The following is a 66,747-nucleotide window of genomic DNA, read 5'->3' on the forward strand; positions in this document are numbered from 1 at the left end:
CAAAGAGAGAAAAGGTGTCTCTTGCCTACAATGGGGTTAAGTGTGTGCTATACGAGACATGCTCCCATGCCACGGAGAACACTCCTTATTGTGTTGTATCAGAAATCTTCTTAATACGTATGTTTGTATGTATGTATGCATGTATAGGAAGCATACTTTAACATCACTTTCAAATCTGCATTTTGTTCTGCCATAACTGAGAACAGAATCACAAATCAAAGTCTACCTCAAAACCCCCACGATTGCTTGTAGCACTGGACATATCAGGGCCCTGAACACTGGGTTTCTAATGAGGCCTGTTCAGGGTCAGAATAACCTAAAGGCTTCTAACGTCCATGACAATAGGCCCAATCCTATCACTGTCTCCATGTCTTCCCTCTGGCCATGGAGGAGATGTGAGCGTCTAAAGTAAACATGAAACGAATGAGAAATACTGCAACATCAAATGCCACAAGAGACCCCCTCCTGACGACAGCCCTAATGGGTTTGAGCAGTGTAATCACCGCGCCCAGATATGTATTCTTGTCATGCTCAGAGGAGGGGCAGCAGACTGTGACTGGCAGAGGTGGCCCGCGGGTGGCACCCTGGTGGTGCTGTGGGCGATTTCTCTGTGTGCGCAGACTAGCGAGTGGAGAAGGGCCCCCTACTGTGAGACTCCACACATATGCCTGTGAGAGTGGGGTCCCGCTCAATGGGACAAAATGTCAGGGTGATCTATCTGAAGAAACGTGAGCTTCAGGAGGTGACAGCCAGCCTTCCACTGGCATTTCCTTATCAACACTGAGGAAGGGAGAGAGAAAGAGAGTGTTAATGTCACAAAATGGAGAGAGCAATATGAGGAGGAGCGTCTGACCTCCTCTCCTTTTTCCTTTTCAAGAATTTGGGCCTTTTTATCTCTCAAAATGGTGCACTACCCTGATACTGACATTTTCACGTAATCCACAGTGTAACTGAATCCATTCCAAGTAGCCACTCAAAGGGTCTTGAGCACTGATGTTCATCATATTTTTTAAGCCTGTTTCAGACCAGGATCTAGTTTGTATGAGGTGCGTCACCATTCATTTTCTGCTACTTAGTGGCAGAAACTTCCCTTCCCCTTGTTAAGGATGTCTTGGGTCATTTTACGGTGACATTATTCCAGTACACTTGTAATGACTACACAGTGGCTAGGCTGACCGCCTTGAGCTTGGTCTTGCATTTGAAAAACATCTATCCAGCTAAAGTTACCTGCCCCTTTGCATCATGGGTGTTTGCATCTTTGAGCTGCTATTATGACTCACAATGGCATGAACACGGACTTCCTTGCCTAAGGCACTGTAAATATAACATGTTACAATAGCGTACCATGCTGAAAAATGTCCAAACCAAAACTCCATAGGTGAAGGTACAGAACATGTTTTTATAAAATATGTTACCCAGCATTATAACTATAGTAATTAGCTAGTCAACACTTCGGACCCTCACACAGTATGCTATGAATCTGCCACTCAGGCAGAGCTTTCTCTGTCTCTTTCTGAGATCTCACTTTTCCCTTTGGGATTGAGACACAAGAACTGTGAAGACTCAGCTTTTTCTATAATGAAAGAACTAAATAAAAGCTACTGTTCATATATTTATTTTCTACAAATGTCATTACAGTTCTGAAGGAACAAACACTCTCTGCGACCCATTCTGAGTAATTCCGCAACCCACTTTTGTGTCACGACCCACCAGTTGAGAAACACTGCCCTAGCAGACATTGCCATATTTTATTTAAAAATTGGTGATTTTTTTTTATGTGGTACCTACCGTGCATCATTCATTTTAAATTGAAAAGAACAGATTGCTACTTTGTGCCGAGTTTCCAGAGTTTCCTGTGAACAGGCAACATTTGCTCCCACTCACCATATAACCTTGGGATTTTTAAGACAGAGTCAATAATATCTGCAAATTTATTTTGCAGCGTTCAATAAGTCCAACATTAACTGACTTTGCAATGCCTAGAGGTTCTTAATATTTCAGAGTATATTTTGATGCCAATTGATTTTTCATATACTGTATATGTAGTGTACAAAGATAAATACATAGACAGTTTATGATATAACCTAATGCTGTGGACATATTTGCTCTACTCCAGATGTGCAGCATCTCCGACATTCATTTCATGTGTACTGCCTTGTTTGTCAGCCTTTAAATTCCAGCCTGAAATGAAGTAGGAAATTAGAAAGGTTCGGTAGACAGGACATCTTGTCTTTACCTAACAAGATTGCCTCTCTTCTCCTGAAGGGATTCATCTTTTGCATCTGATGTAGGATTGTCAGAGAGCTCCTCAGCCTCCCTGCTTCCCCTGACGCCATACCAAGCCAAATTACATCTCCAAAAATAAATTTCCTCCACTCTGGGAGTTTTACTTAGCAATATTGCATTTGGTAGTGACTACTTAGTTTTCCTGAGAGTACATCTTTTAAAATTCCATTAATGAAAGGCTGATTTTTTGGTCTGGCAGATGCTATCGGCACTGCCAAAGGCAAGGCTGCAGTATTGTTTTGGATCATCCTTTTAATCTTCCCCGCTCTCTCTTTCTCTCTGACCACCCCTCAACCCCCCACCTAGGCACTCCTCTGTCAGATTTTCCCTGTGAAAAGGTGAGGGCCGCCAAAAAATCAGCCTGGACATTCATGGACAGGAACACTGACTCACCGTTCCCACAGTAACCGGGAGAATAATGACAGCACTGTCTATTCCCCCCTCACCCTCACCCCAAAATCCATTAGCAGACTAAACATCACAAAGCCCACAGAAGAGTCAATGTTTGTACTGCCACAATCCAAAGAAGGCCAGAGACAGTGGGTTTCTGTGTGAGACGTCCATCACAGACACCATGACGGCCACCACAGGGGTCTCCGGAAGGCTGTTGGAGAGTTTGGCTCATCCGTGGCCCTCAACACCTCCAGCATTTCCCATCTTCCAGCCACAGTTTGCCTTCCCCACCCCCTGACTGCTGTGTGCTGGCAGATGAGTGTTTGGTTGAAGGAGATTAGAAGCCAGGGCCTTCTCTAGGCATGCAGTGAAATACAACTCATAGCTCCGCTCTGTATTTCTATTGCGTAATGTTGTTCCTTTTTTCCCCTCTTTGTTTACTGCCGGTTTATCGCCACAGGAATTGACTGTATTTCAGCTCACACAAAGCTCTATGATGTCTTTAAGACAATGAGGCTGAGCCACCTAAAGCATTTCCCCAGTGAAAATGTGCCTTGGTCCACAGGCTATCCAAGAAGAACTCACACACAAACAGAGAGTAGTAGACTTTTAATACTACAGAGTGCTACCCAGTGAAGAGCAAAACGTTTTCGGTCACATTCAGACCATCCTCAGTGCAAATATTCCCTAAAAAGACATACCCTTATGTAGTCTAGGCCTAATTGGAGGACATCCCATGGAAACATTGACCCCTTAACCGAACTAGGCGAACTAGGGTGCACAAGGCAACATTTTCCTCGACAGCATTGTTGGAGAGACATGTTCAAAATTATAAAAATAACTTGTATAAAAAAACATAATAACAATATTGATAATAAAAAGGGTGAAGGGAGGAGGGCATACAGTCGACATGAAAGCATAGACCGTGGACAGAAGTCAAATGTTAAGCCAAGTCAAAATGTATGCAAATCACTCATAATTACAACCTACTACAGTGCCCATCATAGGCGTAAGTATAGGTTACATTATAGGAAACATAACATGTGGAAGTCATCTTTCAAGCCAGATGGACTCAGAGTCTTCAAATAGATAATCCATCGGGCTTCACATTTCAGGAGACTCTGGCTAGTGCAGTTATTTCTACAGGTGGCGCTACCAGAGATTTTGAGTCTTGTTTATGGATTAATTAATACGAACCCTTAATTGTCTATGAGTGCATCCCGTGTATTGCAGTCCAAGGAAAGTTTTGCGAAAAGACAACTTTAACAGAACTACATTCATAAACGTCCTTATGTTGTAGCTCTTGCCTGTAACAAGGCTGGTGAAACTGTCCATCTTATGGACATTGCAACACGATGTACAATTGCGACAAGGAAAAAAATGACATTTTGAATTACCAAAAGTGTCAGAGTGCACCAGTTTGTCTTTGAAGTTACGGGACCAGGAATGTGTAAATAAAAGTGAATGAGGATATGCCAATGCAGTTTGACTATTCTTTTAATGTGGCCACTAAAAGGGCTATAAGTTGTACAACAAACCAGAGGGGGGTCCTTTCGTCAAGGTCATCGTGCCATCAGAGGAGTGTGTCTCATTCATGTTAGTTTTGACAAGCATGCAAGGCATTATCAAGACATTCTGTTCTCTCAGCTCTGGAGGGAAGCTGGGTGCATGTAAGAAATCAATTAGTCCACAGGCTGCCACAGAGGAGAAATGCTATGCAAGGGATTCCACGGGGAATGCTAACAGATATTCATTTTGATGGCTTGTGTCGCTGAAAAGATTTCCTTCAGTTTCATTGGACCCATGCCAGTGGCCTTGCTAATATAAAAACAATCAACAGGACCACCTTTCCAGGACGCACAGACAAAGGTGCTGACTGACACAGGATATTATGGGGGGACAACTGCAATTCATCATGCTGTGATGGCCGAGTCACTAGCAGTGCATGAAACCATGGAGAGTGTGAGTGTTTGTGCATGTAGACATTATATACTATACACGTGTATGTATGTGTGTGTGTTTGTGTGTTTGTGCATGTAGACATTATATACTATACACGTGTATGTATGTGTGTGTGTGGATGTGAGTGATACATTTAACATGCTGTTTCCATGTTTCTATCTGCTTATTACAGTCTGAGAACTCATCTTCACACTTCTTCGGAACACACCGAGCTGCTGTGCTCATTTCTGGCAGACGTACCACGCATGATTCCTAGATCACCTTAGATCACATAGGGCCTACCCCCCACTACCCCAAATCAGCACCAGTGAAACACACAGAAGCACTGGTCCCCGGCTGGTTAGGGCTGACAGCTTGAGTGCACACATAATGATTTGATGACAAGACTGCACCACATCTCCCTCTTGGTCTCCATCCAGGCAGCCGTCCCTGTGCTGACCAGACATGAAAGCTGCTATCGGTAAGCGCCGTGGCTCTGCGCCTCAGCAAGGCGGCATGCAGCAGGGGCACAGGTGATGGAGTGAGCGATCACATCCACATCCAGACCTTTTTGATGTCTGACTTACAGCATCTTTGAACATGGGATGGCACTGTGAAATGGGGAACTAGCGCTGCAAAATTAATGATCAGAGTTACGAGAGCAACATCATCAGCTGCAGTGGTGCTGGCTGTGGTGGTGTTTGCAGCTGTGTCTGTTCCACCAAGTCCTTCTCTGAGGCATGTGATGCTTATCTCAGTGATGCTGAGTGGGCTTGCCTGTGCATGCTGACATGGTGGCACTCTGTACATTCACATATTTTTCTTTTGTTCCATCACGTTTTCCAATATCTGTTTGCAACAGTGAGGCACTTAAAACATCCAACCAATACAGCACATTTCTGGGTACCACTTTACAATAAGGTTCCCTTTATAAAGGTTTATAAATGGTTTATAAATAGGTTATTAATTAGGTTGTAAACCCTTTGTAAGTCATTAATAAGCCATTATAAATGAGTTATAACACAGTTCTTAACACATCGATGCCGGCTCACTATTTGGTAAGATCCCCATTTTGGCAATTACATGGGAATTACATGGGATGCACACTATGTCCTTATTGTCTTGTCTGTGTTTCCAGAGTTGATATGGAAATAAAGAAAAATATATTTAATTGTGCTTTCTTTGTTAGGTAGCCTAGTGACGTGAAGACATAGGTCAGAAGGTCACAGACCGGTGCGCCCACGGCAAATAGGGAGCTTGAGTTTTGATATCTTGCCTATATGTGGGGGGGGGGGGCTCTCGTGTTTCCGTTACGGTACTGGTTACTACCCCACTCCTTTTGAATGTGTTCTCCCTATGTGTATGTGATTTGTGTATGTTGTGTCTGGATGCTACTGGATGGCCTAACATTTCCCTCAGGATTAATAAAGTATCCATCCATCCATCCAAGATCAAGTTACTGCTTACTACTCATTAATCTTATGAGTTACTAACATGTATAACTGGCAAAAGGGAGCCTTATTGTAAAGTGTGAAACAAATCATCATCTATTAATCAGTTACTATCATTTATAACTGGCAAATGGAGCCTTATTGTAAAGTGTGAAACACATCATCATCTATTAATCAGCTACTATCATGTATAACTGGCAAAAGGGAGCTTTATTGTAAAGTGTGAAACAAATCATCATCTATTAATCAGTAACTATCATTTATAACTGGCAAAGGGAGCCTTTTTGTAAAGTGTAAAACAAATCATCATCTATTAATCAGTTACTATCATTTATAACTGGCAAAGGGAACCTTATTGTAAAGTGTGAAACAAATCATCATCTATTAATCAGCTACTATAATTTATAACTGGCAAAGGGAGCCTTATTGTAAAGTGTGAAACACATCATCATCTATGAATCAGCTACTAACATGTATGACTGGCAAAGGGAGCCTTATTGTAAAGTGTGAAACAAATCATCGTCTATTAATCAGCTACTATCATTTATAACTGGCAAAGGGAACCTTATTGTAAAGTGTGAAACAAATCATCATCTATTAATCGGCTACTATAATTTATAACTGGCAAAGGGAGCCTTATTGTAAAGTGTGAAACACATCATCATCTATTAATCAGCTACTAACATGTATAACTGGCAAAAGGGAGCCTTATTGTAAAGTGTGAAACACATCACCATTGATAAATGAGTAACTAACATTCACATTTACCTAATATAAGTTTTTCACATGGAAAGGAAAGTAAGATGCAACAGATACAAGCAAAAAATATGTATTCACACATGTTAAAAATCAACAGTCAAAATGATTAAACTGTTGAGTACAAGTGATGCTTATATTTAGACATAAAAGCTTTACGCAGACATCAATAAAACACTTTGAAAGAAATAATGAGATTCAGACTGGAAAGGCTTTTTGTATATCCATGAACAACCGTCCAAGTGGCCCATCAGGGTGACCAGAGCCAAAAAGTCAATCATTTTATCCGGATCACGGCACTGTTGTAACAAGTCCTGCGTTGTGTTCTGTGTGAGTCTGTTTGCTGGGCAAGAAATGGCCACGCACTGAAGTTCTGATGCTTTGTTCCAGCGAAGTGGAGCTCTGTACACTGTACACAATAACATACAACGAGACAATCTGTAACATGCAGTCGTCAAACACACTGGATATTAGCCTGTTAGCAGAGGGAAAACGTATGCTAGGAACCTCATGGCATAAGACAAAACAAGATAAATGCATTAAATATCACATCGTATGCATCACATGTTGCAGTTCACAATATTTTAGTATATACACCGTTATGTCATCATTATACAATGACTTTGAGGGTTTATCACTTATAAATATACGTATAGTTTCTTTGACATACCTCTCTTCAGATCAGCAACTTCAAACTGAAGCCTAAAAGGAGAGATGCCAACAAAACCGAGTTTCTTAAAGGGGCAATACAAGTTGTACTCAGTGTGTTCAAATAACAAGATTTAGTATACAAATCAGGATCAAATATGTAACGGAGTCCAAAATCGTTGCATTTATTTCATGAAATGTCACCAAATCCTGATTTGTTTATATTTAATCTTGTTATTTGAACACACTGAATACGTGAACTTATGTTTCCCCTTTAAGTAACTTGGCTTAGTTTGAATCTCAGTTTAGCATGCTACTACCCAGAAGATAAACAGCGATTTAAAAGTTGTTTGTTTCACTTTTTTTGCTTAGATTTTTTAAAAAGTTACCGAGACACTATGCAATGTAGAAACCCATTTATTTAAACTGAAAAATACGTCTGAGGGGATTTGCGAGGTGTGTCAGCCAGCTATCTAAAGTTAGCATGCTACTGCCCAGTACTACTGCTGGGTAGTAGCATGCTAACTTTAGACGCAAACTAAGCCAAGTTATTACACGGCTCTTCTTAATGCTGTAGTAGAATGTTCCATTCACTTGAATGGGGCTTCCCAACGTTCTGTGGTCAACTATTTTTCCATATTTGACCGTTGCTATGCATAATTGACCGCTGTCAAGGGAAGTGGCGTTTTTGCCTCGGATTCACGTCTTTCGTAGCACTCCGCAAGTAGTCCGGTAATTTATCAACCTCAGTGTATTCCGTTGCTTAGCAACGTCAGCTGATCTGATCTTGAGTTTCAGCTGACAGTTGAGCAGCTGTGTTCTAAAGAATGTTCAACGTCTTTGAAGTTCAACGTCTTTGGCGAACCATTTCTCTGCTTTTTAACACCACGAATGGTAACAAATAAATTGTAATTAAAATAATATTATAAAGACACACTGTGTTAAGTTATTTTTTCGTTTTGGCAAGTAGCCGTGTAATAAGCGGGATAATGTATAGAACGCCGGTCATTATCGGGAAAATAAGCCCCTTCAGGGCGAAGCAACACCCCTCCGCTTCGCGTCATAATGATGACATAACGGTGTATATACTAAAAGATTGTGAACTGCAACATGTGATGCATACGATGTGATATTTAATGCATTTATCTTGTTTTGTCTTATGCCATGAGGTTCCTAGCATACGTTTTCCCTCTGCTAACAGGCTAATATCCAGTGTGTTTGACGACTGCATGTTTCAGACTGTCTCGTTGTATGTTATTGTGTACAGTGTACGGAGCTCCACTTCGCTGGAACAAAGCATCAGAACTTCAGTGCGTGGCCATTTCTTGCCCAGCAAACAGACTCACACAGAACACAACGCAGGACTTGTTACAACGGTGTCGTGATCCGGATAAAACGATTGACTTTTTGGCTCTGGTCACCCTGATGGGCCACTTGGACAGTTGTTCATGGATATACGAAAAGCCTTTCCAGTCTGAATCTCATTATTTCTTTCAAAGTGTTTTATTGATGTCTGCGTAAAGCTTTTATGTCTAAATATAAGCATTACTTGTACGCAACAGTTTAATCATTTTGACTGTTGATTTTTAACATGTGTGAATACATAATTTTTGCTTGTATCTGTTGCATCTTACTTTCCATTCCATGTGAAAAACTTATATTAGGTAAATGTGAATGTTAGTTACTCATTTATCAATGGTGATGTGTTTCACACTTTACAATAAGGCTCCCTTTTGCCAGTTATACATGTTAGTAGCTGATTAATAGATGATGATGTGTTTCACACTTTACAATAAGGCTCCCTTTGCCAGTTATAAATGATAGTAACTGATTAATAGATGATGATTTGTTTTACACTTTACAATAAGGCTCCCTTTTGCCAGTTATACCTGTCAGTAACTCAAGATTAATGAGTAGTAAGCAGTAACTTGATCTTGGATGGATGGATGGATACTTTATTAATCCAGAGGGAAATTGTAGGCCATCCAGTAGCATCCAGACACAACATACACAAATCACATACACATAGGGAGAACACGTTCAAAAGGAGTGGGGTAGTAACCAGTACCGTAACAGAAACATGAGAGCCCCCCCCCACATATAGGCAAGATATCAAAACTAAAGCTCCCTATTTGCCGTGGGCGCGCCGGTCTGTGACCTTCTGACCTATGTCGTCACGTCACTAGGCTACCTAACAAAGAAAGCACAATTAAATGTATTTTTCTTTATTTCTATATCAACTCTGGAAACACAGACAAGACAATAAGGACATAGTGTGCATCCCATGTAATTCAAATTGAAAAAAAATAAAAAAACTTTTTTGTTTTAATTTTTTTTGTGCGAGGCCCCCCCACGGTGCGGGGGTAATCTCTACGTGCTGGTAGTAACAGATACAAGAATGGTAGGGAGTGTGCAATGGGCTAGTATAGCCAGTTAAGGGATAGACAGTGGGTTGCCAAAATGGGGATCTTACCAAATAGTGAGCCGGCATCGATGTGTTAAGAACTGTGTTATAACTCATTTACAATGGCTTATTAATGACTTACAAAGGGTTTACAACCTAATTAATAACCTATTTATAAACCATTTATAAACCTTTATAAAGGGAACCTTATTGTAAAGTGGTACCCATTTCTGTAACCATTTGTACAAGCCATGGTGGCAGTGGAGCTGGAGTCCACAGGGCACCAGGCTGGAACAACTTGTCAAAAATGTTGAGTCATGATCACACAAGTATCTGTATCTGCATCTGTTCAACCAACCAAATGACAGAAAATGGGCCTACCACCACCCCTCTTTAACTGGGCGACATTCAACAATAAATCGAATGATTCTGTTTTGCATTGGAAATAGACACTATCTACAGTAAAGATATAGATAATAATATCCTTCAGTTGAAGGGAACAACCTCTAATTTCAATGATGCTGCATTCACGTTTCTTGATGTATTAACGTCACTGCAGTTAGCCAGGGAAATGTGAATTACTATGTTACAACAGAGTCCATTGCTATCTTTACAAATCACTTGCTGCTGTTGTCATGATTTGGGACCTTCTGGCCTCTAGAGGACACCAACAAGAACACTCTTTGCCTTTTGTTTGTACATGTGCTTTGTTTACTTCCTGCCATTGTTTTGTTGCACCTGCTTGTTAATGAGTCATTAACCATGAACCATTTCTGTGTTTTGGGATTTTCCATTTTTGGGAGCAATTAAATACTTTTTTTGGCACATCTGGCACTTGGGTCCTACTACTTGCTCAGTGAGTTCCTCACTGGCCCAGAAAGCCAGCGGCCTGGGTTCGAATTCACAAACTCCGGGCCTGACAGAAAGACACAGCCATGATGGACCCAGCAGATGTGCCTACTCCTAGCTTCTCCGTTTCCGAGTTCGAGAAAGTCCTGAATCGCTTGGAGCATCGTAGCCAGGAGATTCTGGCCCGTAGTATCCAGCTGCTGCAGAATAGTCTGAACTCTGGCCCTGACAGCTGTCACTTGAACTGGTTGCTGTCTGTTTAAATAACCATGAAATACTTGAAGTGTGTTAGTGGACACTAAGTCAAAATTCCATGAAACCTATGGCTGATTCATACAGCACGTTATCTAAAATCTTTAACGAATGAATATTGACTGAAATACAAGGTAGGTTTTAAGTAAATGAACACATGCAGCTGCCAACTACAAGTTCTAAGCTTCATTTTCATGTATAGGTCGTGGCGGTCTGAAACAACATCCAGCTGCTGCACCAGGCCTTTGACTCGCTAGCGCCCGTTCGTGATGCCTTCTCTGCAAGTTTCACACATCAGACTGAGTGATACCCGCGAACAGTCATCTCTTCGCCTGCTGCCTGCTGTGTGCTGACTCGGTGTGTGCGACTATAGAATATAGCAATCACTTTTCAATAATGTGTAGTACATGAAACGACTAGTTAGTGAAATCAAAGTCTTATGTTGCAAACAGAGTGATTTTTTATCTTGTGGCCATCCACAGTGAATCAGTTTGATGAAACATAATATCTGAAACACAGGCACAGACATGTCGATCACGGGTGACCAAATAACCTTGTTCTTTTTTGCCTTTCTGGGCGAGGAGACTGGGAATGGAGGAGAGACTGAAACTATAACGGCGCGGTCTTTAGCTGTCTGTATCAATCTGGCCTACGACAAAAGAAGTTCTGACCCGACTGCACCACAGTCCATAACAGCCCTCTGCACATTTAATAGCCTGCAATTATCACCGGTGAGAAGAAAGTGACTTGAAAGGCTTTAGAAAAGAATATAAAACGATGTATGCCTGTGAAGTTATTCTATGCTGCCAAGATATGTTTGTAAGACACGGAAAAAAACACTGGACCTTTGTACAATGGCCTTTTTATTCATAATTCCAATTAATTGGTTTAATTGTATGAAACTAATTCAGTCTGATGTGTTTTTCATTTCATAACATAATAGTCACATAAGCAGTTTATTGTAAAGCAAAGGTTCACCTCAGAACATGAAAAGATAGAAAATAATATTTGCACTGTGATATTCACTTCTCTTGGACTCTTCTCTGTTGATTCAATTAGAGACTGATTATTACATTATTTGAAAGATGACCCATTTGATTTCAAATGGATGAAATACTATTTCGCTGTGAAGACATAAAACAATAGTGTATTTGTTTTTCTTCAAGACTTGCACATGAATGGATCAAATTACATCAGGCTTGTAGCGGTGATCCCCAAATGATTTGTACTAGAAAAAGCAACAACAAAACAAATTCAAACACTGAAGGAAAGGGGGTTGGGCGGGGTTGTAAACGAAATGGAACCTTAAAATTAGGAAAGGAGGACATTGGGGGATTATTTCCTTAATTATTAATTGAATTCTGCTTAATTAATTCCATTTCAGTTAATAAAGCTGTTCAGATGCAAAATAGACATATTCCTGTACCTAATGTAATTGGAGTGGCTGGTTGCAGTCTAAAATCACATTATCCTATAGCCTACAAAGCAGCTGGGCTAAGCTGACCTGGACCCAAGGGATCATCTGGTGTGAAAGAGAAACGGTGTACATCCATGAGTTCAATAGCTATTGACTGAAGCATGTTGACATGTGCGTTTCTACAAGGTAATAAAGCAACAGACATAAGCAAGAGGTTGCGTACATGTACATGCCTTTGGGGATAAGTGGTCGTGTGGGGGGGGGGGAGGGGAAGTTAGGGTGTGTGTGTGTTGAGAACGAGAGAGAGAGAGAGAGAGAGAAAAGCTTGGGAGGAAGGTGGTCTATTTAGGGATTGATTTACTCAACAGGGTCACTTCAAGCCATTTTGCTTGCCGCCAATACATACTTATACCATTGCTGCCAATTAGATTCCTGTGAGATTCGATGTGATTGCACTGCTGGGACTCAGTGCCGTACAGCCTGCCAAGGCCAGCAAGAAGAAAGTTATTTAGGAACAAATTAATTTTTTAAAGCTCCTTAGACTCTGAGGATAGTGGTGTGCTCTAAAACCATATCAGCACATCTTAATATCCTTTCTGCAGAACATGTGCCAGAAGTGATTGTGGAGTTTGGGAAGGGCATCAGTTATTGCCTGGAACCATAGTCAGGAATAGAGGTTCTGATTGATTGTATCGATAGCACTTTTTAAGGCTGTTTTGTTAGGGAAGAGGGAAGATGTGAAGAAAGTTGCACAGTACTGATATACCTGAATATGAGAAATATGCTTTGTGTTAGAATCTAGTGGCAACACAAAAGCCCTGCTGAGCCTTAACATTCTGCAGCTCTGCCAGTTTTAGCAGATGAAACCATAAACATGATGTGGCTGTAAAATTGGCAGATCATAGTATTAACATTCAGTATGCACTTTTAAGGATCAAACACTCCTTTTTTTTTTCCTCTAAAAATTCTGTTTTGACTACATGAGGTTCTACACAGAGCCAAATATCAGTCCATCGTTGCCAGATTTGTAATTTTGTAGTGTTGGTGGTGTTTTGTACCCTTACAAGTGTATCAAATCCGAATACACCTAAGTCATAACAAAATATGTGTCCTTATAGCAACTGATTCTCACACAGGAAAAACAAACACAAATGGAGAGCGAGAGAGAGAGAGAGAGAGAGAGAGAGAGAGAAAATTGCTTTGGGAGAGTTTTGTCTAGTGAATCATCTAAATCCATTATCATGAGTGCCTTGGGGCTGGTGTCATGCTGGGCATTTCATCTCCTATGCATCCACCCCATTAACATCTCATAAGAAACATGAATGTTTGCATATAAATTTCCACTAATTAGCTGCATAAATTAAAACGTGTTATTTCAGCACCACATTATGAAACACGTATCACATTTTTTTAAATGTTCTTATAAAAATGTCAGAATTAATTACCCCCAAAAAGGGTAAATATTTGCATTATTGATGTTTAACAGAACATGGTGTACTCAAGGAGAGACAAATAAATACTTAAATTCCAATAGCAGATTTTTTAGATTGGTTGTAAAGATCCCATCCAGAGACAGCATGTCAAAAGCATAATTTGGTTCAGAGCTTTAAGATGATGTATTCGGTTGCAAGTTATTGACAGGTGTGTTCGCTGTGCTGTGCACAGATACCTCAATTAAGACACTGCTTCACCTGGAAGTGTAAACTGCAGGCTGTTAGGGAAATCCAATGCTTCGTGCTAACTCAGCTGTCAATATGCCAGTCTCCTATCTAATGATGCACCCATCTCAGAAATGCTTCCCACCTGCTTAGCCAGCTCAGTTTTGAAAATGTATGTACCTGCACTAACTGTGGAACCTGAACCGGTCTGACCAGGAGTGCCTCTCTTGGCCGTTTGTATGAGTCCTCTCAGCAGAACATTTCTCTTTCATCATAGAAGAAGAAATACAAGCAAGTAGAAAGACAGAGCATTCCTCTGAGAAACCCTTTGTTTGAGAGTTTGAGAGATGAACGTACCAGGGAATTGCGTCTATGTGTCTGACTTTTGAGCAAGAGGATTGTCTTTGGAGCTCAGTGTGTGTGTGTGTGTGTGGGAGGGGTTAGGGTAAGGGTTGGGGGGGGGGGGGGGGGGGGTTGAGCTGTTCTCTATGTTGACATACAGGAGGATATTAATATGTGCAGTGGCTCTTTCCTTTATCCAGAGAGACTATTCACACACACACACACACAGTTACACACTTACACACACTCAATCCACACTGAGTGGATGGTGAAAATCTGCTCCCATGTTTGTCAGGTCCAGCGGTATCATTGTGATTGATGAGCTGGGCCAGGCTTCTCCCACGTCTCTTGTGGCGCTCCCACTTTGAACCGCACGGCCCTCAGGATCTCGGCTGGCCTCCCTCCACAGCAGGGCAAGCCCAGGAAATGCTCTCTTCACCAGGCCGACCGCCGGCCCGACACAGATTGCTCTGCCTGCTCCCCTTGGAGAAGGAGTGATTGCATGTGCTCAGACCTTTCAGCAGCCCACCCTCCGCGTGTCAGTGGGTTCAGCCCCAAAGACAGAATGGCAAACCGTAGAGCTGATGGGTCTTATCTATCAGTCCACTCCATGGACACTGGACTACAGGTATGTCAAGTCAGGATGCTGCCCAGTCTCTCTCTGCTGGAGCACACAACCCCCTGACCAGGATAAATGTTCATGTGAGAGGTGATGGCGGGAGAGGAGGATCATTGGTGGGGTGATTCTAGCCACTAATTACCGAGCTGTAAAGTAAAGTGTTTTTTTCGTGCATCGTTGCTGTGACATCCTTTTGGTCCTGATCTCATTTGGTCTTAATCTCATGACAAATTCATTTTATAACTATTGCACATGACACATATGGAGACCTTAGGGAGCTTTCCCAGGGACCCTCCCACTTCCCAAGCAAATATCTCAGCCAGCCAAGGCTTTTAGCTTCTCATCAGCTTAGTAAAATAGGAAGGCCCAGTAGCTGAGGGAAATAGTTAGACAGTGATTAAGGATTGGATGTTTCTCTGTTGTATTCCCTTAAACGTCGTCATGAAAACACAAACGACCTTTTCAAATTTCTTGTGTTCAGAGCTTTGCCTGCCTTAAGCTGTATGATGCACAGCACCATTGCTCCTGGGCAGGAGGTGTATTTTATCCAAAGTCATTGGAGGATAGTCACAGCCCTCAACAGAACAGGGGGGAAAAACCTATTTCTTCAGTTCTTTTCACTAGTTGTACACACAGCATCTCCAAATTGAGATTGATTTAATGCTGAAAGAAGCCAGTGTTGTGTTTCATCCATGCTATATTCCACCTCGTCTTCCTCTCTGTACACCAAGTGCTCACCAGCGCACATCCGGTAGATTTAACAGGTTTGCAACCACCGCTGTTACGCATTGACAACCGTACGGAAAGAATCTGAACTTTTTTACACCTCAGGTATTTGCTTTGATAAAAAGGGAGCTAGAAGACCACCCGCTGGGTACACAACCACATATCAGTACAAGTGAATCTGTATAACTGGGAGGTGTAGGCTAGATAAGGTAACAGCTTGACAGAGGTGCATTTAAATGAGGCCTACCCCGTGGCAAGCTGAAGAAGCTGAGGTTCAGCACGGATCAAAAGCAGTGCAGGTCTGTCCTGGGGAGAAAGCGCAGCTCCTCTGCAACCCCATCGTTTGGTGTGAGAGGATTCCTTATCAACCATCTGTGGTCTGTTTTTCCTCATTCTGTTTGCACTTTTTTTACCATACTGTTTTCCGTATATTAGCAATAGTCAGGTTCTAAAAGTTCCTTTAGGTTTTGCTCAGTCCCCTGCATTTCTCTTTTTCTCCCAATGTTTTCATTCTCCGTCTCTGTCTCTCTACACTTCTTATTTTCTCACCTCTATCACTCCATCCAGCCTTTCTTTCCCACCTTCCTCCACTTTCTCTCTCTCTCTTATTATCACCTCCCTCCATCTGTCTCTTTTCTTCTCTCTCTCCCTCTCTCTCCGCCTCTCGTTCCATTCCTCTCTCTCTCTCTCTCCCACCATTAGTCTCTCTCTCTCTCTTTTTCCTTTTCACTCCTCGTCATCGGGTGTCTCCCAGGCTGCTAATGAGGCCTGTGTGTAGGAGAGGCATCTGCCTGGGACGTGGGGGCCTGACTGGCAGACGTGGCTGTGCTGCTGCTGGGCCCTAAAAACCCCTCCGTCATGCCTGATGCCCGCTGCCACAGGGGGGAACATCTGTCAGTGGACACAACGGCAGAAGCCTCCAGCATCCACAACCGGAGTAAGTGAAAAGTTGCTGATTTCCACTAATTACATTTCTCCTAATTACAGCAAAAGATAAAATACCGGGAAGAAGCCATGATGATTTAGCATTTTTAACTTAAATCTTGCCATAATGTTTTTCATTCTGAGGTTATTTTAGCTGATCATCTCAAGTTAAGTTAGGCTTTTCGGGTTCGGACTTCTTGGGCTATATTTACAGCATGGATATTTAAGGTGCTTTAGCAGTCCTTTAACACAGATTACAAGGTTTAGCAGAGCACATTAAGCTCTCCGAGTACACATTCATACTCCACCTCTGTTACCCTGCTTTATAATGGTCATCCTATCAGTGATCTATTCTAAGTTTATCATTTAATTGAAATCTTTTATTTGCCTCAGCTATTATCTTCATGTCTCTTTTAATCAATAAAAGAGGAATTATCTGATTAAAATGGAAAGTTGCCATTAATAAACTAAATTTGTATTACAGTACTTTCCAGCCGATGCAGAGCTAACACTATCACACAAGTGTCAAATGAAAACTTCCTTCACTCACACAACTTTACTCAGAAATTTGATTTGTTACAAACTCTTACCCATTGTTTTCTTCCGGGTTTAACAAGTTTAAGGTTTAATAGGTTTCAACACCTAGAGGCAGATCAGAGGCAAGAGGTCCCCATGGGTGGGATGTGTTCTCTGCGGGTGATGTAATCTGTGCCTCCATACCCAGAAATAGTATCATGTATCATCACTTCTTCTATCTTTGTCCAACCAGTTTTCTAAGAGATAGGTTTGAACATTCAATGTTTTGCATGGCTATCTTCAACATGTTTTGCCTATCTCAGGAACAATGGAGTATAGTCAGTTATTAGTCTGCGATTGGCCCCTTATTGCTGTGGCCCCCCCTGTGCGACTGCACTGGCAGCACTGCCTATAGTGTTGCCCTTAATTTGGAGCCAAGACGGCATCTGACAGCATGTTATATGATAAAAAATCTGTTACCTCATTCATATTGAGCAGGCAATAATTTTTTTTTCTCCCTGTGTTCATTTTGAGAATGTTTTTTCCTATCCCCAGTCGTGTAATATATGAACCTGAAGATGCCATTAATTAACACCCTAGTCTCTGAATATCAAATGAAATGCAGATTTGATTACTTTAGAGAAAATCTGAAGCAAACCAAAGCCTCACAACTAATGATTTCAACAGTCTGTATCTTTCAACACAGAGACCATGACATCCCTACAGAACAATGAGTGGAATAAATATATGATGATACTGCTTCTTCCACCATTAGCAGTTCTTATCTTGTAGATGATGATGGTTGCTGTATGGAGCAGAAACCAGACAAGAGGAAAACAATCCAGTTCAGTTTTTACCACAGAATAACAGAAGTTTCACATTGAAAGAGCAACAAGCGCCTGACTTGGCAGAGATAATGGAGCTAGCCAGGTGGCTAATTACAGCCCACAGGAATGAAGGGAAGGGAAGAAGGATTCACCCTGCTAGTTCACAAGAGCTAATAGACACCGATTAAGATGACGATAGTGAAGAAGATTGTGCTGGTGGTGGTGATGACGGTGGTAGTGGTGATGGTGATGGTGATGGTGGTGATGATGGTGGTGGTGACTGTGGTAAGAAGAAGAAAAAGATGCTGGTTGCCATGACACGTCTTCGCTATATGCACTGTAGCACAGGAGAGCAGCAGTTGATGCTCAGCCTTGTTCTCAAGGGCAGTATGTACTCTCCTCCCTCTGAGAGCACAGTCCCATGGGCACCGCATGCCCAGCCAGTGACAGTCACATAAGGTAAAGACTCGATAGGGATCTCAGCTCCTGGAACAATGGTGGCAGCAGCACCAAAGTCAAGTCAAGTTCTTTACTGCACTAGAACTGCTGAAAAATATGCCTGCTTATAAGGCCGGCCAGACTGTCTATCTCTGACTAATACATATCTGTAATATCCTACATCTTCTTGGTTCTTGTCAATAATTACAAATACCTAACTACAGTAACATCACAAGCCAAGGTCCTTCGGCATTCCTATGCCTGTTTAATCCAGGCACTGGATTTAAGGCTTAGCACACAATCATCGCTGCGCTGCTGCACTGTAGGCTCCTGTTTTAATCAATGTCCTTTCTTTCATCTCAGCTGGGACACACCCATCACTTTCACGAACAGCAGCTGAACACCATCGTGAATGATCAGTCCTGTCCCTTACCATGTTACCTCTCCTTAGTTTATCTTTTGTTTAGGACCGTGCTGATTACCAATTTCAATTATTTACTTCTCTAGTTTTCAGGAATCAACCCCATTTCTCCATCTATGACATTTTTAAGATGTCATAATCAGGACTGGTGTAAAAAGCTGTCCTTCTGTAGGTTGTCTTTTCTCTTAAAGTCAAACCCCTGCCACCACTTCTAATTACTCTGTTTCTCCAACAGGAGTTGCCAGACGCAAGAATGAACAATCTATCAAGCAGACATTTATTGCAGATGACATTCACTTCTCTCCAATCAGCGTGACTCCTAAATTAAATCCCATCCCTCATTAAGGCTGGGGGTTTGGAGAGCCAGAATGAGGATCTCCCATGTGGGACAAGGAGGCTTGATTATACAGCAAAGAGTGCTACCACAGAAGCTAATAACAGAGAATGCAGTGTATCCTCACTGTGAATAAGGCCAGATTAGCGAGGAGGTGATTTCTCTGTGCTAATAGCATTCAGCTCTGACCATATAATCATTAAAACTAATCAGCCACTGATTAGGCTGCATTCCCTTTTTCTAAAGTCCTCTCCCCAACACCACCAACACCGAGACCATCCCTATCCCCCAAACCAGGCAGACATACCACCAAAAAAATGAAAGATGTAAAATATTTAGAATTACAAATGTCTCAGTGTTGGGTGATTCATCACAGCAATTCGTCACTGTCTTCCATAGGATGTGGCTTCACACAGTAACTGAGACTTTGTGGCTGAGGCAAAGAGAATGAGGAAGTGTAATTATATCCCACCTGCATTGTCTGTCATCTCTTAAAAGCAGCTATTCTCCAACATGACTGTAACCGAGTCTCCTTTTGACAGAGTTGAGCCTCTGATTTTGTGGCCATTATCGCGCTCACCAGTATTTTATTTGCATATAAAATGCAACTGATCGTTTTGCCTCTCTTTTTCTTCCTGACACATTGTCCGCCAGTCCTTCTTCTGGGGCCTGATATTTTCGGTGTATATTTTATCATAAATTTTAGTCCAAACTACACATGCATGTCACCTCTAATGAGACTGCATTACCATTTCAGACAGAGCTGAGGCTCAGCGCTATCTGGGGCTCTTGGAGACGTGCGGGTACAAAGGGAATGGTAGAAGGCAGAAGCCCTGTCATCACGAATGAAGTGCAGCTCTGGTATTTATTGGGGGAAGAGTCCCGTCACTTCATTTAACATGCAACTCCGTTAGTACAGACTGCTTGCAGCTGTTTTAACTTTCTCGTCAAAGGGTGACAAAGCGAATCGTCCCCCCCAAAAAATAAGACCTGTCCACAGGGTTCTGACAGGGTTTTTTGGCTATGCTGCTCTGAACATTATAGGAATTTGTTCAGGGAAGTCATCAAGGCACTTTTGGTTCTAATGCCTTTGATATTCTCAACATAATTGATGTCACCCATATGGATAATTAAGGAAGCTGGCTGCGTTTCAGTTATTTTAGCCGAGCAGACAGCAAGCAGATGGTGAAACAAATCAATGATGGGCAGGTTTGAATCAAACCTCCGTGAGAAATGGGCACAAGCATAGTTCGTATTGTTTAGCTCTTAGATTAAACCACATCAGATTTCTTCAGAATAACATCAAGATGCATGAGTCTGTGGACCATCAGCTCTCACTGAGACAAGATAGGGTACAAGCCAGGGGCCTTCATTCGTCCTAATAGGAATAGGAACATCCTGAAGGTGTCTGATAAATTGAAGAAATACAGAACATAAATTCTTCACCACGACGTGCTGAAGACTGACACAATGCTGAGTGCTTTTATTCAGACTTTGTCGATGAGATGCCTAGGCGAAGGCCAATTCTGACATCACAGCAGGCACTGAGACACCTACAGTGCTGTATTCCCTGCTTTGGGATGTGACAAATAGCTTTAAACAGGCCTCGGGAGGAAGTGCTATACTGATGCATCAGGCAAAACGCACACAGCTTGTCTCTTGTTAAAAGAATGGAAAGGGGGGTATTTGTTCTTGTGCAGTGGAGAGGGTTTTGTTTTTTTATGCCACTGAACAACAGAAAATTCCCATTCATCATACAGGCAAGTATTCCCTTTGTGTCTATCCTCCACTTTATGCTGTGAACTGAAGACGGAAAGAACAAAGAGTAGGAGAAAGAGAGAAAGAGAACGATGAAAAAATAAACAATACTATTTTCACCAAACTAAACATAGCTTAACATGACATTTTCTGGATAAAACAGCAAAAATATGGCTTGTGTGGGACTAAAAGCATTGTGAGTGTTGGCATCTCCTGTGTTGATGGCAGTGTTTGTGTGAGTGAGTGAGTGTGTGTGGGTGTGTGTGTGTGTGTGTGTGTGTGTGTGAGTGAGTGAGAGTGAGTGAGTGAGTGAGTGAGTGAGTGAGTGAGTGAGTGAGTGAGTGAGTGAGTGGTGTATTCTGGATGCTGTCCACACGCCTTCACCTCCCCCTTACCACGGGGCAGATTACTCCATCACGCATGCACGCACACACACACACACACACACACACACACACACACACACACACACACACACAGCCTCCGCCAACCAAGAGATTGTTTTTGACATGTCTGAAGCTCGTGATTTTCCTTCAAAAGGAGAGAGGGGAGCCATCACTCCCTCGTAATAGGGCTTGTCAGGCTGAGTATCTTCATGTCTCAAACAGCCTCTCCTCATCTCCCATGCCTCTCTCCAATCTCACCTCCTCCTGCATTAGGTCAGGGGAAGTGTTGAAGATCCTCGTCCCCATCCTCTCTCTCTCTCTCTTATCCTTTCTCAGCCCAAGAAGTAGGCCAAGGCGATCGCCGTAAGCTTCTTACCCGGCATGGCCTGTCTTCCCCTCTGCTCTGATTGGGTGAGAGGGGGAAATGTATAAAACTCTGTCAAAAGGGAGAGGTCCATCTGTCAGGCCCATGCTGTGCCACAGTGCTTGGGCGGGGGGTTAAGGTGCCCCTCTCTCTCCCTCTCCCTCTCTCTCTCTCATTCACTTTCTCTCTCTCTCACCCGTGTCTGCCAAATCCATCACACACGTGCAAGAATGCGGGAATAAAATAAACTCCTTAGCATCATGCCTTATCTCTCTGTACCCACAGATGGGCTGGACTTAAGAGAGGGAAGTATGATGAAATGCCACTGACCCACATCACCCTGGCATGACCTGAGGAGTGACTCTCTAGGTCTTCACTGACCTTTGGTGCTGTAGATCTACTTGCAGCAGATGTTGACACGTTTGGCCAGACATAGTGCAATGCTAAATGCCACTGCTCCCCATATATTTAGGTTGACCACGCAATTTACATTAGGTTCCCGTGAGGAAATATACAGAACAACGTAATTGTATGCTTGGATGTCAGTGATGCTGCTGTACTCTGTATAATAACAAATGTATTCCCCATAAGTCCTTAGTCCATATTTTTCATTTATCTAGATATTTATAATGAAAATGGATAGCTTCATTAGCTGCATTGACTTGACACAAGGAACATAAGACAGAAACCTCTGGCTGTTGTAACAGCTCAATTAAATAAATATGAGCCCAGGAGCAGGTGGTGCCATGGAGGAATGAATTAACACTAGCCCTGCATACTAAACTGACTTGCATGTTGCTCAGCAAATTAAGACAGCCTGCTTAACTGACACCTTAGGCATCTACCTCAGGAGTGCTTTGAAAGCAGTTTCAGAAACTGCTCCCTTGACTCTGCCTGAGTCAATCACTCATGCGTCTCACATGAAATTACACATTGCACCGGGGCATGTAAACGTGGGATATGGACGTTTTGGCTATGAAAAGGTCTTGTGGAGAATTGGATACACTGTGTATATCTTGCTGTTTTGACCACTCTGATAATTATCATTGATTTTCTTCTTTTTTTTTTTTTTTTACAAGCCAAGGCTTTGTGAACGTAGACTAAGAGTAAATCATAAAAGCCCATTTGGGCCCTGACAGACCTGCACAATGTTTACAGTATTGTTGGTCCTAGACTCATAGGAAAGCTATGACACTGTGTTCTGATCACTGGACCTATTTAAAGCTTATTTCTAATGGCTGAGACATGGCGAACGAAAAAAAGCAATATTTCCTCACTGTACCACTATAGTCCAACTACATGAAGCCATTACACAAACAAGGCCCAATCACACACTTCACACAGGCGGAACTGCATGAACCCTTGATATGACAAATTTTTGTCTCAAAGGCCACGGGTGTTGCAGATGAGCAACAAATTCGAAAATGCATGAAGCGCTCTGTGTCTATCACAGTGCACTAATGAAGCATTTCAGTAGAGATTCTTTTTCTCTCACCCCCTCTCCGAACAGCCCGTATAGGCTCGCACTCAAAAGGCCCTATATGGAGAGAGATGGCGGAAACGGCAGCGCATATGCACTGTTCCACAGAAAAATAGATGAGTCAGAAAGAGAGGTAAAGGTGTGATCAAAGAACATAAGTGGGCAGAGCCAGGCCGAAGTTAATTGGTGAAAATTAAAGACTACCAATAGCATTGCCAAATAGTCCCTTTAAACTGAATGAATCAGAGCTTACTATGTAAGATGGTAATATTGCCACGGGTTCTGCGCCAGTATCACTTTTACAGGGAAGGAACGTAATGCTTTTTCTGTTGTTATCAACAATTAAATTCGTTGACACATCATTTTAGCATGACATGTTTAAAAATGCTCAAGCGACATCCCTTCGAACTGACTGTTGTATTGTTAATCAGGGTATGTGATTTTGAGCCTGTAAAAAAGCTCACTTCAATTCTTTGACAAGCTAACATTATTTTTGTCAAGAATGTATTTAGGCCTGGAATGTAAAATGTCCAAACATATGTTTCCAAACGTATAACATGCTATATTCAATATCATAATCTAAATCCATCTAAAGGACACATTTGCAACTTCGGAGCTAGGTACTGAAACAAAAAAAATGTATAGCTTGTATTCATACACTGGCTGGGGTGCGACTGGTGGGAGCAGAAAACATCAGCACTATCTTCTATGGAAATAAATGTTTTCAGATGGAAACCCGGGTTTTTTTAAATAGGCTTCTTTCAGTGTTTCCCTAATAGAATACGCAGGTGATGCCAAATAATAGTCTTACACGTTTACTGCAAAAGCATATTCGTTTTTTTCTGAGGTAACTATGGTATTCAATGTTGGTTAGATTAAAATAATAACCTGTGGCTTTTTTTACTAAACTATTAGTATTATTCTGGGAACAAGCTGTAAGCTATTTGGTGCCGTCGATGTATCCAGAACCGCAGCAGAACCGAACGGGGCAACGGGAGCGATGGACATCTGGTTAAATGTTTTGATTTGCATAACACGAGGTTAGTGGTGACCATTTGTCTAGTTATACTGACGCTACGGGATATGCCGGTGACAGCGAAATAACATGATGCGTAACTCGCAAAAGCAGCAGTGACCAGTAGCCTACACGAGTAGGGAGGGCATAACATGGGGGGGTTGAGAGCTATGTTTATGTTGATGAATTTGAATACCTGGACCAACCTGAATGCAATCTCTTTCTGCATTCCGTTGCGGCCAAACATTCTGATATGGCGTAACATTTATTTTTCATTCTGACTTAGTCTGATGATTAGACTTCAATATGTGAATAGGGAGAAAAAAAATGTCATTGTGTATTTACATCATGGATAACATTTGTACACTGCTGACTGAGCATTTAAATCAAGTTGCACAAAGACTACCTTTTTCCAGACGATCGAGTTTGTCAAGGGGCTTAACCGTTTACAGCTAACATTTTATACTTTTTAAAGAGTGTGCCAGGATATGTGTTTGCATTAACCCATAACACAAGTATGTTCCTGCTTCCTTGCTAATACATAGATATGTAGGCATAATGCAAACACTCTTCCAATGAAAGGAACGTGATGTTTTATGTCAGAAAGATAAATCAGACTTTTAAGGCTTTGAGGTTTAAAAGAGGCACCCACAGAGGCACACACACAGACACACACACCATCACCAACTGCCAATAACTATTTACCATTAACAGAAACCCAACCTCTAAATCACTGAAGTGACAAAGATCATGTAAGTGTTAACTGCAAAAACACCCAAGGCCTCTGTGCCTCTGTTAGCTGAACTCAACGTAATTTGCTGCCCCTGGCATCTAACAAGGGAGAGGGTGACAGTCGTGCTTGCGGTCAGGAATTTATTTATTTATTTGTTAACACTTTCTTCTGTTTATGCTGATGTCCCTGCACTGCTGGGGCCGGATTGTGTCAGTCATCCCAGAACATTAAACCGCCAGGCCATGACATGGACTGCCTGCCAGATCTTTGGTTCGAAGAGAGAGCTCCTGACTTTGGCTTTACAAAATTGAGCTGTGTTAACGGAATACCAACCTCAGTGTGCACCCCAACCAACCCACACACAGAGAACAGCACCCCATTATAAATGCTAGCTCAAGGACTGTGGGAATGGGACTGTAATAATATAGATCTACCAACACAAGCCGGACTAATCTGCCAATTTAGGCCCCAGCAAGCCAGAGGGAAGCAATCCAGAAGATTGATTTCAAATGCATGTAGTCTCTTCTCTTGTTCACAGACTTGAGAATGAACTGCTAAGTGTTTTTTTTTAACTATTATTTTTTATTGCACACTTAAACGAGTTGCAAGAGGGGAAATGGGCATTTGCAGAGGAACTGCTCGAAACACATCACACCAGCAATATGGCTGACTCTGATCAGAGCAGAATCAATGCGCTTTTTAGGGGGGGTACATGGGAGGGCTTGGGAGAGGAGAGGAGCGGAGCACTGAAGCTGTGAAGCTAAGCGGACAAGAAAGGGAAGAAGAGGGTCTGTGCTGGGCTCCAGGCCGTTCCATTGATCCTGTCACTCAGGGAAGAAGCAGCTGCTGGCTGTGTGTGTGTGTGCGTGTGTGTGTGTTAGAGAGAGTCCCACTACTGAGTCAGCATGTCAATACGTTTGATCTGAGACACTCACCATCTCGGTCTCGAGACGAGTTTAATGAAGAAGAGGACACACACACACACCCATACACCCACACACTCTTTCTCCCCCCTTTCCCACAGGCTCTTCTCAGAAGGAGATCAGATCAGAATTCATAACTGGCTGCTCTATGACTACGACCATCCCACTGTAGTGCAACACATTCACTCTTTGTATTGATTCAGGTCACACGTTGCCCATTTAGGTCACATGCTGGTTGAAGGCTTTGGGTCACTGGCATGGAGGAAGTTTGGACAGGCTTTAGAGGCTGGGTCAAGTGGACACCCAACAGGGAAAGCAGAGAGTGATAAACACACACAAATGCAAACACACACACACATATACACACTTTCTGTCTCTTTCGTTCTTTTTGTCTCTGTCTTTCTCTCTCTCTAACACACTCTCATACACATTCTCTCTCTCTCTCTCTGATACACACACACTCATACACTTTTTTCTTTCATTCTGACACACACACACACTCCTGCTCTCTCTCACTCATCTGAAACACTCCACATCTGTGTCAATCACAGGCACACTTTTTTCTCTCAGTAGCCCTGTGCTCACGAGGGCAGCCTGGTTTTCATTAGGGCCCTGAGGGAGCGGATGGTGGGCAGCCGCTCACTGTCACTCAGGTCAATAATAATGTCTTCCTGCAGGCCAGTGGGCCAGCCGCATAGCCTCACAGCGGAATGGGGCCACAGCTGTTTAGGCACCCTGCTGAGCCGGTCGCTCTGACCTCCCAGTCCCTGTGGCCCTCTGGCAACGCAAGCAGGACAGAAGCCTTTCTGTGTGTGTATATTTCTCTCTCTCTCTCTCTCTCTCTCAGAATGTGGGACCCATTTGTAGGCCTGGCCTGATGGTGGGTACTGTACAGCATGTGATGTTATCTGTGCTGGTGGTGAGGTGCATGCTGGGTTATCAGATCTGAACATTTCTCTGTATGCTTTTCTTCTCAGCTCAGACAACTTTACAGCTATACTTTTTTCAGCAACGTCAGCCCATTTTAACTGTGTACAAATACAGTATGTTCAGTGTTTTTGTTTAATATTGTATCGTAATGACCTTCAAGCCTTGGAGTCAACCAAATCTGTTATGCCAATATTAAGCCAACAGAAAGCTGCTTACAGCAGATATACGTACTTTATCAGAAAATCATGGCATCAAAACAGGATGTGCATGGTCTGTCCCACTGGCTCATTCATTCCTAACTCGGAGTAGATGGCCATGTCTCACCTCTGTGCTACACAGGACTCCAAAGCGGTCGTGTGCCAAGCCTCCTTTTTCCCCTTGGCCTGATGGAGAAGGATGTGTTTTGGTCATGATCCAGAAGCCAAGCTCCAGAAAGAAGCAGGTGCATGCATGCACATGCGCGCACTCAAATTCATAAAGGGACACACACACACACACACACACACACACACACACACACACACACACACACACACACACACACACACACACTTCAAAGACAAATAAATCTCTCATACAACAGTGTGGCTTGTATATATATATATATATAGATGTACTTTTTTTATATTTTCATTTCAACAAGTTGTAAACACCACTTTTGAAGGAAAGGCACAGTAAAGCCAGACTCAGCTGTACTCTCAAAAGAAAGTAATAGTACAAAAAGCCATGAAGTTCACATACAAGCCCTTCAGACTTGCCCTGGGAAATGAACAGAGATAAGCTGGGTGGGAAAAATGGAGTGCAATATGCACAGAGTTTAAGCATCACATCCAACAAAGGAGAAATAAACTTAATTCAAAGACTTTAGCTTAGCTCAACAGTAATGAACGAAATATATTGTTTAGCTCCCCCTGTATAGCCTAACATAAACAAATCCTGTAAAACATTTATTTGAGGGTTTCTAAATGAGCTTCAATGGACAAAACTAACAGGAACATAAACGCTGCAGTGCAAATTCACATTCTAAACTCAGAGACAATTAGGGTTGCCTGAGGTTAAACACAAAACGCCACTGGTCCTGTGTGTTTCCGCATCAGTCACTGACAAATAAAAAAATGTGGATCGGATGGATTGGCCTTATTCTTTGGTACAGTCACTGGATGTCCATTCTTGCATACTGTGTGATTCTCAGGGCTCTGTGCTGTTCTGCTGTGCACACGTCATTAGGCACCCTTGACATTCAGAGCGCCAGGGCATGTAGAGGCTTATGAATCATAAACTGCCATCACATACACAGCATGGTACAGAGAACTGACAGAATGCAAAGCCTGGATGCAGAGGTCACCCATCGTCGCAAACTTCCTACATCACACCACACCAAATAGCAAATGGGCTTTGGGTTCAGGAGCAGTCCTAACTCTGTGTGTGAGTGTGTGTGTGTGTGTGAAGTGTGTGTGTGTTGGGGGGGGGGGAGGGGGGATTTTCTGACGTACTAAAACTGCCCCCGCTGATCTGTCATATAGACCTGCATCATCATGAGGCCCCAGCATCCCAGCAGCATATCGATACCCGCATCCATTACACACATGCGTCCAGCCCGTTATCCTGGTGACAGCCACGCCTCCACTCCCACCCACTGGCATAGGGGGCGACATTCCTTTCATTCCCCTCACTCTGATGAGGAGTCGTGCAGGAGGGGGGCCCACACCTCACCACTGCACCCGCACCGTGTGTGCTGGGACAGCAGAGGGGCTACCACAACCTTCCCTTGCTCTCTCGTTCTCTTCCCTTGCTCTCTCGTTCTCTTCCATGTGTCCAGTCTGAGAGGCAGATGAGAGACATGAGGACAAACCGGGGGGGTGGGGTGGGGGGGGGGAGGGAGGGAGGAGGGTTGGTCCATCACACACACCCCCCCTGACCCCTCGCCTCCATGTACTACCTCACACTATTGCTGCTGCCGCTGTTGAGCTGTGTGAGCTGTGTGAGGTGCTCGCGTAGGTCCTTGGCGGCCTGGAAGCGGCCGTACAGTCTGCTGGGCTTGGAGCACTCGTCTAGCAGGGCCTCAAGGCGGCCGTTGCTGACCACGTCAGCCGGGGGGTCGTGTAGCAGGCCTCCTGTGGTGCCGCGCCAGGTGGCGTGGGGTGAGAGAAGGTTCTGGCAAACGGCATAGTAGTTGTGGTCCACGGTGACCCGGGAGCACAGAATGTCCTTGGAGAAGGAGAGGCAGGCCTCTTTGTCACAATCTTCCGCACGGCTTTCATACCAGACATCGTAGCTCTCTGGTTTACCTGCAGACAGACAGAGAGAGAGAGAGAGAGAGAGAGAAAGACCACCTGATGTGTTATTACATAGGTGAGATCCCCATTCTTTTCGACTGCATTGATGTAGGCCATATCCTGTGTCATTGTATAATGTTTTGTAATGTAGACACTGTATTATTCATATAGATTTGTCTCAGTAATTGATTGTTCTGTTCTACAATAATGTGTCCCTGCAGAGATAAGTGCGCAAGATTTACATCGATTGAAAACACACACACACACACACACTTGTGGGAGGACGTGTCAAACCTGCTCTGCAGAAATGAGTTTACATCTACATGAGTACTCTACCCCCCTGACCACCTAAAATCAACCATAAAAACACTTCCCCTTGAGGCCTTCTTTCTATCACGACCGTGCGTGCCTGCACACACGCCTGCACACACGCACGCACACACACACACACACACACACGCGCGCGCGCACGCACGCACGCACGCACGCACGCACGCAAGCACGCACGCACACACACACACACAGAGTATGAAAGGCAATGACCTATTTTAAAGTGAGCCGTCTGCCGAGGGCAGCAGAGCAGAGAACATAACCTCCAGCTTCCTCCTTTGTCTGTGTACTAATGGAGCTGACTGCTCACTGCATTCAGAAGAATGTGGAATCAAGACTTGAAGGCTGTGCTTCAGCAGTGCTTAAGGTCCAGGTCCATTCATCACAACCCAATCAAGTGTTCCCTTTCATTCAATCAATACCAGAGAGAGGGGAAAACTGAGAAGGGGGGGGGGCACATGAGGAAGAATAGAGAAAAGGGAGGGAAAACAACTTAAGAGGAAATAGCGAGAAACGAGGACAAAACACAGAGAGGGGAGAGAGAAATAGGCAGAGACAGAGAGGCTGAGAGAGTGTGCTTAAGAAACAGGGAGAGCACTTTAAATGGCTGGGGTCATGACAAACTGGCAGGAAGAGAGACTACTGTTCATCAGCAAAAACTATTTTCGGTCACTCTGCCATAAATAGTGAGAGATCCGCTTTCCCGGTCATTTGACACAAGTCAATGACATGCCAATAACTAATTAGAGAAAATGAAGTCACCACTCTGCCAATCAATCCCTCCAGAGCCAATTATGAGGAGGCCAGAGACAGCATCACAGCGCAGCACTTCAGCACGGGCACACGGGCACACTTTAGCCCCACAGGACCGGAACAGCCTGTACGGGTGGCCATACAGCAGAGCTGGCCCAGGCGCAGTGTGTATCTGGGGTTTTACAGACTGGAGTGCTTTACAGAGGGTGGCTGACAGTGCAGATGTCTCACTAAATGATCGGGGGTAAAATGGAGCATACGTCTGCACTACCGGAAGAGAGAGAGAGAGAGAGAGAGAGAGAGAGAGAGAGAGAGAAACATGGTAGTATGTGGTTCATGTGTCTGTGACCGGATATTCTAAAATAACTACAACTACCTCAACTTTAAACAGAGGGCATGCTTTTGGAGTAAGCCCACTTGCCAGACCACAGGCAAAAGGACACACCCACAACCAGACACCCACATGGGGCCCTAATTTCTTAGTGAAACTAGCACCACGAACAGGCTTCGCACAGCAGTAACCACACAGTGGGAACAGATGAGGATATCTATATTTCATTGGTTGCGTTCCAGTCCGACCTCAGACTGACTTCAGCTGACTTTATGGTCAACGTGAACTGCCTGTCTCAGTCGGGGAGAAGTTGGAACTGAGGTGACTAACGGGAGATCTTGCCGAATTGTGTTCCTCATTGTTGTTTGCAGTGGATACAGTTCTGCGGGAGGTCCATACTCAACAAGAAATCATTTTTGGGGCCGCGGTATTAAAATGTATTTATTTACTTTACTAATAGGAATAAACAATATATCAGTATATGCTTACCTAGGTAACAACTTGAAGACACCAAAAAAGACACTGACTTCCTGAGGGCTGTATTTAATGTACCCAATGACCCAAATGCATTTTTAACAGACTAAATGTTCGCTCAAATCACAGACCTGGCGCTTAACAACGTAATATTCTATTGGCATTGAGTCGCTGGCATAATGTACGGATTGATAAGCCAGGTGCGTAAGGGAGAGCCATTGTCTTATAGCGGCCACCCATCCAAAGGTGCAATGCCCTGGAAGGCTGACGGAACACCTGAATTTGCCAAAATGAAAGAGTCGTGTGTGGAGCCAGGATCGTGGGCAAACTCATGAGTAACCTTACAATAAGGGTCACAGATCACTTGAACATTTGTATACATGTGTTAAGGCAGGACAAAGTATTTGCCTACCACTTGAATGTGCTATACGGCGATGTTATTCACCTTGTCAATAGGGGTTTAGATTCAGAGCAATGCTTAATAGGAACATTTTGTTATACCTGCGCTTCAGTTAATCAAGACTTCAATCACTTTAATCAATAAAATTAGGGCCCATAGAGTCACAAGCCACACAATCATGTTCATACCATGAGAATTAACACTATTCCATTGAGTCTTAAGACACACAGCTATCATTTCCTGTCTTGCCATGAAGTAAGCAAGAATTTAGGTATAGTATTGCAACCACTGAGCCTCTATTAGTTAGAGCTGTGAAACACTTAACGCCCAATGTCACACTTGTGACTAATTGAGACTCATTCTTTTTGCCTCTCATTATTGTGTTAATCTTCCGTGAGTCATTGTTTTCTTCATCTGTTTTGCCACCAACAAAGGACCTGGATGTTGCCTCTGCTGTGAAATTAGTTTTACCTCTGAAGGTGCCAACGAGGTGCAATTAAACTGGAGAGCATGAAGCCATGATATTCAGCAGTAAGCTTAGCAGGGACTTCAACAGGGACTGGGAGTACCAGCAGAGAGCTCACTGAGAATAGTAGGATTGCATTGTAGCTAACACAGAATTGTGATCATAAATCACGTGTCTGTTGTATTTCTATTGCAAGTTTAAGATCAGAAATTTACATGTCTCACCTGAGTGTTGCTATTTATAAAATCTCAACAAAATCGTTGATTATATGTCCACAACCAACCCTGTGCCCCCCACTCACTTTGCTTGATAAGTCTCTTGTCAGCCACAATGACGTTCTCTGCGTCCACCACGATGACCTTGCCGTCTCGAGGGCCCACGGCAAAGTTGTCGAAGCTGACGTCCAGTAGGTAGAGGGCAAAGTCAAAGTCGTTGTTGGTGAGCTGCTCTGCGATGTCCATCAGCTGTCTGGCCAGGTCCACGCGCTTCTCCCATGGGGCGTTGTAGAAGCTCCACAGCTCCTCCCCCACGTAGTTCACCGCCACCATCCTCCCACACGCGCCCAGGTACTTGGCAAAGGGCCACCCCTCGTCAGAGGGGAAACTCTAAGAGAGAGGGGAGATCAAAGAATGACATGATCAGAGAAGACGGATGGGGCTCCAGTTATCCCAAGGGCTCATCCATCCTAAGAAATCTACCCTTTTAGAAGGGTGCATCTGGAGAAAGACACAGACAGAAACATAAAACGAAAAAAAATTATTAAAAAAAACAACACGATTGAAAGATACGCACACTCAAGAGCAGCACTGTTCAGGTGATATCCACATTACAGCGGTAGGTGGCTCAGATATTAAATGCTTCCAAGCCTCACAGGGTTTTGAGATCTGACTCATTAGAATGTTAGTCTTCTCACTAATACACAGCCACTGCGAGGGAAAGACAATTAAAGATTAAAGGCAAAATTAATAAAGCAATCATGAAAAATTGATGGGTGATTTCTCAGACTAACAAGCCAGAGAATGTAAAATGAGCGGTGGTGGTGAGCGGGAGAAAGTGCAGTCTAGCCTGAAGAATACCATTCCTATTTTTCTGGGCCAACATTGCGTGCGGTCATCGCTTTCAGGTTGTGGAAAAAAACATAACGAAATCGACCTTGACAAAAGATCTTAAGCACAGTGGATATCTGAGTTCAAGTTTCATTTCAAGTGGAGTCATTAAATTTGCATGGATAACTATTTAATATTTCATAAAATGACTCCAGTAATGTAGGACACAACACACACACACACACACACGCTTAAAGTCAGATCATATATATTAGATGGCAGAGGAAATGGACACAGCTACCCACACACTTCCGCCGATGTCAGGTGGAGTAGGGCTGCACCGTCAGTATGCATGACATCCTGCAGACAGCCACACAATGGTTTGAGCTCCAGAACTCCAGCGCTATGCGATAAAAAAGCTCCAAACCATCCGGCACACTCTGTAGAGTTGAACCATGCTCACAGAGAGGAACAATGCTGGGGCAGTAAACAGGTAGTCATGTTCTCATTTCTGCGGATATACGAACTGGGGGAAACGGTAGATGGTAGCCTTGTGATTTTTCATTTTTCTATTTGTAAAGCCTGGCCTCCAATGTGTAGGACCATAGTGTGGCATCACTGACAACACGGTGTGGCAACACCCACAACACGGTGTGGCAACACCGTGACATAAGGCACTGATCGGTGATCGGCACTGATCGTTCTCGTCCTATCAATGTCATCACTTTCTTTCACAGAGCAGTGGACATCACATGGATGCTGGATAAAGGATTTTGAGGACGCACACATGTGCTGCGCTTTTCAGCTTTACTCAAACTGCATCCTCCATCCCACACAAAGACCCAGAAATATTCTACACACAATTGAATACATTCTGTTGTATATTCAGCATGAGTAGGTGATGGGTACATAAACAAGAACTAAGATCACCACCCAGACACAAAGAAAACTTATGCTAAACACATTACCAAAAAGCAATGACCACACCTCCAACCAAGTACACTTCAAGAAAATGCTTCTAATATGTCAATGGAAATATTTTCCCCAGGGTGAATAATAAACACCCATAATAAACACCCAAGTGTACATCACCACTTACTTGAATTGTGAGTGTGAAACATGGCTTTGTTTGCGTGCTGTATCCTTGACTCTGGAATGCTGAGCACTACGAATTGCTTTCATTTTCATTCAATGATTTTTGTACCATGTATGGCTCAAGGTGTGACACATGCCTCAGAAGTGACATAGCTTTGTGGAAACTGAGTATTCTGAACTGAATATAAAAAAAAGAAAAAGAAAAAAAGAGAAACCAGTCGAATCTGGTACATTCCACAGACGTATAACATTTATAACACATTTTAAAAACTTGTGTCCCAAGGAACAAAAACTTTCATCAGAGGATCAAAAGCCTGAATGGTCAGACACATGGAATTATACTGATAGACGGTCAACAGGGGGAAATGGACGGTCTTAGTACCATGCTCTTTGACCTTCAGATTGGCAAAACATAAACACTCTCTAAATGCAGGAATCTAATTGGCTGGCACCACAAATTGGTTACAGTTGGAAATGCAAGAAACTCAATTCAGCCAACAAACATGGGGGATCGAATGTATCTAACAGCAGCTCCAATGGAAAGTCAACACACAAAATTGAGCAAACAAGCCAGTCAGAGCTTGAGTCAACGAGGAGGCATGACGTCAATTTGCCTACACTTTTGTTTACTTTCCACTCTGCTGACCGCTGCAGCAAACAGCCTTGGAGGTGAACTTATAGTTAGACCTACTATGGCTCTTGGCTCCTGTCATGTCCTAGTGATTTCTCTGTCAGGTGAGGGGGGGGGGGGGGGCTGGGCTAGCTCTGTGGCCTGAGAGAGATTAATGACTTGACGGACATGTCACACCTCCCCCATCACCACCACTACTACCCCCACAACTCTACTCCGCCCGCCCGGCCACCACCCCCTTCAGGCTCATCCCATGCTATTCTCAGCCTCACTGAGCAGATGGGCCATGCTTTCATAGGGGGGGGGGGGGGGGGGGGTAATGCATGCACATGGTCAATGGGCACTTTCTCTTGAAGTAGACCGTACAGTGATGCAACAAATGGAGGAGGAGAGGGGGTGGGGGTTAAAGTAAGTGGCATGGGCTACAAAAACACAGGGGTGGACAAATCCTAGTATTTTTAGCTTGCCCAATGGGCAAGTGAATGCTCCATTTTGCTTGACTAGACCCTAGACGTAGTTGCCCAGTGTCAGTATTACATATATACGTGAATTGACCTTGTCCGGCAGGCAATAAGGAATAGAAAATAACTAACCCAGACTCGGAATCTGCTTGTCCCGGGGTACCCGGGCAAGCGGTTTGTCCACCCCTGAAAATAAGAAGTAACATGCTGATAAAACGGACAGCATTTGGATTCTCATCACACACTGCTTTGGCAATCTCAGCTGCCCTTCCAGAATTATTCCTCTTCAAGCCTGAAGCAAAGTGGCCAGCCCATGCCCTCCACATGACTCTGCAAACAAAACAGGACAACAACTTGTTTTCCCATTGACACACTAAAAATACAAGTCCACAAAAGCTGGAAGCTAGCAATTCAGGAAGCATGCTGTGAGGACAATGGAATGGCCTCTGCACTATATAAGAGTCAAAACTTGATATGCCTTCATTGTCAGAAGTAAAATGAAAAACAAATTGGGAGGTTTCACAGGCTATCGTGCTTCAGTGCCAGAAAACCTTGGTGTAAGGAAATTCAGTAATAACTCAAACCAGAGATTAGTTTCCAGCCTCAAACACTTCATCACAAAATCATGCTAGGCTCATCATTAACTACAAAACTGTGGATCTTCAGAGGCCAAGGCTTGTGATCACCATTAAACATTGCATGAACAAATACCAATGATATAGGAATGGTCAATACTGACTGGCTGAGCTGCCCTGCTGCGTCATTACACTGATGGAAGTGCTGCACAGGTTGATAGGGCAAACAAGGCACCACGAACAAGGCTAATCACATTCTATGGATCCTGCTTGGAGAGGGAGCTGATATTGCTGTTTACTCCACACAAAAATCACTTCTGTCACAGATGGATTGTGAGAACAAAATAAAGGAGGTCCATAATAATAAGCACTTTAACAAACATGCCGTTTTGTGAGTTTGGCTCTTCAACAGCTGAAGTCAATCACTAGCAGAAGTGGAATGGAATCAATGAGTTTCAGAGGTACAGAGGGAGTTCAGAGGCATTGACTGTCTCGGTTGAAAAAGACCTGCACGTGTTCACTACAGCAGAAAGTAGAGACAAGTGCTCTGGCACCTATCCATTAACGCAGAATGTAAGACTGTACTTCAATTTTGCAGATCATTTGTTTCCAATAAGACATGAAATTCAGCAGCCAATGATTCTGCAACTGGGCACAACTAATGATGAATCGGTCCTAGCTCCTTTCACTGATTAACACATAGCATTTTTAATGCCAACCAAGAACAAATAGCCCTTCAACTCCCTTCAACTTCGTACTGGGATAGAAAAGTACAGCATACTTAAACCCAGGGTCATACCCATTAAAAAAATGTAAAATTATGTAATTTATCAAAATGTTACACTCAATTTTAAAAAGTGGCTCAGGTGTTACTTGTCCTGAATACAAGGTAGGTTCAGAGGATAGAACAAGTCTGCCTGTTCTCCTAGGCCGCATGCAGTGTTTGTGCCAATTAATTTAAATCTACACGGTTGTCACAAAATACTGGCATATGTACGCATCTGTATGTGCCATCTTTGTTTCTGGACAACAGCAGCACTGTTGGAGGTCTTACCTGCAGCACCAGAGGCTCTGGGTTGAAAGCTAATGTCATGAGCAGCTGCATCCTTTCCGTGTCCTTCAGGTTCTTCAGAAGGAAGCTTCCGGAGTCCTTGGTCTCAGCATACCGCCTCACAATCCGGTCTAGTAGTCTCTGGGACGGGCAGTGCACCAAGTCTGACCAGCCCTCCACCACCTCAGGGGTCAGGAGCCGCACATCCCCGTTGAGTCGTGCAAACTCCGTCTTATACATGGACTGGATGAGGTCACAGCGTGGACGGCCCGTGGCCCGCTTGCAGATCTTCTGGTCGATGTCAGCCAGCTCCTGGTTGGAGCCGAGGCGCTTGAGCACAACCCGGCGGGATCCTTCTCGGGGCTCCCCGTACTGCGCGAAGTACACGTTCTTGACGTTAAAGAAGTCGAGGAACCGGAGGCGGCCCCACGTCTCGAAGGACACCTGGCCGTTCATGAATTTGCGGCACCAGCTGGTCCCAAAGCAGGCGGGGCACTTGTTGAGGCCCACGAAGCGCCGGTCAGTGAGCTCGTTCCGCTGGAAGGAGGCCAGCAGGCTATGAGTGTTCATCAGCACGATCACAAACAGCCCCGCCACCAGCAGGAACTTGCCACAGCGGTACAGGCGACCGAACTTCAGAGATAGGAAGCGCAGCATGATGTCAAGCCCACCTATCAGGGATGGGGATGTGGAGGGTGGGAGGGGGATGGGGTGAGTTGAGACAGAGTCAGCGTCTTGGATTCATCATCATCATCATCGGCTAGATTTTCATCCTCATCAATGTCACAGTCGTTGTCGTCGCCTTCACCTTCATCCTCACCACCATTGTTTAGAAAGTTCTGCGTGGGTAGCGTAGCAGTAAATTTGAGCGTACAGATTTGGAAGCTGTTTTCCCAATGTCATCTCCAAGCAGTGATAAGCCTCCACCGCCGAACCTTTCATAAAAGAAAAACAAACAAAAACACAAACATTATTAAGGGATCACTTGAATCTTGAGCAAACTTTATGAGTTCATAGGTAGTCTTCTGAAGAGGACAATTCTCAGTGACAGCTTCATCATTAAAAAAATGTTTATCTCAACCATGTCCTCACTTACAGGGTTTCCTGAAGTGGCTGAACATTATTAATTTAGCATTATACACCGCGTTCCACATTATTATGCAAATTACACTTTGCTCAGATTTTCCTAAATAGTAATGCACAGTCAGTCAGTATCATTTTCAAGTCATCAACTGTTAGAGTATAATTCAAATTTTATTGAACAAACCTCCTAATGATAACAGTATTTTTTTCAAAAATAAAAAAACTCAAAATGCAGTGTTCCAAATTATTATGCAGAATTTCAGAGTTTCAAGATATTTTATAGGTTGTAAAGAACAAAAAATTGTCATTTGTTGAATTTGCAGCATTAGGTGGTCATATTTACTGAAATCAAAAAAAGTTTGAATCAAAAACATCTTAACAGGTCAAGTTACATGTTAACATAGGACCCCTTCTTTGATATCAACTTCACAATTCTTGCATCCATTGAACTTGTGAGTTCTTTGATAGTTTCTGCTTTAATGTCTTTGCAGGATGCCATGATAGCCTCCCAGAGCACCTGCTTGGATGTGAACTGCCTTCCACCCACATAGATCTTTTGCTTGATGATGCTCCAAAGGTTCTCAATAGGGTTAAGGTCAGGGGAAGATGGGGGCCACATCATGAGTTTCTCTCCTTTTATGCCCATAGCAGCCAATGCCCCAGAGGTATTCTTTGCAGCATGACATGGTGCATTGTCATGCATGAATATGATTTTACTACGGAAGGCACGGTTCTTCTTTTTGTACCACAGAAGAAAGTGGTCAGTCAGAAACTCTACATACTTTGCCGAGGTCATTTTCACACCGTCAGGGACCCTGAAGGGGCCTACCAGCTCTCTCCCCATGATTCCGGCCCAAAACATGACTCCGCCACCTCCTTGTTGACGTCTCAGCCTTGTTGGGACATGGTGGCCATTCACCAACCATCCACTACTCCATCCATCAGGACCATCAAGGGTTGCACGGCACTCATCCGTAAACAAAACAGTTTGAAAGTTAGTCTTCATGTAGTCCTGAGCCCACTGCAACCTTTTTTGCTTGTGAGCTTGGTTTAGGGGTGGCCGAATAACAGGTTTAAGGACACTTGCCAACCTCTTGAGCATCCTACATCTTGAAGTTCTCGAGACTCCAGAGGCACCAGCGGCTTCAAACACCTGTTTGCTGCTATTCAATGGCATTTTAGTGGCTGCTCTCTTAACCCTACGCATTTGTTTGGCAGAAATCTTCCTTATTTTGCCTTTTTTTTTATTTTAACCCGCTTGTGCTGTGAATCGGTGACAAATTTCTTCACCGTCCGATGATCACGCACAATTCTTTTTGAAATATCCAATGTTGTGATACCTTGACAAAGGTATTGCACTATTTGCCGCTTTTCAGCAGCAGAGAGATCCTTTTTCTTCCCCATTTTGCCTGAAACATGTAGCTTGCTTAATAATGTGGAACATCCTTCTTAAGTAGTTTTCCTTTGATTGGGCTCACCTGGCAAACTAATTATCACAGGTGTCTGGGATTGATTTCAATCATCCAAATAGCCCTGAGACACAATACCATCCATGAGTTTAATTGAAAAACCAAAAAATGAATGTTTATGACCCTTAAATACAATTTGCCTAATAATGTGTTATTATTAATGTGTAAATGCTGTTATTATGATGTTGCAGATGGTCATTACACATTAACTTCACACAGTGTTTCCCCTACCGTTATATTAGGGGGGCGCCCCGCCCCCCGACGGCACCCCCCGCCCCTCCTGGAAGGTCAAGTTAATTTTGTTCAATTTTATTTTCTATAAAGCGCCAGATCACAACGGAAGTCATTTAAGATTACCTTTCCTATAGAACAGGTCTATAGCTTGTTATTTTATTAAACAAAATAAATAGCCTTATGTTATTTATCTTATTTTACACGACGGCATGCAATTTCTGTCTCTACATGGTCGCGCGATTACAATTCTCTGCTCTCTGTATCACGCATGGCGGAGTTCCGCCACTATGCGCACAAACACACACACAGACACGTGCGCGCACACACAGGTGAGCACGCTCCCACCAGCGGACAGAATTGGGCTTAAGAATCAGTGCACAGCTACGGACACTTAAGCTTTAAAAAACACATTTCCAGGCGTTCATGAATCCAGCGATCTTCTCCTAGGTAGGGTCGAGAAAGAGGCCTAATGAGAATGGCTACAACAGACGTGGAAACAGAACGTACGCCCATGTCCGCACCGAAAATTCAGAAATAGATCTGGCTTCCATTTTTTTTAATCATTTTCCGCGAGTTGTGTGTGGCCCTTTTTACATAGAGTCTGGTAATACATCTATGACATGTAATGAACATTATTTATTTTGCTGTGAATAATGAAGGAAGCAATACATCTGATTATTTCCCAAACCCTCAAGAGCTGTTGCCATGGAGATTTAACGTTACTTTCTGTTTGAAGATAAGGTAGCAGCTAGTGTTGAAGAATGGATGACTTTAAATTGGACGACTTTAAATTAATATATGAAATTGAACATTAACACCTATACGGATAAAATAAATAAACAAGGATAGCAAAACAGATTGATAAGCATAGAATGAGAACGGCAGAAACACAGGCCGGACGTTAGATGACAGGACAGATCATAGTTTTTTTTCGTCATATGAAGGCTGAGACATTCATAACATTTTATTCAGTCTTACTGATGGTCCTTTTGTAATGCCAACATGTGCACTTCGTTGTGGATAAGTAAAGCCTATTCTGCTACATTTTTGTAGTCCTGGTAATCTTTTGTTTGGCATATTGGTGAGGTTATTAAGAGGACCATTTCTCAATCGTTTTGTTCTTGATGAATTAATGTTTGTTTATTAATCAGTTATTTTTCAACAAATAATTCAATTATAATTACAAAGAGGACAATTCGCAACTTTATATCCCAACTTTCACTTGTTTTCGGCAATTTCATTGCAAAAAACACCTACAAATAAAAACTTTCATCGGAACTTTTTGGAAAAGCTCCTGCGAAATCAGGAATTTTAGGCCGCAAATATCTCAAAACATTTTCTTCCAGAAGGCCAAAAAGGTAAACTGCAGTGACAAAAGCTGCACACTTTTGGGATAATTGTCATAAAAAGACATGTTCCGATGTTTAGTTCAATGTACAGTTAAAATAATTGTTCAGTTGTTATATTGACTGCTGTCATTAAAAGAAACACATGAACACCATGATTCCTTTAAGCGTTTGTGTCGGTGGCCGCGCCGCGCCGCGCATCGTGCCGCGCACCCCCCCCAAAGCTGTAAACCTAGGGGAAACACTGTCACAGGATATTCAAGTTACAAAATGTAAGTTGTAGAGGAAAGATACTCATACCCTGAGGAATGTGAACACTGTTTTTTGTTACAGAAACTGCATTAAGCCACTTAGAACACTTTGACAGCGCTTGAGTGCGTTAGAAAATTGGCAAGAAATTCCTGCTTTTATTTATTAGTCCAGGGGTAAATACATAAAGGTACACCAAACACTGCATTCCTCACAGGAAGCAGGACACACTTGGAGACCTCTGAGAGGACTTAAAGGCTGAGATCACTTACGCACACTCCAGGGGCAGTCATTTAGCTCAGGGACTTAACACTGACAACAGACTTCCTTGCCAGAATACCTTAAACTTGACCATACAAATGATGCAAGGCTTTGTGTAACGGACCATTGTAAGGACCATGCAGAGGGCTCATCATTACTGGACTGTTCACACATAAACACAATCACAATCATCTACTTCCATGCCACAAACTAAAAGTTAAACTAAGTTTAAGAGATTCCAGACTTCTAATGGAGGGGTATTCAGCAATTTATTAGGCTACATTTTGCATCTTCTGGCTGTCTAGGTTTGCATATCCACGCTGACGTTGACATACTTTTTTTTATATCAAACCAAATGGTCAAGTTTGATTTTTTTTTTTAAGATGAGGAGTTTGGTTGCACATGTGATTGTGGTGAACTGCATCTTTAAAGTGGACTAGGAGGCCAAAGTCTAAAAAGATCTGTCCCTGTGTAAATACATGAAGGCTTCAAATGTTTTTCTTTTCACTGCACATGTGGGAATTTCAGAAGTCAAAATGTGCACATGCCTTTCTCCATTTAACTGCCTTGCAATTAAAAGTTTCAATGGATTTCTCAAAGTTTTTTGCTTCCAAATCATGAAGAGCACAAGTCAAACCAAGAAATTGCCAGCTACTTAGAAAGTTGGGTACTTTATCTAACAGCTTCCTTTCATTATAAATCCTAAATGAATTCAGCTGACTCAATACATAAAAGAGCGGTTACAATCTCTACAATGTGATCTTTACAATTAATTTTAATTGGCCATAATAATTGGTAAGATAACAGGAAACTAAGGATATTAGGGTCTGCTAGGGGCTATTGTATAAGACTGGACAATAGTGTACATATCAAGCCCTTGCCCCAACTTCAAGAACAAGGCAGTATAATTAATTGGTGATAATAATTACTGAGATAACCGAGGCACAGGAGAGCGTAATAAGAAATCTCCTAGAAGCTACTGGATAACATTGGACAGTTTACATATTTAGCCGTTGTCCCCTGACTTTAAGAACAAGAAATTATAATTACGCTCAAACATCACTCTACGGCATTCATCACAAATCTGCAAATTAGGTCACATGAAATTCAAAACAATTAGGAGGTCTGAATCCTCTCGACAAACAATTCGTTTCCTGAAGCCAGCTCATAAAAAGAGTCCTAATTAGAGAGATGGGAACACAAACACATTCCTAGAAATAGATGGAGGGCTCAACAAGTGGTCCACACTGACAAGAGGTGACTGAGGAGTCTGACACTGAAGCATTTGTTTAAAATGTAATTTTAAATGTATAACCTTATACTCTTCCCTCCAATGAAATGGAGCAGTCTCAGAGTAAATGTGCAGGCCTAGTGCCTTACTGGTAAAGCCACACTCCCACGCAGCAGTCAAGGGTAGGTGATCAAGACAAGCTGCAGCAGGTTTGAGCTGCGTTCCACCCCACCAAACTGCGATTTAATGATGCTATCAATGCAGCTGGATACCAGTGACAGTGGGCTGGTAGATTATCTAGGTGCAAGCCTAGCAGAGATAACGTCACTGATGAAGCCCCCTTGAGGCAGAACTTCTTCCTAAATAAAAGGCATAAATATTGGACTGCAGAGCTTTGATATCGTCTTCCAAGTTCCTTTGGTCTAAGCACCATTGAAACAGTCAGAGGGAAATATTTGTTTACATTATTAGCATACCTAGCAGAACACATTTTCTCCACTATTTCTGCCTTTTTGTTTCTTTTTTCTTTTTCCATTACCCAAGAATCTTTGGGTCAACGCATTCGCATAGTTGGTTATTTGAGCCAGAATTACTTGTCAGTGTGAATCAGCAGGGAATCAATCACACATGACACATGAGGTAGGCCTAACCAGACGCAGCACCTCCTCAAACACAGAGGTGATCTTTACCAATCAGTGCATGCACACGCCATCGCATCTGCGGTGGTCATGACGACCATACCAGACTGTGGTGAATCCCCCTGCGAGTGTAGGTCAAGTGGTCGTTTTTTAGGGAGCAGAAAGAAAACACAAACAGGACCATTGTTTTGCATTCGAGCTAAAATGAAATATCAGCTGTTGCTTTGTCAGACTAAACATTAATCTTGTTTGGGATATTGACCTGCATCTATAGCAGCATGCGCACAATGTCACATATGTTGCAGGACAGTCATTCTATAAAGTTCCATGGTCCACTACAGTTCAATTGCACATAAGGAATCCTGCTCTCCTTCCCGTCAAACCAGAAGTGTCCAATGCACCATAAGGAGAAAGTAAAAAACAAACAAACAAACAAAACAAAAAAACTACTGGGCCTATCTAAAAGACTGAATCCCTTGGATGCATTCAGGCTCATCATTAGATACAAGACAGTATAGGGAGTTTTAATTCTGATGCTCGAGTAACTACTGAGCAGGGGGGTGGGAGGTACAGCCTTCAGCAAATGACCGCAGTGTAGAAAATAAAAAATAAATAAAAAAGGCACATGACTCATCAATGCCAATTTCGTCCAACTCCCAAATGTCCCACTTAAACAGCTTTAGGCATAGCCCTTCTGCTTAGGAAATCAAACAGTAGTGACTGCAAAGAAAGCTCCCTCAGCTCGTCCCCGTCAGACCTGCTTGTCTTGAGTTTCCGCTCCCGACTCCTGTAACAGACGGCAACTCTAAAAGAAGCAACAAAAGCTTTGCAGCTTTAGTGCTCAGTGTGGGCAGCAAACATTTGCATGGAAATGAAAACTAAAAGACTGTTCCATCTCATTAGTCAACTATTTAAGGCTGGAGGCTGTTTTACTGCACAAGTTTGATCATTAATAGGCTACTACTAAAAAATGATCTCAAGTAAAACTATCACTGTATTTCCCAGTGCCTGATACTGTACGGTGCTCTGAGGAGTTGGAGATGAGGGGGGAAAACATTGCCAAGGTTATTGACTGTAGGAGTCAATAACGTTTGATTCAACATAGCCAATGCGTTCCCCCAGACAGCTTTCAGCTTCTCAACAAAGCAGGAAAGCTAATATTAGTTATGCAGTGTGTGGTCTACTACAGGCAAGGGGATGATTAAACTCAAAGAGAGTGGGCAAACGTTCTCAGGCATATAACATGTAAAGAACACATGCAGGCCAACAAACACCATGTAGTACTGTCCATCTTAATGTATAAATCATGTCCAAGCACCTAATTGAGTTACTGATTAGTGATGTTTTTCTCTCACCGGGAAAGACTGTATGTAGCTACAATATCAACTGAAAGATCTATGGAAGAGGCAAATAACTACAGGACAAAAAAATCTGCTAAAGTTACCTGGAGAAAAAAACACACACACACACCATACAGGCTAGTTATGTCTCTCCACAGATTTTCTCCGGCAGTGCTTACCACGCACTCTTGGTTGAATAATGAGTTCTGAGAAAGTTGGGAAGGCTTCTGCCCTTCTCCCTAGTGCTCTCAATTCAAACAATATGGGAATGGCAGTATGTGGGCCACTCTGACCCACATGTGCAGTGTGCATTGATGCCGAAACCCTTGAGGAAATCCCATATGCAGGGCGCATAATAATTAAACACCCTCCTTACAGAATCGGGAGAGCCCATTAAACACACTGAAATTACTGTGCAGCATAATACAGGCTAGTCTACTATTTAACACAATTATGGTAACAGAAGTGTCGCCAGTCTTTGTCATTTGCGAATGCAACACGCAGACGTTTTTCACTGAACTCATCCGAACTCTTGACGTGTGATGTGTAGTTTTAAAAAGCCTTGTCGAACATACACACCTAAGGTAGATAATAAAAGGCATTCGCAACCCACGCGGCAATTACTTACCTAAGCTACTCCTGACAACCCCATTTCAGCACAGAGATGATTCATTTATGAACTGGTATGTCCTCTAATTTAAAAAAAGATAGCGACATGCAGTACACTAACATCTGCGACTACGATACGGCTACCTACTGAATACGGACACTAAGTAGCCTAGCTGACACTACACTGCCTAACGTTAGTTATATTAGTTGCATTATCCTAAGTGACAGAATCCTGTTCTGAATGTCAATGGTAATATATATTTGATATTTTGGTGAATTATCTTACACGGCGTTACTAAATAGGATAAAGTCGTATGCTAATCGAGAGACACGAAGTTTTCTAAGATGAAATGCAATGGGTTTTATTGTGAATTTGCAGGTACAAAAAAATCACTTATGCACGTGCCTCGGGCAAACAAGTTCGAGACAGTGTAGCAATTTTCTTATCTGAACACGATTGCCCCGGTTCGGTTCGTAAGAAAAGGAAGATTGCGGGAGCTCAGAAGTTTGCTAACAGCAGCAACCCCTTTCAGTCTTAAAGAGCTTCATATTTCCGCGGAACACAGTACACATCTAGCTGGTTATCATGGCTAATACATATCCACAGAAGTCTCGTTCCGTCCCTGTTTACGTCCAGGCGGTCGTTTTTGATGAAGTTAGTTGAAGTGTGCAAACAGAAATTTAGTCCTAACAAAAATATTTCCATTTTCTTGGAAATCAGTTTAAGCAATACAGAAAACAAATGGTGTTAGAAATACTCAACACTAACCGTTTGAGAGACCCGAACCCTTACCTGTGTAAAAACTAAACAGTCCAGTTGTCAACTGGCTTGAAAAGGGAACATTTGCGATCGATATAAACTCTTCTCCCACCAATCGAGTCTTGATCGTCTGCGCACAGTCTTAAAATCTCCGTATTTCTTAAGCACGTAAGAATTCCAGTTTTTAGTCCAGTAGATGAGTTTACCGAACAGAGATCATTTACCCTTTCCCATAATCCAGGCTCAGTCGTCTCAAGCATTCAAGCAGCGGCACAATAGCTCTCTGACTTTTTTTCCCCCCAACAGCTCTGGATTTAGTATTTACGACCCCCTTGTCGGTTTACAGCATTTGTTGCTAGGCAGCGAGCTCTCAATTGGTCGGTCTTCGAACCCCTCTAATTAAAAGCTATTTGTTGATACTTTGCATATGAGGACACTGGGGAATTTAATGGGATTCCTAATGGAATGTAGACTTCTTGTTACATGAAAGATAACTTACTGTAGTAGTTGATTTAATTCAGTGAACATTTTATTTAAGGCCCTGCAACCTTTCCCTGCATTCAGCTGAATGCACATTTGCTATTTCTGTGTATATCTTTGGTAGGTTTCTCTACTATTTGTGATTTGTAAGCCACTGGATGTCCTAAATATCCCTCGGGATAAATTTCCAAAGTATCCATCTATCTATCTATCTATCTATCTATCTATATCTATCTATCTATCTATCTATCTACCACATGCATAGACCTACACATATATAGACAGGCATAGGCCTATAAAGGAAATAGGCCTATCCTTAATCAGAGTGTCAGGGAAAATGGTCAACATTCTGCACAGACATTGCTGGGATGCAGGAAGATGCAAAACATCCGCCTCCTTCGGAAATAGAACTATCAGGGGGAGAGAGAGGAGTGAGTGAGCATCACCAATGAATATTTCATCAGATCTTAAGCCTAAAGTAAGTACCTCAGCCCTCTATGGTGTGCATTGAGGGCAGGCTTCATGTCAGACAGGCTCATTTAGCCCACACGTTGTAATGTTTCGACATCTGAAAGACCTACGGCATTGATCTAAAAAAAAGACTGGATCGAACATCTAATATTTCAAAAGTGCAACCACAGCAAAATCGCAACGACCATCTTGTTGGGACCACTTTTGAGGCCCCATCGCGACCGTGGTGTTTACTGTAGGAAAAGCTGGTATGGGCAAACAGCAACATTTTTTGCATTAAATACAGACGGTAGGTACATTTAAATCTTTATGCTCTAAAAATGTCACGTCTTCTAAAAGCCCATTATTAGTGGCTAGAGCAGTTTTTCTTTTTTCTTTTTGTTGTTTTAGAGGCACGGAAACTGACCTTTTAGTAGTAGCAGTAATTTAAATTACATTGAAAACTCATTCAAGCTCATTAACCGACCAACCTTTTAAATGCAGCATTACATGCAAATGTCTACACATTTATTTCCAAATTAAAGTCCTAAGCCATGTTGGACTTTCCCCTTTATACGGATGCCCTCTAGTGTTGATATTGTAGCGGTGACATTACACACATTCTGTCGCAGAGGCACAGATATTGAAATTTCACCTCCAGAGAGTTTGTCATGACATTGGTAAGGGCACCATGAAATTGGCCATACAGGGGAAGAACCATTGGACTGAATCATGGGTAAGGGCAGGCCTGAGGTTACTGTGCTTCAGAAGCTGCTGTGTCTGTGACATGGCTGTGGTAATCAGTGACTGTTTTCCATTGTTTGAGAGTAAACTGAATTTTGAAATGTATTACCAAGATGCAATTACTATAGATAGATAGATAGATAGATAGATAGATAGATAGATAGATAGATAGATAGGTAGGTAAATCAAAATAAAGATAGAAAGATTCATTGCTTGATTGATTGTGTGTGTGTGTGTGTGTGTGTGTGTGTGTGTGTGTGTGTGTGTGTGTGTGTGTGTGTGTGTGTGTGTGTGTGTGTGTGTGTGTGTGTGTGTGTGTGTGTGTGTGTGTGTGTGTGTGTGTATGTGTGTATGTGTGTGTGTGTGTGTGTATGACTAATTTTCTGATATTTTGTTTCTAACTTGTCTTAATTAGTAGGACGTTTACCTTCAAATACATTGGTAAGGGCACCATGAAATTGGCCATACAGGGGAAGAACCATTGGACTGAATCATGGGTAAGGGCAGGCCTGAGGTTACTGTGCTTCAGAAGCTGCTGTGTCTGTCACATGGCTGTGGTAATCAGTGACTGTTTTCCATTGTTTGAGAGTATACAGAATTTTGAAATGTTTTACCAAGATGCAGTCACTATAGATAGATAGATAGATAGATCAAAAGAAAGATAGATAGATTCATTGATTGATTGATTGATTGATTGATTGAGTGTGTATGTGTGTGTGTGTGTGTGTGTGTGTGTGTGTGTGTGTGTGTGTGTGTGTGTGTGTGTGTGTGTGTGTGTGCGTGTGCGTGTGCGTGTGCGTGTGCGTGTGCGTGTGCGTGTGCGTGTGCGTGTGCGTGTGCGTGTGTGTGTGACTGATTTTCTGATAGTTTGTTTCTAACTTGTCCTAATTAGTAGGACGTTTACCTGCAAATACTAATGACTGGTGATAACATTGTTCTTCATCACCACAACCTATAACTATATATACACATACAGTATAAGGCAACTTAGCTCTGTCCACTCACTTAGTCTCTTTTCTTCCCCTCCTGTTCTACACTATCTCCACTGTGATGCTGTTACAGTCTTTCCACCCGATCTACATGCAGAAAGCCTCTGCTTACAGCTGCCCATTACCACCAAACCATTATGCATAAATTCTACTCTTCTTATAATACATACTGTATGCCAGCCTATTGACCTGTAATATAAACAAATTGCATTGTTGAAATAGTTTTCTGCTTCATTGCTCTGCTTGTCCTTGTAATAGTAACCTTATGAGGACACTATATACTCACTAAGCTATTCTACAACCATTTTATTTGCTGGCTCTCTCCATTTTTATCCACTATAAATTCTGTATATGTCACATATGTACCTACTTGTATGTTTCATGGAATCATGTATGTATCATACATACGCCACATGTGTAATAATATGTTTTATCTTCTGATCCATCTGCTTGATTCTCTCTCAGATTCTCTCTTCTCTTTCGCTCCTCAATTCCCTTCTGCCCCCCCCCCCCCCTCCTTTTCTATCTCTATTTCTCTACCCAACCATTCCCAAGCAGATGGGTCCCCCCTTTGAGCTGAGGTTGTGCTCAAGGTTTCTTCCAGCTATATAGGAGTTTTACCTTGCCACAGTCGCCTTAGTGCTTGCTCTAGGTTCAGGCTGTTCAGGCTCAGGGCTCTGTGAAGCAAATTAATTGTTATTGGCACTATATACATTAAATTGAATTAAATATGAAAAGATAGATAGTGAGATAGGGAGCGAGAAAGGGAGAGAGTAGGAGAGAATGTCTGTCTGTCTGTCTGTCTGTCTGTCTGTCTGTCTGTCTGTCTGTCTGTCTGTCTGTCTGTCTGTCTGTCTGTTTGTGTGTATATATGTATGTATGCATGTATGTATGTCTGTATGGAGAGGAGCAAGTGAAATACCATGCCCTGAGGACAGAACAGCTTTCTCCCAGACTAGCGAGAGGAGGATGCTGTCCCCAGCAGAACTCAGCTCATTAAGCTAGCGGCCCAGATGGACCCGGCCTGGAAAAGATAAGGCTATCATCACATTACCGGGTCCATTCGATGGCCGGCCATCGGGGAGCAGGGTTCTTGCAAGCTGCAGTCAAATTTAATTTAGCGTCAAGGTAATTAGCCAACAGTGGAGACCAACCTCACTCTTGGGCTGCTATGCAATGGAGCCCGCACAGGCAGTCGCGTGTGTGTGCACGGGAGATGTCACCCATTTGAGCTTGTTACACAGATATGCATCATTTGCGTTGTTGCCGAAGCATCTGTCATCGAGCGCTTTGTTTGAGCAGCACAGGCTGTGGTGTCTGGAGGTCCTTCTGTTGCATGGGTAACTGATTTAGTGGAAAATGTTTCTTCTACACAGTTTGGCAAGGTAGGCAGATGTCGGTTCAAGAGGAGTTTCTACCCTCCCCAGGCCCAAATGGAAACAAATTGTGCTTAGTCTATTTGCCAACACCAGCTGGGTCGGTCCATTGCTGTTAAAAGGGCCAGATACTATAGTTTGCTGCAATAACTCATATTGCAGCAACCTGTGCAGGTGCCATCGTGGTGACTCTCTTGCTGAACAAGTTAGGTGTGCCTTAAAGGTGCAGTCCCCTAGTTTAGCCATTATAAAGTTCCAATCAATTTCCTCTTGCTGTAATCTTCATTTTGTCTAAGCCTACAGTACTGTCTCCTACCACGAACACATCCTGTTTTTTCTCCTGTATCCACTAGATGGCGGTCACGTCCCATATGCCAGTGAAGTACTTTAAGTGCATGAGAAAACCATTCATTTCACTGAAGTCAGGGTCTTAATGAGAAACCCTGATGTTTCAAGGCATGGGGCTTCACAGCACATCCCATTATCCTGCATGTAATGGGCTGACATTTTGACTGAGACTCACACATAGCACAGTTATGAGTGTGGCACAGCGGTGATGAACACAACTGCCCAGAGGTTGGGATATTGCCATGCATTCTTCTTGGACAAATAGCCCAAAATGGCATCTCAGATAAACTAAAACAGAGATATAGTAATAAGCACACAAACACACACACACACACACACACACACACACACACACACACACACACACACACACACACACACACACACACACACACACACACACACACACACACACACACACACACACACACACACACACAGTATATACATGCCAGAACAGAGAGAGGTGGAAGGGTCATTACCATAGGATATGGATCGCGCTGTGCCAGCAGTTTGAATGCAAATGAGATACTGTACCAGCTGAAGATGCACTCTGGTACCAGATTCATTTCCTTACATGCCCCGTGTGCCATGTGCACCCAATAACATGAGCATAACATTGCACCATCATTACTGCTTTCAGATAACTGTAAATGCCTTAAGGGGTATTCTAGTCTATCATGCTGTGATATTTTGGTATTTGTCTGTACTTTGTGGTTACTGGTAGTACTTTAAATGTAAGCAACCATGAAAGGTCTATCTAAACATGCTTTTATGATTCCATGGGGAACAAAGATACCTTTGAGAGCCGTACTACATTGCCTGATCACAACCAGACCATTTCAGAGGTTTCTACATATTCAGCATTTTGGAGATCAAAGATGCCTTTCATTAAAAGTTTTCATCCAGGCAGTCTGACCTCCTGGAAAGACCTCACTCACTAAGCTCATGCAATATACATGCGTCTCTGAGCTGTTTTGACATGCTTCAGTTCTTTGGGATTTACAAATATGCCATTTATTTTTTAGGATGTGTTTTGACCTGTTTTACCCCCCCACCACCACTATGTTTTCCGTTTGAGCTTATCCCCTAGACTGTGGTGCATGTGTTATGTTTACAACACATTGAGAGGGTGGAGTGTCTGGGGAGACGGTAAAGAAGAGCTCATGTGCTTGTGTCATTGAAATTAGTCCACTAGAGGACCTATCTAGTTTTATAGGGCGGGGGGTGGTGGGTGGTATTGGGAGACAGATATGAAAATAAAAGAGTCTCTTGGTTTCATTAGGGATAAAATAATAACAATCATATCCAAATAGCTTTGAATATGAATGCTGTCGTTCCAGGGACTTAAAGCATAAGGACAGTAGCTATATTCTGAGACAACTCACTAAGTCATCATTCACGCTGGGCAACTCGCTGTGGACATCATTACACTGGTGAGATTAGTTCACGTTGATGTTTACACCGGGAGCCATTTTGACAGACACAGATACAGACACAAGATACATTTGTCTCCTTCTGTTAAAGGCTTGTCGAGTTCTCCCCAATGAGAGGGCTGGTTGCCAATTATTTAAGTGCCTCTCCTGCACTCTTCATCTCCATCTATCCCTACGGGTGATTGTCCTGCTTTTGCATGAGGAGGACACGTAGGGTAGCCAGTGGCTGGCTCCACCCTCACCTTATGTAGAAAAGTTGCTAGAACTGTTTTTCTGTGAAGATAAGCCATCAAACAGTAGTTTTCTAGTTGTATATTCTGAGTGGTTGCAGTCTGGCTAGGTTTATTTGTTTTGTCTTCTGGTCTGTGTATGACCACACATGAGTTAGTCCTTCTACTCTAGCTTCACGCACCAACCTCTTTCAGTGCAATACTAGATCAAATGATTGCCCCATGATGTAATATAATATGCAAACACTACTTTCAGACTGGTTGTTGGAGGGGGTGTTTGATAGTTTAATGGAGCACTGCTCACCATGGGAAAACTGCTGTTTGTAGATTTAGTCTATGTGCCGGTGGTGGCTGTAGAGTGGCTCTCTAATTCTGACGCCCTCTGCACAATCCTCTCACTAAGTGCTCTGTGTAATCTGCTCCATTGTTTGCCATTAGGCGTCTGATAAAAAGGTTTGATTAAGCTCCAGGTTTTTGGATTCTCTCAGGGATCTCCAACTCATCAAGTTGTCTCAAGAGGACAGGCCTTTCATCTCTAAAAGGCGCCATCAAAAACAGTAAAAGCTTCTGCTTGAGCTACCTGTCACTAGGAAGACAACGTGCATGGGTTCTTTCATCAACTGGTGATTAGCCTATTTGCTTATAACCCAGATCTCTATTTTGGCAGAATCAGAGCAATTGGAAGTAGAAGTAGATCAAGTAGAAGTAGATCAGGAGTGGAAGAGGGAGTGCTTGTGTTTTGAAACTTGTAGAGTTGGGGCTAATTGTAGACTTGTTAGTTCTTCCAAAAGCTGGGTCAAAAGCCCTTGACTGCGATAATGTGAAGCTAATTTTATCAGTAGACTCAATAGCAATAGCAATAGTTTCTCCTTTTTCCACAAACATTGCAAATCTCGAAATTGAAATCATTCAGGAATACATCTTGATTGCAGTGCCCTGCCTTACAGTGAACTACAAATCATTTGTGCAAAATCATAATACGTTAATTATTTGCTGGTTTTGCAAATAATAATATTTAGTGCTTACATAAGTTGAATTGGATCTAGCTGCAGCCGTCAGCTTTTGATTCTACATTTACAGGTAGGTGAAATACTGTCTCGCTCTCTCTCTCAACTTAGAACAGACAGCCTAGAAAACTGTTGCATCCAGCAGTATTCCCAGAAATCATTAAACAAGCTCCCGTCAATGTGCCCTCATTCACCGGCGGCGTTCTCCCCGGCCCTGTCAGCAGTGTAATCTCACAATAAATGCTTGAAATGCTGAACGGGTTTTAGCCCATAAACTGGAATTTTGTGCAGAAGCGCTGATCTTGCACTGGGGCCGAGACATAACCCATCAATCCCTTCCCCTGAGCCAGTCAGTAAAAGAATAGCTCCTTTTCCATTAGGTGCCTCTGTACTATCTGCAAGCTTTCAGCCGGAGCAGGGGCCAGAGAGGGATAATGTATGAATATCATCCAATGAATGTCAACAGTCAGGGATAAGAGAATCTGCTCTCTCTCGGCAGTGTCAGATCTATGGTGGTGGACCGTAACGGCATAAATAGAAATGGCATTTTTATGCATAGAAGGATACACCTCATTAAATCTGAAGCTCTGACTTTGTCTGTGTGCACAACTGCGGGAAATCTTTCTGACAAGAGCACTCAGGCATCAGTGGCAAAAGAGGATTGTGTTCGCCTCATCAAAGGAGTTGTATTTACCTCATCAGAGAGGCCGCCTCCCTCTCTGCCAATTATTCGTCTGAATATTAATTTGCATTGGGATGAACCCTGCATGCCCCCTGTTGCAATGACAGAGGTCTGTGTGTGTCTTCTGACTGGCAAGTATCCACTAGTGCTTCAGCAGAAGTGTTACTTTTTGTGCAGCAGGTTACAGAGATCAGCAAGAGCCAGAGCATCAGTACAAGCGGAATTGTAAGCTGTTGTATTTCTGCTAATACCGTCCATAATAGCAAACACAGAGTGGCACCAGAGTGCACTGTCTTCCACCAAGGCCTCAGTAGCTGCACATTCAGCCACCAGGCTGTAAATGCCACCGTATTAAAGAGAGAGAGCTCGGCTGACCAGCTGTGTGGAGGGAGCACCAACAGCTGCTTCTCCTGAGAGGGGAGCTCTAAGACCCCCCCACCGGAGAGGGATCCAGAGTCCTAGGCAGCCGGGGGTAAGGCGACGCCGCTCAGTAGCTGCTGGGCGTTTCCCAAGCCAGCGTGTGACTGAGGGGGTCATCCCATCAGCCATCAGGAGGAGCTGGTGCCAGCACTGCAGCACGAGCCAGCAGCAGAAAAGGACAGTGGGGATGTCTGGACAGAGCCCAGTGGGACGGAGGGAGACGTCTCAGGGACGAGGCCCCATGGACAAAGAGAGAGAGGTTTTTTTTTGCAGTGAATTTTGAGAGGCTAGTAAGGTAGTAACAGCCCTAAGGTCTATTATTACATTCTCAGGACAAGCATACAGTGAATATGTATGCTTTATCTGGACTGTAAGTCACTTGAGATGGAGCTGCAAGCTATATGACTGAAAAAAATATATTCTACACACATGTAATGTTCTCTGTAAATGTGTGTGAAATCTAAATGTGAATCTACAGCAGCTAAACTCTTAGTAGTAGGCTATTGGTGACATATTTGTACTTCAGTTCAACTCTTATCACCACATTAACTTGCTGTACTTAATTATACTTGCTGAGACATAGCAGCTAATATGTCTACTGGGCTTCAAGTGAGGCTTTCGCACAGATGAAAATATTATGTTTCGTAGCATTGAGTGGGATAGCTGAGGAGCACATGGAGAGCATTCTAAACAGGCGGACTCGCATGAGGGCGTTTATCATCGGACAGCCCAGAGTGAGTGTGAGTGTTCTGTTATGCTGGGGTGATTAGGTAATTATGGGCTTCTTCAGCCAGAGTGCAGGAGATCAAACCACATAATTACACAACTGCTGCTGAATTAGTCAAGGGGTGGTGGTAAAAGATCCGATCAGTGCGTACTCTGCACGGAAGTATGGTTGTGTTTTCGCTCTAAGTTCCCTTATTAAAATGGTTGCATAGTCAAAGGAGAGCTTCCCTCTTTCATTTCTCTATTTACAATCCTTCTCTTTGTTTCTTTTTCTCTCTCCCTCTATCTCTGTGAAGTAGACCTCGTCATATGTGTACATATACACTTACATACATACGTCTAAGAGGGAGCAAAATATGTGTCTGTGTGCTAGTATGTACAGTATCTTTATAGTGTGTAGCATATAGGCTATGCATGAATTATTCCAAAACAGTGGTCCACATGATTCTCCAGTTCTTTTGTAATGTGATGCAGTGTTCTTTTTTTTACTTTAACCACACAGAATGAAAATCCCAGAAGGGCTTATATAAGTTATATGTTAGATAGTCTCTGGTATGTGTGTGTGTGTGTGTGTCTGTCTGAGAATGTGGGTGTACGTATGTGGGTGTACGTGTGTGTGTGTGTGTGTGTGTGTGTGTGTGTGTGTGTGTGTGTGTGTGTGTGTGTGTGTGTGTGTGTGTGTGTGTGTGTGTGTGTGTGTGTGTGTGTGTGTGTGTGTCTGTGTCTGTCTGAGAGTGTGGGTGTACGTGTGTGTGAGTCTGTGTGTTTTGATTTAATCAAGTCCTGCCAGTGGTCACACTTAAAAACTGTGCCATGGAACGAGTGAGGCCATTTCCTGTCATCGTTCATCAGTCCCCTCACAGTGTTTTCCAGTGAGTGACAGAGAATGAGCAGCCAGGAACTGACATGTTCTCAGACATCTTATATAAGCCTAAAGCCTTCTGACAACTGCCAAGCCTATGGGGCCTGTCTCTGTCTGTCTGTCTGTCTGTCTGTCTGTCAGACTCTCTCTCTGTGTGTGTGTGTGTGTGTGTGTGTGTGTGTGTGTGTGTGTGTGTGTGTGTGTGTGTGTGTGTGTGTGTGTGTGTGTGTGTGTGTGTGTGTGCGCACGTGCGCATGTCCCTATATGTATCTGTGCCCATAGTAAGATCAGACGCTGCCATATCAGCCATTCCTCTTGAGCACATTAGGAGTAGGCATCAGCAGGCTTTGCTGCTCCCAGGGCCGAGATGTAGTCTGATCTCATTTGGCCTCCTCAGCTGTGTGACTGCACTGATAAATGAGCTTCGTTAGAGCTGTCCCACTCCCACTCCCTGCTGTGTTATATCTAGAGAGCGAGCTTCTTCTCTTAACACTAAACACTTAACGCAGACAGGCATCTCAGGCTGTATTCCTCTTTGTGGTAGAGACCATAATACTACTGCCTAGTGATTTCTGAACTCCAGAATAAGGCTTGGGTGACAATGTGGGGATGAGTTCTGCCGAGTTGAACGTATACAAAAGACAAATATAAGACCCGTGCAAAAATCGAAAACAGGTTTTATTGGGTTTTAAGACAGGTATGCAGGCTGTGTGTGTGTGTGTGTGTGTGTGTGTGTGTGTGTGTGTAAGAGAGAGAGAGAGAGAGAGAGAGAGAGAGAGAGAGACAGAGTGAGAAAGCAGATTAAGCCACGGTGTTGAGCTTGTTACGTTTTCATGTAGAAAGCTGTGTGTATAGTACACGTGTCACACCTCTGTGCCTTTCATGCATGCAGTGACATGTCTCACACAAACACCTGCATACCTTACTTATAGATTCACCTGGGTTGGACCCAGACTGACATCACACCACTCTAACTTTGCCTCATTTTGCCTGCATTCTCCCAAGATAATCTGGCACCGAAGATTCTTGCATGAATGCCTCTTCCGCCGATATTAACCATCTGTCCATGCGAGGTAAACAAAAAAACTCTGCGAGGGACTTTAAAAGATAGCCATTGCCTCCTCTTCATAAATGAGAACTAAATGTTCTCTATCAGTAACTCAGAGAGAGAGAGAGAGAGAGAGAGAGAGAGAGAGAGAGAGGACACAAGGAGGGAATTAGGGAAAACAATGTATGAGAGAATAGCAAGATATAAAGAGGATAAAAAACAGAGAGGGGGCAAGTGCCTGAGAGGGGGGGGGGAGAGGGAGAGAGAGAAGGAAGAAAAGGAAGAGAAAGAGGAGAAAAAGAACAGAGAGTGAACAGACAGCATTCTGATTGAAAGGAAGTGAGAGTGCTGAGGAGCACAGCTGCCCTTTTGCTTGCCCCTCTCTGGAGAGGCCCACGTGGACTTCCCCCTGCCTTCCTCTTCCTCCTCCTCCTCCTCCTCATCCACATCCACATCTGACAGTAATGAGGGAGCAACCACAGGCAGTCCCCCGGGGGGTGGAGGCACAGCAGGTGGAGTTAGAGGCAAGATGAGTCTTGCCTGCAAGGCGGGGGGTTATCATGTTGGTGGTGTTGTCACTATTTTTGTTTGTTGCTGCTGCTGATGTTTCCTTTGTTGGATGATGAGGATGATGTCTGAGGATGTTAATCATATTTTTTATTCATATCCTGCCAGTCGTCAGTGGGTTGAGAGAGAAGAGGAATAGCAGCAAAGATGTTTTGGCAGTAAATTATCTTTTTCTATCTGCTACCTTATTATTTTTCTTACAGTGTCTGTCTGCCCACATCTGCCCTCAGTATACAGTACCTGACATTCTTTTCAAAAGACCTTGCAGTTGCATTTTATTGCTGACCTTCCAGGGAAGATCCCATGTGGTCATCAAACAGTTATTTTAGACTGCAGACGGTTCTCTTCTTTTCTTTGTCTACAGCTTTTTCTCCCACATCATAATTTTTTTTATTTAGTTTCAGGGAGACATTAATGTTACTTCAAACTTCATCAACACTAACTTGGATTGACAGAAGAGCGGCATGGTGGTGCCCAGACAGCTCAGATGGGAGCCTTAGGTTTATATCACAGAGTGGGTCTTTTCAGCATTTGCTCTTATTCGCGTACAATTTCTTGTTAACATTTGCAGCAGGTGCCTGTGCTCAGTTCAGTCGCATCCAAACTGAATCTGGTGCTGGAAAACCTGATTCAAAAGACACATTTCACTACATGGACTAATTGCAGCTTCTCCAGCCTTTCTTGAAATGCTAGCTGCATACATACACATTCAGTCAGAATAGAAGGTATACATACTATATATACTTGCTATGTTTTATGACATTACAGGCTGGAATATTTGCCTGTTATCAGGATGGCTCTAATCAAGACAAAATAGTGGTGAGGTACTTTCACTTTTCAGCATTCTATAGAAATCACATGTTGACATTTCCAGGGTAAAGAATCTTATCAAAAGATAACAACATTACATCTTTGTGAGCTTAGCTGCTTCCTGAGGCAGATCTAATAACGGAAAGATGGCGAGAGGTCGGTCCAACACTCTGCATAAGTGCACTACAGCCCCAGCCCAAGCCCCAGCCCCAGCCCCAGCCCCATGCCCATGCCCATAACCCTCCACTTGAAACATTTAGTGCCTTCTCACCTGTGGGGATGAGGAGTATGCTGTGGGTAACGGTGCGGTGGAGGTCGTTTAGCTCTGAGCTAACACCTCTCCATAATGCATGAGGCAAAACAACAGTGGCCCAGCGGCGATGCTCAGCAGACATAAATCACTCACGCCAGACCACGGTATGGCCAAGGAAAGAAACACTGTATCTGGCCTGACCATAGCACAGTAGCTCCAGCTGTCATTTCCTCTGATTCACATAGGATATGTTGATTTATTCCTGTATGGGTGCATGTATGTGTTGATGCTCAGCTGGTAAAGGTCAAAATTGTCATCACAGGGTCATGCAGGTTACACCCTCATCTTTAAGGTTTCTCTCACACAATAACTCTTAAAGCCTCTGCATATGCAGTAGATTGCTGGTTCCTTTAAGGATTCTCAACAGAACATTTGAAGATGTTCCCAAGATGTCCCAAATAAGGATGAGGCAAAGACTGTTTCAAACAAATGCATTCTGTTGTGAGAGTATAGATTATATTGCTTCAACTCCCTACAGAAATGTTATTATGGATATATGGCATATGCCTTCACAGGACAACACTGCCATTTTGGATGACAAGGTTTGAGACTAAATGCAGGCTGAATGATGGGTACTTGTGTAGGTGTAAGGTCACTACGTTTATGTTTCTATCTGCAGTCTGTTTACTATTCTGGTGGATATGTGGGGTTTCAGTTATAGGTTTGAACCGCAGTCTCACCGTCAGGCCTCACAGTGCCTCTCAATCTCAGAGACCATCAGGCAGGTCAGGGCATGCCGGAGGTACACACACATGCCTGCGTGCGCACACACAAACATACACACACACACACACACACACACACACACAGCCTGCCTCACCATGATTCATATTTGCACTGACATTCACCCATTCAGTGTCTCTCATTAAAACACACACACACACACACACACACACACACTCCAAGCTGTGCACACCCCCACACACACATACACACACCCACACACGCCAACCCTCCCATGGGAGTTTCGATCAACTGTTTGTGTCCCCACAGCAGCCTACATTCTCCTAATTGGGCAGAGAGATATGTGTTTTCATCTGGCACAAGTGATGATGCAGTTATTCCAGTATTTATGAAGCACCGTCTTTCCACAGTCTTCCTCATTATGAGGACAAAGAGACATCACAGCTAGGGCTGACTTCATTTTAAACCTTCTCTTTCTCTGTCTCTCTCTCTCTGTCTCTCTGTCTCTCTCTCTCTCTCATGCACACAACACGCACAGACACACAAGCACACAGAGACAGACACACATAAACACACACATCTGATTCTTTTGGGAAATTCTCTCCCATACATCATATCTGCGCTCCCCCAGAGCAATGATACATCTTTACTGTAGACAGAGAGGCAATGACAGACAGAGATAGAGAGAGAGAGAGAGATAGAGAAGCCTCTGCGAGAGGAAAGGGAAGATAACAGAGAATAATCTAGAGAAATGGTTGAGTTGATTTCATTGTTTTCTTTCCCCACCTCAGCTCAGACACCAGTCTGCAATCAGATGGTGGCTCAATGGTTTACTCTATTCATCATCGTTTTTTTTCCTACCAGGTGCCCGAACAGTTGTCCAGCCTCCTCCTCCTCTTCTTCTTCTTCTTCTTCTTTTCATGCATTTCACTATTTTTCTGCCATTCTGGCAAGAGCACTGCATCCTTTGAGATGGCACAATGAAAGCACTGCTTTCAAGGCCAGGCTGAGAAGCAGACAGGCATGGCTGGTGGGGAACAATGACGCTGTAAAATGACTAATCTGAGGCGTTTTTGTGTGGGCGCCGATTTGTTTTGTTCTTGCCTATACATAAATGAGACACATAAAACTTTTCAAAATTCCTATTGGCTGGGATGTCAAATATTAAAGATTTGACAGAGCGTTTGTTTTCGTCTGTTCTATGTGAGTAGGGATTAGTCTTTTTTTGCCGTTTTCTCATACACCACACTAAAAAGATAAAGAAAGAGAGAGAGAGAGAGAGCGCGAGAGAGATGCAGGCATCAGAAGAGACACCAACAGGGAGAGGATGTACAGGAGTTCTTCCTCTTATTAAAACTTTATAGACAGAGGCATCTCACTTATGCAACTTTGTCACGCACACAGATTCCTCCTCGCTGCTCATGCCCAGGGATCTAAGGGAAGGCTCCGTAATGAGCGAGTTACAATTCAGAATGCTGTGGCCCGCTGAGTCCCCAGCCATGAACCAAATGAGAAGCTGGTTACCCGAGCGTTTGATCCAGGCGTGCACGTGAGGTAGCAGCCTGTGGTGGAGCAGCAACTTGGAGATGGCCGGCACCCTCCCAGCCCCTGAGAGCAGAGGTGGGTGCAGGCCAGCATGGCGACGGGCCAGGGGAATTAAGAGGTTGAGGGAGGATGCAGCTTAAAAAGAAGCGATAATAAGTGTGTACACACTCACACGGACACCCATGCAGTATGCGCCGTGAACCAGCACATACACGCAGTCACACTTATTATTACTGAGACACATGTCAGATACACACAAAGATACACACCCATAAAGACACAAACCAAAGATACACGTAAATGGATACACACTGTAATGGCAGGAGAAAGAGACATGGTAAACACTCATTTTCTTCTAGTTTTCCCCCAGTACCTCAACACTACTCCTCCTCCTCCTCCTTCTCCACCTGCTTCTCTTCACTGTTCTCTTGTCAGAAATACAAAAGGTCTACTGATGACTCCCCAGTGCCCCTTCCAGTTTTCCATTATAGGGAGCTACTGAGTGGGTGCATCTGAACCGCTATCTTACCATCAAATGCAGACAAAAACCGACTGCCCCACATTCAAATACATTATTTATGAGTTTCTTAGATGCATCAAATATACTGGAATTGGAGGCGCGGACTGGCCATTAAGAAGTTTGTGAATTTTCCCAGTGGGCCGGGCTTGCAGTCTTGCAGTTTTGGTCCATGGTGCAGAGAGGACTGAGACTGTCCTGCTAGGTGAACTAGCTTATTAAAGAGCAAAATGTTTTTGTTTACTTTTACAACGGGTGTTTCAATGCATTTCCACTGCAGGTTTAACTAGTCAGTACACAAACATTTAGAGTTAATGCTGAATCTCATTTATGATCCTGGATCTTTGGGGGGAAATGGTCATCAGATTTATTTTACAGTAAATGGCCACAATAAAACATAAAAACTTGCTAAATTGAGGAAGTGTGCCTTTTGTGAAATAATGCGAATGGGCTGCTAATTCTCGGTACCCAACAATTATTTTTCACATTATAGCCTATAAGGCATAATATATTTAAAAGCCAGTCCAGCAGTAAAAAATGATGTCTGATAAATTCTTACTGTATAATCTAATTAAACAGGTGAACATGGCACTGAAAAAGAAAAGGAAAGTAACCAGCCAGGATTCAATATTATATTATTAACAACAATAACAATTATTATTAACACAAACAATAGATTCTGTTTTTTTTCTAATTCATGATTTGTTGATCGATAAACGGGCCACTTTGCAGCAAATTCACGGGCTGCTTTTTGTTGCCAATTGTATACCTCGTGAAGAGCACACACTGATAATAACAAAGACAAAGAGAAAGAGAGAGGAATAGAGGAAGAAGTCCTATAACATTTCAGTTTTTCAATGATTATAGTCTAAATGAGCTGATGCAAGGTCTAGACAGGCTCATTCATTCTTGCCTTTCTCAGCCAAGGCATTCCAGTTAGACAAGAGGATGATGTTCTTTTGTGAAGGGTAGACCATTACCAGCAATGTCTGTGAATACCCCTCTTTCTCAGAAATGAAGGACATTTTACTTGAATCATTATCAATCCTAGCATGTACCATAAGGACCTTTCTCTGACCAGCAAGTGAGCATGTCTGAACCAATAACTCTGCGGCAGCGGAAAACAGGCTGACGAGGAACTGCACTGTTACATCACGGTCACTGAGCTCAGCTCACCAGGTCAGAGAGCATCACCAAAACAAAATATTACTGCAAAGAGGACTTTCTGTTAACATACTGTATACTGTGCATATTGTCAACATTTCCATTGCAAGTGTTTATTCTTTAAAAGTTGCATGTATTCATTAATAACACTGGTCAAACCTATTTTGGTGTTACAAAGTGTCCTGGGAACCAACGCAGAAGCCGCTAGCCTTGCACACCTGATTATTCCAACTACATACTGATTGTAATGCTGAAGTTGTGCCATAGATACAACTCTATGAGCAGCACTGCAACTGCAAACACTTTTTCCATTCCATGCTCTACACTGCAACTGCATTGTGCCATTACCTACTCTCCTGGTAGTGGCTCATTGATTACTTTTACATGGCTGAGCTGCTTAGTGGGTAGAGTGGCTGCCTGTTAGCCATGCAGTCATGTGGCAAAGCGGGAGCGACAGACAGAGACACAGACAGACAGACAGACAGACAGACAGACACAGACAGACGGTGAGACAGACAGCAAGAGATAATGTGAGACAGCGTGCAAGCGAGATAGACAGATCTAGGAATAAGGAATGAGAGAAAGTGAGTCTGTGTGAGTGAGAGAATGAATGTGAAAGGGAGGAGGATGCTGGCTGGTGGAAGTGGGGCTGTCTCACATCCAGCTGAGGCCCAGCGGCATGCCAGAGGCCTCCCACATCTACGGCCCGCAGCCCACACTCATTAACCTCCTGCAGGGGGAGATGGGGAGTGGGGGAGGGTAATAAATGGCAATCCAATAAGATGGGAGGGAGGGGACCAGGAGCAGTTGGGTCCCACTTGCCTCACCCTCTCTCTGCATGTTTAAGGCAGGGCAGAGAGAGGGAGGGCTCAGCACAGCCATTTAAAAATAACCCAGCTGTCTTGACCTGCTTATGAGACAGAAGTGCACAAGATATGTTTGTGTGTGTGAGATCGAGATAGAGAGAGTTTATGCCCGATAAATAGTCCAGACAAAAATGTTTGCAGTCGAAAGATGTCACAGTGCTGTAGGCTTTCATAGTCCTGCGCAAGAGACAAAACGTCAGAATAGAACATAATTTGCTGTTTCCATAACAACTTGTATGACAACATAGATAATGTTAGTTTATATTTTCTAATGTTCATCTAATTGCAAAACTAAGTCCATACAGTAATATGTTGGTGCAAAGTGTATATTTGAAAGATTTAGAAAAGGAGAAAATATTAGTCAACGCTATTGAGGAGGTGAAAAATCAGAAGGTGGAGTGTGAGAGCGCTATGTCTAATATGTCAAGGGTAGATGATGGGGAATAACTTCTTGTTCACCAGTTGAGGGAGATGGGAGAGGAGCAGTTCTTTAGCTGCACATAATGACCACGGCAACACTCCCAAACGTAGAACTTTGAGCTGCTATCCAATCAGAGTGCGTGAAAACACCTGCGCCCTTTACATTTTTTTTATGTAGGCGACAAAGTGTGCATCACCCTAGCAGCCCCAAATTTTGTCTTTTTGGCCTCACTTTTTGTTGAGTGACACTTGTCGTCTGGACTATGATTTGGGTTTAAGAAGTGAGAAGGAGAGTTAGTGTTAGGGTTACACAGACAAGGGAGACAGACAGAGATAGTTGAGGGGAAATCCTGTTTTCTTGAGTGTGTATGCAACCTTGCTTCTTCTTTGCACAATGCTGAACTGCCTTTAATAATCTTAGTCTTAGTAAAAGTCACACGCTAATCCGCCAATCCTCTCAATGAATGACCCCCTGCTCACGTGTCAGCTATACTCCCAACATGGGGTTGTGAACACTGGCGAAGGTCCCTTAGGGTTAATACCTGGCTTTCAAAAGCACACCTTCACTCACTGACCCCAAGAACACATTTGAATATAGACATAGGCATACAAGCACACACATATACACATAAATCAAGGGATAGTCTTGTAGCAGAGTGCAACAGCAATGCAAAGGTCTTCAGGGACCATCCTCTTGGATTCCCACCTAATCAAGTTGGAGTGAATTATCAGCCAAAGGAGCACAGTAACACATAGGCCGTCTTGTGTCCAGATTGCTCTTCACTCTGAGTAAAAATGGAGAATCAATGTTGGTTGAACTACTGTTGACTAATTATCAAAGATAACCATTCGGACATGCCTCTGTACTGATTGTATAAGCTTGTGAATTCTAAATCATTTACAATGATTCCACTGCTCAAAATAATTGTTTTCCCTCTTATAAACAGTCTTGTTCTTTCTAGAAGATTAACATTTTGCATTTAGGTGTTGTTTTTTTGACATCTAAGCTATACCATAATATGTAAATGTCTTATGTAAGCATCCAAAACCTTTTCATAATTCACAACAAAAGCATCATAACACAAGACACAAAAGCATCCAGCTCAGACCATCTCGGGTTTGTAATCAAAGTTGAAGGACCCAGATGTGATGGCAATGCCTCGGCATCTAGTTGACGGTAGTGCCTGGCAGCATCCGGTTTTGGTGTTCCGTATTTTCCAACAAATTGGGTGACAATAGAGAGCCATTGTGTTCAAAATAGAATCGTCATGTCCCGGGAGAGGCTGTGGCTTTATTGAAGCACAAGCATTCAGCCAATCCCACCATTGTTGCAGATGGCACTGACAGCGATGACAAAACATTCAAAAAAAATATGACTATGTGTTGCGTAAAGTAACACAACAGAAATACTGAAACAACCCTGTCACAGGGCCTTTGTGCCTCAGACCACACTGATATTGAAACTCCTATCCGGCCTCATCCCTACTTTTCCACTCATTTTCAGGTCACCTACTCCCTGAATGCACTGACACTCTTTATCCTCTTGATTCAGGCTAGGCATAGCTTTTCAGTCAATGCTTGACTCTGACTCTTGTCAGGGACAATAACACCCTGAACAATATGAAAACCATAACCGGGAATGTGATCCCTCTGCCATCCTTGTTCCCAGCCCAGTGAGACTGGTGCTCATCCCCAGAGAGGAGCGGGATAATCCAGTAATTAGGTCAGGGCTCAGATGTCTCCCAAAAGAGCTGCCATATAGTCAGAAATCTGTCTCACAGTAAAGAAGGAAAAAAAGCACAAAGATAAAATGGTTTCCATGAAAAGCTCAGAAATAAGAAAAATGACCTCTCTACTTCTGCTCGATAGGTTGATGTCTTGTAATGGTGTCTAACATACCTCTTCACATTAAAGATCCTTTAACATAAATTACATTTTGTCATCAACAATGCAGTAATGCATTAAATGCAACACTTCTTTAAATCAAATTTTGGCCAGGTCATGCACAGAACATGGCCAGGTCATACACAGAACATGGTCATACACAGAAAAACAATAAAATACCTAAAGCACTGAAGTAAGAATGCAGAAATGCAGAATACATCAACATGCTTGGAAATGCTGTCTCTCTATCATGCCTGCAGACAAATATGAACAGAACCTCAGTCCTCAGAACACCAAAACTACTTCATTACTCTTTGATTTCTTTCCACTGGTTGGCCATTTCTCTTATTGTAAGCATATTATCTGGCACTAGCTGGATAGAGTGATAAAAGAAGTACTGCTGCAGGGGTCTCATAATTCCTGCAGCTCCTCATCTCATTGTAAATTAAGGAGAGGGCTGCATAAGACAGATTTAGATCAAACATTCATCACGCCACTCTCTCCCTCGGAGCGTTTGCGGAGCATGCAGCTGGTGGGAATGTGTGTGAGTGTATTCCGACAGCATTCCCACTGCTCTCTGGGAGTGTGCAGGCACACGCGGACCTGGAGTTCCTCAGCAAGCTCAGTCAGGCCTACATAGGCACTTGTCAATCTCAAGGAGGCTCTCTCCAGGCCCTGCTCCCATCCTCCCCATTGGCACTTAGGTCACTAGTATTAAACACCACGCCCATCCTAATGAGGCTGTACATCTAAAGAAATGGAACTAAACTACTAACATGGCGGGGGTCAAATGGGTTGAGATTAGACGTTGTTTTTCACGACACCTTCACAGTCTAAAGTAAACAGTTACAGCCATGTCAGTGTCAGTGTCCATTCGTACAGTTCCTATGTACACATCTACACTTCTACGCGTGTACAGCTTTGTACAGCTTTAGATCTGGGTTACAAAACCTGCACAAGTACATAGTTAACCCCACTGTTTGTTTATTCAAAGGATGATGTACACATATTTACACTCTGCCAATACATTTGTTGAGCTTCACACTTGACCGGCAGATAAGCTGTGGTATTTGAAGGGTATTTGCCATCTTCTGCCCTCTGTCTGAGTCTCATTAAGCCCCTCATACCACTGAAGAAACAGCAAAACGGTTGTTTATTGGCACACACCCCAACAAAGCCAGGAAGCTTTCAACCCCCCCATCTCCTCCTCCTCCTCTCTCTTCCTCTCCCCCACGATCTTTCCCTCTTCTTCCCCTCCTCCAACCCTCTCTCTCCCTCG

At 43.2% G+C, this 66,747-nt stretch overlaps 1 protein-coding gene across 1 annotated transcript; it reads right to left on the reverse strand.

Moving 5' to 3' along the window:
* Positions 1-27,385: 27,385 nt before the first annotated feature.
* Positions 27,386-46,226, reverse strand: dipk2aa (divergent protein kinase domain 2Aa). The gene is made up of 4 exons (XM_031559946.2): positions 45,934-46,226; positions 36,684-37,615; positions 32,123-32,426; positions 27,386-29,079 (listed from the first exon to the last, which is right to left on the reverse strand). Exons 2-4 carry the CDS (start codon positions 37,335-37,337, stop codon positions 28,727-28,729), a joined length of 1,311 nt encoding a protein of 436 aa, XP_031415806.1. The 5' UTR covers positions 37,338-37,615; positions 45,934-46,226; the 3' UTR covers positions 27,386-28,726.
* Positions 46,227-66,747: the final 20,521 nt, after the last annotated feature.

The sequence above is a fragment of the Clupea harengus genome, chromosome 22, assembly GCF_900700415.2.
Source record: "Clupea harengus chromosome 22, Ch_v2.0.2, whole genome shotgun sequence".
In the NCBI taxonomy this organism is placed as follows: Eukaryota; Metazoa; Chordata; class Actinopteri; order Clupeiformes; family Clupeidae; genus Clupea; species Clupea harengus.

Excerpts from the sequence above, each read along its gene's own strand:
- dipk2aa (XM_031559946.2), bottom strand. The coding sequence starts at position 37,337 with ATGCTGCGCTTCCTATCTCTGAAGTTCGGTCGCCTGTACCGCTGTGGC. Across the intron at positions 32,427-36,683 it reads CAGAGCCTCTGGTGCTGCAG|AGTTTCCCCTCTGACGAGGG; the intron begins GTAAGACCTCCA and ends CCTCTCTCTTAG. Across the intron at positions 29,080-32,122 it reads CAAGAGACTTATCAAGCAAA|GTAAACCAGAGAGCTACGAT; the intron begins GTGAGTGGGGGG and ends GTCTGTCTGCAG.